The sequence below is a fragment of the Podarcis erhardii genome (genome assembly GCF_964252035.2).
Source record: "Podarcis erhardii genome assembly, chromosome: 14".
In the NCBI taxonomy this organism is placed as follows: Eukaryota; Metazoa; Chordata; class Lepidosauria; order Squamata; family Lacertidae; genus Podarcis; species Podarcis erhardii.
In genome coordinates, this window is record NC_138503.1 from 50,188,492 (window position 1) to 50,249,439 (window position 60,948).

At 47.0% G+C, this 60,948-nt stretch overlaps 1 protein-coding gene across 2 annotated transcripts; it reads right to left on the reverse strand.

The window, feature by feature from the left end:
- Positions 1 to 7,464: 7,464 nt before the first annotated feature.
- On the reverse strand, positions 7,465 to 60,455 carry MICALL2 (MICAL like 2). Of its 2 annotated transcripts, none has more exons than XM_081839680.1 (17): positions 59,691 to 60,455; positions 45,773 to 45,821; positions 37,517 to 37,658; positions 36,448 to 36,626; positions 35,734 to 35,855; positions 32,447 to 33,103; positions 28,425 to 28,696; positions 24,475 to 24,553; positions 23,452 to 23,591; positions 21,530 to 21,682; positions 19,883 to 19,947; positions 18,451 to 18,574; positions 16,834 to 16,924; positions 15,624 to 15,697; positions 13,597 to 13,711; positions 10,242 to 10,288; positions 7,465 to 8,167 (listed from the first exon to the last, which is right to left on the reverse strand). In XM_081839680.1, exons 1-17 carry the CDS (start codon positions 59,831 to 59,833, stop codon positions 8,088 to 8,090), a joined length of 2,532 nt encoding a protein of 843 aa, XP_081695806.1. In that variant the 5' UTR covers positions 59,834 to 60,455; the 3' UTR covers positions 7,465 to 8,087. The 2 variants fall into 2 exon arrangements, with proteins under 2 accessions (XP_081695806.1, XP_081695807.1); XM_081839681.1 differs by having other exon boundaries at positions 28,425 to 28,693; positions 59,691 to 60,452.
- Between the last annotated feature and the right edge of the window lie 493 nt (positions 60,456 to 60,948).

Genomic DNA, 60,948 nt, shown 5'->3' on the forward strand with positions numbered 1-60,948 from the left:
CTTCAGAATCAGGCCTCAGACTAGGTTCAGATGCCGCCTGAGGCAAAGGATCCGGTGCGAACTGAGACTCCTCTGGGCCCGAGTCCGAGCCCCGGTCCCAGGCCATCACACCCTGGGTCAGGCCAATGACCCGTCCAGTCCAACACCCTGTCCTCACAGTGGCCAAACAGATTATTATTTATTGAATGTATATACCGCCCTATACCAGGGGGTCTCAGGGTGGTTCACAGAATAAACAAATAAATATAGCAAAAGCACACTCTCCTCTTCTGTGGTTTCCAGCAACTCGGGCAGAGCCTTAGCCATCATCCTTAGTAGACCTTGATATTCCTCTCTTCTATGAATTTGACAAATCCTCTTTTAAAGCCATCTAGATTGGGGGCCATCGCTGCCTCCTGGCTGAGCGGGATCCATAGTTTAACAATGCGCTGTGCGAAGAAAAGGCATCCTGCAGATTTTGCAAACTTCCATTTCCGTTGGTTCTGCTTAGCTCTGGTTTCAGGTGACTGACATGAGCCCCTCGCCTAGACCCCCAAGCTCAGCTGCTGAGATGATGGTGGAAAGTTCACGAGCAATTAATAGGTCCAAGAACATACAGCTTAGGAAGCAGCGGAATAGGGTCCCACCATTTGTGCAAAGGACGCTGCTTCCAGCCGAGTCAGATCATTCGTACAGCTAACTCAGAACTGCCTCTTCCAGCCTTCCCCAGTTTCAGGCCCTCTTGAAGTTTTGGACTACAAGTCCCATCATCCCTGACCTGGTGAGAGTTGGAGCTCCACAACATCAGGTCAACAGCATTAGGCCGAAGAAGCAAGTCTCTTTCCAAGTAGGGACGCGGGTGGCCCTGTGATGTAAACCACTGAGCCTCTTGGGCTTGCCGATCAGAAGGTCAGCGGTTCAAATCCCCGCTGTGGGGTGAGCTCCCGTTGCTCTGTCCCAACTCCTGCCAACCTAGCAGTCTGAAAGCATGTCAAAGTGCAAGTAGATAAATAGGTACCACTCCAGCAGGAAGGAAAACAGTGTTTCCGTGCACTCTGGTTTCTGTCACGGTGTTCTGTTACCAGAAGTGGTTTAGCCATGCTGGCCACATGACGCGAAAAAGCTATCTGTGGACAAACGCCAGCTCCCTTGGCCTGAAAGCAAGATGAGCACCGCAACCCCAGAGTCGCCCATCTTTCCAAGTCCTGCCGCCGGAGATCCTTTTCTTGCTCAGTGGCAGACCACATGCTCCATTTGCCAAAGATCCCAGATTCAACTTCTGGTGTCTCCATGCAGCCCTGAAACAATGCATGCAGGCAGTACTAAGCTTGCCAGACTAAGTGTCTGTTTCTGTACAAGGAAGTTTCTTTTGCTCCTAAGTGGATTTGCCAAGGACTGATCCTTCTGAATCCATGAATCCTGCCAACGCTGGTGCCAATGCCCCCTTGCAATTAGCAACTCGCCTGGGATGAGCGCATATGACTTTCACAGGTGCCCAGGTGGATGGGTTGCTATAAACGTTGGTTCTCTTTGGTGACAAACGATGATAAGAGACTCCTGGCTTTCATGGTCCATCTCGGTGAGGCTGCGCAAGAAATCTGTTTGCCCATTGAACTGCGCTTCTGATGATCTCAAGTATCCCTTTGCTAGTGAAACACAGAGCCACTTGGCAGCCGAGGGAGCTGGGGTGGGGGAGGGACAATTTCCTGTCCCTGCTTAATTCTACTTCAAAGCTCTTTGGCCAGGAAAATTGATAATGCAGTCAAGTAGAGTTTCTTTAAATGTCCTCATTTAGCTCTCGAAACTGGGCTATTGAATCCATGCAGTTCTTTGATCAAGACCGGTTAATTAAGTTATTCCCTTGATATGGGTCTTATCACTTTCACTCTAGACCTCCATCATGCCGCCACAATTTGCGTGAAGGCTTTGATATGCATCCAGTAAGCTCCTCCAACCAGCCCAGAAATCGGGAGTTTCAAGATGAGACGCCCAGTTAAGCCTTGTCAGTTTCAGACTCACATCAGTCCTGGGCTGTTGTCTGGAGGGTCTGCGAAACTTCCCAGGAGCATCGCGCAGCGGATCAAGGCCTTCTCCTGCCACAACCTTGCCAGGACAAATGCCTTTGCATCACTGGCCAAGTTGCATCTCTGCTTCTCTACTTCATTGCAGGGTGGAGACAGCAGAGAACACCCTTAGCCTGGAGAAGACTATCAATGGCTGTGATGGCTCAATGTTCTTCTTCTGCTATGCCTGCTATACAAGTTGCCAGGATTCCCAAGTGTGGACAGCATTATTGCACCCAGGTCTTGCTGGCTGGCTTCCCACAATGGGCATCTGGTTGGCCACTGTGAGAACAGGATGCTGGAATAGATGGGCCCTTGGTCTGATCCTGCAAGGCCTGGCCAATCTGGAGGCTTTGTGTTATGTGCCAACCACATAGATGATGCCCCATGTCATCTCTTGATGTGCCAAGGCCTGAGCACATAGTCCTAGCAAACTCTTCTGGTTGGGTCTATCTCACAGTTGGATCCCCATCTCCCAACATAGCTGCCCAGACCCTATTTTCCAGGGACAGTCCCAGATTTAAGAAGCCATCCTAGTTTCCTGATCTGATCCCAGAATGTCCTGCTTTTCCTTTGTTGTTGTTTAGTCATTTAGTCGTGTCCGACTCTTCGTGACCCCATGGACCAGAGCACGCCAGGCACTCCTGTCTTCCACTGCCTCCCGCAGTTTGGTCAGACTCATATTCGTAACTTCGAGAACACTCTCCAACCATCTCGTCCTCTGTCGTCCCCTTCTCCTTGTGCCCTCCATCTTTCCCAGCATCAGGGTCTTTTCCAGGGAGTCTTCTCTTCTCATGAGGTGGCCAAAGTATTGGAGCCTCAGCTTCACAATCTGTCCTTCCAGTGAGCTCTCAGGGCTGATTTCCTTCAGAATGGATAGGTTTGATCTTCTTGCAGTCCCTGGGACTCTCAAGCGTCTCCTCCAGCACCATAATTCAAAAGCATCAATTCTTCAACGATCAGCCTTCTTGATGGTCCAGCTCTCACTTCCATACATCACTACTGGGAAAACCATAGCTTTAACTATACGGACCTTTGTTGGCAAGGTGATGTCTCTGCTTTTTAAGATGCTGTCTAGGTTTGTCATTGCTTTTCTCCCAAGAAGCAGGGGTCTTTTAATTTCGTGGCTGCTGTCACCATATGCAGTGATCATGGAGCCCAAGAAAGTAAAATCTCTCACTGCCTCCATTTCTTCCCCTCCTATTTGCCAGGTGGTGATGGGACCCGTGGCCACTGGCAAGCCACTCCAGTATCCCTGCCAAGAAAACTGCATGCTTTTCCTTAGGACATTTCTATTTTCATTGGAGAAATGTTGGAGGGTATGGAATTGGACATCCCTGGGGGTTTTCCCCCCAGCTAGAACTCACCAGAACTCAGTTCCGGCAGCTCTCAGGTGAGCACCATTGCCATCATAAGAGAACATAAGAGAGGTTCTGGTGAGGTGTGCTCCAGAACCTCTTTTTCTAGAAAAATAGCACCGGATATCCCTATTTTCACTGGAGAAATGTTGGAGGGCTTTGCAATCAATTCCCATGGCTTTTTAAAGGCGTGTGTGTGCGGCGGACAGGTGCGGCATTAAATAGTCCCAAATAAATCATATTATTGCCGAGTCAAAATTTCCCCAAAGTTGTTTTTTCTGAGAAAATGCCAGATTTTCCCTTGTCTCACCTCAAAGAACAGGCATAGGCAACCATGGCCCTCCAGATGTTTTGGGACTACAATTCCCATCATCTCTGACCACTGGTCCTGTTAGCTAGGGAACATGGGAGTTGTAGTCCCAAAACATCTGGAGGGCCAAGGTTGCCTATGCCTATCAAAGAATAAGGTCACTTTACTGAACCTCTTCTGAATATTCTTGTCTGTTTTTATGGTATGTCCACCGTTCCAACTCCCACCCACACCATCCAGTTGCAAAAGTGCAGTTGGGCAGTCAACAATTTCTGACCCTCCTTGCAGCTACGGCACAAAAAAACCTCCCAAATCTTTTTTTTGCAGGGGGAGAAGCTCTGCTTCTGCAAATGGTGAGCCCCACTCCCCAGATATTATGGGCTGTCCCGTGAATCCGCTGGATGACACTGCAGAAGAACATTGCCTCAGGAGAGTGAGGAAAATTCTCAGGGATGATTCACACCCTGGCCGGCACTTTCTTGATCTCCTGCCCTCGGGCAGAAGATATAGAAGCAGGATTAGTCACACCAACAGGGTAAAGAACAGCTTCTATCCGTGGTCTGTTAGGCTGCTGAATGAAAAGATAACAACAGGGCAACTGACTTTCGGGTTTGGTGTGTGCGTGTCAGTAAACGAGGGGAATTAAGACTAAGAGAGCTGAGTGGGGGGTGCTCGGGTAGAATCATAGAATCATAGAGTTGGAAGAGACCACAAGGGCCATCGAGTCCAACCCCCTGCCAAGCAGGAAACACCATCAGAGCACTCCTGACATATGGTTGTCAAGCCTCTGCTTAAAGACCTCCAAAGAAGGAGACTCCACCACACTCCTTGGCAGCAAATTCCACTGTCAAACAGCTCTTACTGTCAGGAAGTTCTTCCTAATGTTTAGGTGGAATCTTTTTTCTTGTAGTTTAGAACCATTGGTCACCCATCTTGTATAAACTCACTGTATGCAAGTTGTACAAGTGACAATCAAGTATTTCAGAAACTGTTGGGACAATCTTTCCTGGAGAAATGGGTTGAAATGATCCTCCCAATTTCTGTATGCACAAATTTGATGGAGAATTCTCTGGGGCGGGGGGAAGCATGACTGTTTGAAATGGTCCCACAACACTTTAAAGGCATGGTGTCAAAAGGAGATGGGAGCCTTTCATAGGCCTTTGAGAATTAACTCTGCACAATTCCTACCCACCTCACTAAAAAAAAGGGGGGGAGGAATAGATCTGCAAACTCCTGGTCTTGAGAAGGATCCTGTGGCTAAGAATGGGCAGGGAAACCTTACCAGGCACTCCCATGAAAAATGCTACATGGTCCTATTCAAAACAATTAACTGGATTATGAGGGCATCACCCCCACCAGCATACCTGAACTGGCCACAGACTTACTTTTTAAAAAGAAAGAGGAACAATAAAAGGTCCCCCCACTTTAAAAAACAACAACACCCGCCTGTCCCCTTTTTTATTAATATTATTTACTTGCCCAAAGTCCTCTCCCTTGGCTGCCAGTATAAACACCAGGTGAAATTCAGATGAGGGAAAAGGCCATTTCTTCCCCCGAGCCACCAAAGCAAAGCCACATTATATAAACCAGCACCGTTTAAATCATTCTCGATTTAATACAAACAAGTGCAAAAGGGAAGCCCATTGCGGGAGCAACCGGCTAGCTACACGGGTATATATATATGAAAAGAACAAATTTCCCTTATTTGTTTTCCCCACCCCTCCCTTCTGTCTTTAATACAACTTCCTGAGGTTTATTTTGAAAAGAAGGAAAAGTCAACTGGTCTGTGATGCTTTGGGTAAACCGGCTTGCTGAGAGCTGCGCTGCCACCTAGTGGTGAGAAGGAAATGTTCGCAGCAAGTTGGTCTCCCCCCCCCCCCCACAAAATCATAGAATTGTGGAATTGAAAGGGACACCAAAGGTAATCTAGTCCAACAAGCAGCCCCGCCTCGTTCTTACTGGAACCGGGGGGGTGGGGGGAGCTGCTTCTATATGGGTGCACTGCACCTGGCATGCACAGCCAAGCCCAATTCAGCAGCCCCCCCCCCAGTTAAAGCCACCCTCCTCTCTGCTCGACACATGAAGGGGTCTGGCGTAAGGACAGTGCGTTAAAACATCCATGGCTCCCCCCCCAAGGAATTCTGGGAACTGTGTGGTTTGCTGGGGGTGCTGAGAGTTGTCAGGAGGCTTCTATTCCCCTCCCCAGGGCCGGATTTAGGTCTGATGTGGCCCTAAGCTACTGAAGGTAACGGGGCCCTTTCTATGTCCAGCTGTCCTTTGTCAACAACAAATCATCACTGTTTCTTGTGCTGAATATATGCTACATGGTAATTTATGGACCTAATAGGTATCTTATGGGACGCGGATGGCGCTGTGGTCTAAACCACAGAGCCTAGGGTTTGCCGATCAGAAGGTCGGCAGTTCGAATCCCCGTGACAGGGTGAGCTCCCGTTGCTCGGTCCCTGCTCCTGCCAACCTAGCAGTTTGAAAGCACGTCAAGTGCAAGTAGATAAATAGGTACCACTCGGGCGGGAAGGTAAACAGTGTTTCCGTGAGCTACTCTGGTTCGCCAGAAGCGGCTTAGTCATGCTGGCCACATGACCTGGAAAAACTGTCTGCGGGCAAATGCCAGCTCCCTTGGCCTACAGAGTAAGAAGAGCGCACAACCCCAGAGTCGTCCGCAACTGGACCTAACGGTCAGGGGTACCTTCACCTTTACCTTTAATAGGTATCTTACACGATTTGCACACGTTGCTATGCAACCAGTCCATGCAGAACGTAGGCACCCTATATATAGAAAGGAGCAAACCAGTGATATTTGAGGGAGCAGGCTAGCAGGCGGGGCCCATGACTTACATCATAGGAGCCTACACAACACAAAACACTGTTGTTGCTGTATGTAGGTTTTATTTTATTTGTTTTTTATCTCATATTTTGGAAATGTACATCCAGGTGTTTTTTTCCTTTAAATTTTTTGGGGGCTAAGCTATAGCTTGATTAGCTTATACATAAATCCGGCACTGACCCTCCCAGAGCTACAATTCCCAGAGTGTCTCCCTCTTCCCAGGGAATTCTTGGAATTGTAGTCCTGGGAAAGGCTCCCAGCATCCTGAACAAACTACAATGCCCAGATTTCTTTAGGGGAAGCTTAAATATTTAAGGGTCTATGACAGTGTTTTAAATGTATGGTGACCGTGTTGAACCACTCTGGGAAATGTAGCGGGCGGGGGGGCTCCTAAGAACTCTCAGCGCCCCTCAACAAACCCACAGGTCCCATAATCCTTCAGGGGAAGCCACGGCTGTTTAAAGAGGTAAGATAGTGCTTTAATGTGTGGTGTGAACCTGGCTCAGAGTGGTTTTGCAATCCTGTTGATTGTAGTCCTGTGAGGGGAACAGGGGGCTCCTAAGAGCCTTCGGCACCCTCAACAAACTACACTTCCCAGAATTCTTTGGGGGAGCCATAAGGCTTCTGGCAGCTCTACATCCATGCCCAATTACAGTGGTACCTTGGTTCTCAAACGCCTTGGTACTCAAACAACTTGGAATTCAAACACTGCAAACCCAGAAGTAAGTGCTCCAGTTTGCAAACTTAGTTTGGAAGCCGGATGTGCTCCATTTTGAGTGTTACGCTTCCGTTTTGAGTGCCACACTGAGGTCTGTCTGTTTTTGCTATTTATTAGGGTTTTCGTTTTTGCGGCTTTTTTGTTTTGTGACTGTGTTGAACCCAGTTCAGCTACTGATATTGATTGATTGATTGTGTGACTGCAGTACATTGTTTATTGCTTTCATTTTTTGAATCAATAGTCTCGTTAGATAGTAAAATTCATGTTAAATTGCTGGTTTAGGGGTTGTTTTTAAAAGTCTGGAACGGATTAATCTGTTCTGCATTACTTTCTTTGGGAAAGTGCGCCTTGGTTTTGGAATGCTTTGGTTTTGGAACGGACTTCCGGAACGGATTAAGTTTGAGAACCAAGGCTGCACTCGCTTGGTAGCAGAGGAGGGAGAAACTGGTGCTAAACAGAGTTCCTGAATTGCTCTGGGCTGGACTAGGATTCTCCAGACAGACCAGTGTACAGAGAAACACCAGCCAATGATCACATTTGCTCCCCAAATGATGCCAATGAGTCCATCAAGTTGGCTTTCAAGGCCTGTTCAGTTTGCGGATCTGGACCAGGGACACTCCATCCCTGACTGTCCACTTTCCAGGTTTTGAATAAACCCCTTGTTCGATTCTCCAGCTTCCTCTTTTCTTTTTTCTTTTCTTTTTTGGCCAAATGGCTTTTACTCTCCTAAAGCAGAAAACAGAAATGGAATGGCTACTCCATCACCGACAGCAAACAGACTCTCCGTCTCTCCGAAGATACTTCACTCTTCTGCCTAGTTCTTTATCTTCAACATATGGAATAAGCCGAATTTCGTTTTCTTCTTTTCACTCTCCTGGGTGTTACGGGGCACATCTACAGAGGGCGAGGAAAACAATACAGTGGTACCTTGGGCTACAGACGCTTCAGGTTACAGACTCCCCTAACCCAGAAATAGTACCTCGGGTTAAGAACTTTGCTTCAAGATGAGAACAGAAATTGCATGATGGCGGCATGGCGGCAGCAGGAGGCCCATTAGCTAAAGTGGTGCTTCAGGTTAAGAACAGTTTCAAGTTAAGAACGGACCTCCAGAACAAATTAAGTTCTTAACCTGAGGTACCACTGTACACACCTTTGCATAACGGAACAAGAATGCAGATGTGGTTGAGATCAAGGGGTGCGATAGATTATGGAGTGTAAATGCAGGAAAGGACTCAAGACTGGATTCCCAAGATCACTTGACTCCTCAGACCAGGAAGGTTGTTATCTATGGGAGGGACAGGCTGCATCAGTGGCATAGCGTGGGGGGTGCAGGGGGGCCGGCCGCACCAGGCGCAACATCTGGGGGGGGCGCTCGCCGCCTCCGGAGTTGCCGAAGAGCCTCGGGCGCAGGCTTTAGCAGAGCTCCATGTCTCGCGGGACCGACAAGCTGTGCACGCGTCTGGGCTGAAGGCGTCCGGCAGGCAGCGGCTCTCAGCGCTCGCCGCGGTCCCCGCACATCAGGGCCGCGGAGGGCGCGCCAGGCAGCCCCTCCTCACAGCCCTGCCGCCGCCGCCGCTGCTGCAGCTGCTGGGCCATGTTGCATTTTCCTCGCCTCTCTGCCCTCCTCCTCCGCCGGGCAAGCGGCGTCATTTGGGAGGCAGCGCCAGCGGCATCTCGCCTCAGATCACCTGACATGGACCCACCCCCGCCGCCGTGGCTACCTTACCATAAATACCCCAGCCCAGGCAGCAGCAAGAAGAAGCTGGCAGCGGCGGCAGGTTAGGGGCGCAAATTACTTGCCTTGTCCCGGGTTAGGGGGCGCAAATTACTTGCCTTGCCCCGGGTGCTGACAACCCACGCTACGCCGCTGGGCTGCATGGCGCCTGCTACAACTCCCATCATCCCTGGCTGGGGGCTGATGGGAGTTGGAGGCCAACACCACCACATGGAGAACACCATCTGGGCTTCTATTGGTCTAGTTTCCTCCTAGGGCCCGGACTGACTCCAGCTGCAAAAGCTGAGGTTGCCAAACAGATTACAGTCATACCTCGGATTACAGACGCTTCAGGTTGCATGTTTACGGACGCGCCGAAACCCAGAAGTATAGGAACAGGTTACTTCCGGGTTCTGGCGATCGCACATGCGCAGAAGTGCTAAATCTCGCTTTGCGCATGCGCAAAAGCGTCGAATCGCAACCCACGCATCTGCTGCGGGTTGCGAACATGCCTCCTGCATGGATCACGTTCGCCACGCGAGCATCCACTGTACAGTGGTGCCCCGCAAGACGAATGCCTTGCAAGACGGAAAACCCGCTAGACGAAAGGGTTTTCCATTTTGGAGGCGCTTCGCAAAACGAATTTCCCTATGGGCTTGCTTCGCAAGACGAAATGTCTTGCGAGTTCCTGCGGGTTTTTCCCCCCTTTTCCCCCCTTTTCCTAAGCCGCTAAGCCGCTTATCAGCTGATCCGCTAAAAGCCGCTAAACCGCTAATAGCGCTAATCCGCTAAGCTGTCAATGGGCTTGCTTCGCAAGACGAAAAAACCGCTAGACGAAGAGCCTCACGGAACGGATTAATTTTGTCTTGCGAGGCACCACTGTATTGCTTCGGGGAAGTTGTTGCAGGAAGTTTTTGCATCTTTCTTTTGGATCTCACGATTTATGTGGAGATTGTTTAAGCAGGCTGTGTGCCTTTTGATGATGCTTTGCTTATCGGTCATGACTACTTTTGCTCTGTGTGTAGTTATGTGATTATATATATATATATATATATATATATATATATATATATATGTTGTAAGCTGCTCCTTGAGCATGGTTTGAACTTTGGAAAGGCAGCATGCAGATAAAATGATTGATTGATATTGCTTTAAATGTGTGTTGTGAATGTGGTCCAGATCTGACCCAGCACACCTGGTCTTATCCAAGGACAAGGCTTCTCCCCCCCCCAAAATATCGCAGATCAGGCTTACCAAGCTTTTGGATCATGGCCGCTATCACTTCATCTTCTTCAATTTCCCTGAGGAAGCAAAGACAGACAGTTGAAAAGGGGGGGGGAGAGAGCAAATGCACTCCAGATGTTTCAGCAGCTGGAACGCTATGGAGAACAGTGCACTGAACTATGCAACTTAGAGAGATGAGGACTCTTGGCTTCATAAAGGTCAGGAATGACCCTTGGCTCAGCTCAGCCTAGCCAGACCCTGCCTTTCAGAACGCATTCTACCCTTTTCAGCTCCTTCCCTCTCCCCCGTTTCTATCAAGGAAGCCATCTCCTCAAAAAACTAATCAAGGAGGCAGGGGGCAAAGAGGAGGTTGTCTCCCGCCTCTCTGCATGATTCCCTACAGCAGTCGTGCCTCTTTGCAATCAATTGTTGCCGGGACTGGCTAATTCTGTCATGTCTCTGTGGCGCAAATCATCAGATCATTCTTCTATCGGAGACACAGGATGATTTGTTTCCCAGAGGAGGCTGCCCGTTGTCGTCCTGCAGGAGTTCCTGTTCTGCTCATTCGTCCAAAGAGGCGAGCAGAGACTCAAGAAGAGTCAGCAGGGACCCTCGCCTCCTCCCTGACACTCATTTGCAAGTCTTTTTTCATTGAAGCAAGCCCTTCGGTTTAACTCAGCAAAGTTTTGATTTGGTTCACAGAAAGTTTGGGGGGGGCAGCAGGGGAGAGAAATACGAGGCTGGCAATGCAGTCTCTTCCCTACCGGCCTAGTCAGCGAATCCTTTTGGAGCTTGGAGCGAAAAGACCTGGACCGACAAGGAAACAGCAGCCAGAAACTAAGACGGTTCCTAATTACTCCAAAAGGCTTGCCAAGGAGCCGGACCCTATGAACCTCAATTGGCAGATGGAGACAGTAAAGACCCACCGTGGGAGCTTGTTGGCCGTTCTCAGAAAACGCTGAGACCAAAGAGGCCTTCCTCAATGCAGGGCCCTCTATCAAGAAGTCCTGCCTCCTTTTCCTGAAGGGGCTTCCTCTTGAGAAACAGGAAAACCAGGAACAGGGAGGCAAAAACGGAAAGAAGAGGCAGCCAGCCCAACTTTGCAGCCTGTTCCACTCCTACACAGGGAAGGGAGGAACCAACAGAGCCCTGAAACGCCAAGACTGGAGAGGATGGGAGGGGTCCGAGTTCAGCAGCAGAGCATCACCTTTGCATGTCAAAGGCCCCGAGTTCAGTTCCTGCCTTCTTACATGTGGGGAGGTATCTCCCTTAGGACTGCAAGATGCCCTGCACTGAGTCCTGGGGCCATATCTAGCTCAGGTCTGTCTTCATTGATTGGCAGTGCCCCTCCAGGGGTCTTCTTCTACAACTAATCCAGAACGCGGCAGCTAGACTGGTGACTGGGAGCAGCCGCCGAGACCACAGAACACCGGTCTTGAAAGACCTACACTGGCTCCCAGTACGTTTCCGAGCACAATTCAAAGTGTTGGTGTTGACCTTGAAAGCCCTAAACGGCCTCGGCCCAGTATACCTAAAGGAGCATCTCCACCCCCATCGTTCTGCCCGGACACTGAGGTCCACGCCGAGGGCCTTCTGGCAGTTCCCTCATTGAGAGAAGCAAAGCTACAGGGAACCAGGCAGAGGGCCTTCTCGGTAGTGGCCCCCACCCTGTGGAACACCCTCCCACCAGATGTCAAAGTGATAAACAACTACCTGCCATTCAGAAGACATTTTAAGGTAGCCCTGTTCAGGGAAGTTTTTAATGTGTGACATTTTAGTGTATTTTTGGTCTCTGTGGAAGCCGCCCAGAGTGGCTGGGGAAACCCAGCCAGATGGGCGGGGTACAAATAATATATTATTATTATTATTATTATTATTATTATTATTATTATTATTCCACTGCCTCACCTGTCCTTAAGGCAGTGTTTCCCAACCGGTGTTGGGAACACTTTGGCCTCATGTTGGCAAGCCTTGCGCACCCGGGGGGAGCATGGGGCGCCCTGAAACAGAGGGTTCCCCATGCTGCGGACTGTAGCCTGCCGCCGGACGCGCGGGGCGCCCTGAAGCAGAGCGCCCCTCGCGCCAGGCAGACATGGGCCAGCCCCACAAGCTCGGGGGACAGCGGGGAGGCACAGCACCGCCATCCCACTGTTCCCCGACCTGGTTTTTTGGGGGGGAAATAAAGGAAATTTTTTTTTCCTTTATTTCCCCCCTCAAAAAAGTAGGTGCGTCCTATGGGACGGAGCGTCCTATGGGACGAAAAATACGGTACTTACTATTTCATAATAAAGTAATTATAAAATACTTTCTTTGTGTTTATTTGATTCCTATTAAAGAGAGTTACTTTATATATAGTCATTATAGGCACAGAGTTAATTTTTTAAACATTTTCTAATGGTGGTGTGCCTCGAGATTTTTTTCATGAAACAAGTGTGCCTTTGCCCAAAAAAGGTTGGGAAACACTGCCTTAAGGTCAACAACTTTTCTGTGCCAATAAAAGTCGGTTTTTGCAGCCGGCACAGATTATGCAAACCAAGCCATGCATCTACTAGCTCTCTTTGCATATGGTTACATTGCAGAACACGGACGACCCTGCGCCAATCACCGTGATGCCCATTCTGTAATTTGTTACAGCCATTTGGAATTCTGATTCTGTCTTCTGCGGCATTAGCTACCCCCCCCCCCCCCAGTTTGGGGCCATCTGCAAATCTGATGATCATCCCCTTCATCCCTTACAAAGACGTTGATGTCAGGGACCGTGCGGAGGAGGGCAGCACTGAGGAAGAATGGTGGGAGCCTCCCCCTCGCCCTGGTTAGTATCCTGAATCTTCCCAGGAGCAGGAGGGCAGTATAGATTTGGAACAGTGGTTTGCAGAGGGACGTAGTTCAGAAGGCAGAAGCTGAGAAATGCTGGATGGGGAAAAGCTAGGAGAAGAGACTTGGGGAGATAGAGAGTTAACAGATCCACTGTCTCTGGAAAGCATTCGTCCGCTCTCCCCAAGGTCAAGAAGGGCTGAGACAGTGGCAGAACAGAAAGAAGAGGGGACAAACAAGATGTAGGAGTGACGTAGATTAAGAGGGTGTAATCCTTAACTGGGAGCACCGCCATTCTAGGAGATGAGTCCTTTGTTCTCTCGCTATGATCATTAAAGGTTCTAACTGGTTAGAAGACTCCTTTTCCTTTGTTCTGCTTATCGGCTGCTGGGTGGGCAGCGGGCAGGGAGACAGCCAATACCCTGAAGTCTTGACAGTTGAACAACAACGGGTCCAGGACATAACCCTACAGTACCTCACTTGTCCTTTTTTTCCAGGATGGTGAGGGATAGGCAACAGAGTCAAGGCAATGCACAACCACAACCTTCTCCCCTGAAAGGCCTTTGCGCACCTGAGTCGGTCTTCATCCAGGTCCTCCACGATTTTATTCCGGTCGTTGACCGTGGCCACATACAACGCCAGCAGCTCCTCCTCGCGGGCCTTCTCCCTGGGCGTCTTTGAGAACTCTGAGCAACAGGGGGAAGAGAAAATGGGACAGGCCATTGCCATTAATTGGCTCATGAAATATCCACACAGCTGTGAGTGGGGCAGTGGCAGTGGCAGTGGGGGGGGCGGGGAGGTGGCTGGCAGGGCTTGCCAAGAGGGAAGGTATGCGAACATCCGTCCCCGTGTCGTGGATTCGAGTGGCGACAGTGACGGCAGGAGAACGGAAAAGAACACTGACAGGGTGAATGCGCTTTCCAATGGAGGATTAGCGAAAGGAACAGAATGAGATGAAGCCAGGAAGGAATGGAGGAATACATGGGAGTACAGAGGAAGCCACGGACTGAGCGAGTCGGTCTTGCCCCTTATTCACCCAGTAGATCATGAGTGTCCGCTTGTTAGAGTTCCAGTCATGTTTTAAATGCATTTGCTGCTGCTGTGTTTGAACTTTAATTTTTTTTTTTTTTACCTTATGTGTAAATCGCCTTGAGGTGGTGCTTTAGAAGGAGGTTAATAAATTAGTTGTAATAAATAATAATTTTATAATAAATTTATCACCTCTCCTTGACCCCAAGGTCCCAAGACATTATAACATGGGTAGGCAACCTAAGGCCCAGGGGCCTGATCCGGTCCAATCGCCTTCTCAATCCGGCCCGCAGACAGTCCGGGAATCAGCGTGTTTTTACATGAGTGGAATGTGTCCTTTTATTTAAAATGCATTTCTGGGTTATTTGTGGGGCATAGGAATTTGTTCAATTCCCCTCCAAAAATATAGTCCGGCTTCCATTAAGCTTTGGTTCCCCTGTTCTCCATGTGCGTATGTTTTGCCTGAGCTCTGTGAGTGCCGCTTTCATGTTTGAGGACCAGGACATTTGCAGGGAAACCAAAACGCTTGCTTACAAAGCTATTGTACTACCAACCTTACTATATGCTTGTGAAACACGGACCACTTATAAACGCCATCTCCAACTCCTCAAAAGATTCCATCAATGGTGTGTCCGAAAAATCTTACATATCACTTGGGAAGACAGGCGAACTAATGCCTGTGTACTGGAAGAAGCAAAGATCACCAGTGTTGAAGCACTGATTCTTCAACATCAACTTCGTTGAACTGGTCATGTTGTGCGAATGCCTGATGATCGTCTTCCAAAGCAACTACTCTATTCTGAACTTAAAAATGGAAAGCGTAATGTTGGCGGTCAACAAAAGAGGTTTAAAGACTGTCTCAAGGCAAATCTTAAAAAATGTAGAATAACTATCGACAGTTGGGGAAAACTGGCCTGCGAGTGCTCTAGTTTGAGAACAGCCTTTACCAAAGGTGTTGTGGACTTTGAAGACACTCGAACTCAGAACGCAAGGGAGAAATGTGCTAAGAGGAAGGCATGCTTGGGAAATCCCCACCGTGATCAACCCCCGCCCAGAAACCAATGTCCCCACTGTGGAAGGACGTGTGGATCCAGAATTGGCCTCCACAGTCACTTACGGTCTCATTGTTAAAACTGTGTTTATGGAAGACAATCTTACTGGGCTACGAGTGATCACCGAAGAAGAAGAAGAAAGAAGAAGTCTCCAAAGGTAGCTTGGACTGGGCGACATGCCTGAGGTCACCCTGTGATCTTTGGGGCTGAGCAGGGATTTGAACACAGCTTTCTCTCTCTCTAGCCCCTCTCTGGCCCACTGAACCATCTCTTTCTAATCCTGCACTTTCTAATCCTGCACTGTGTTCATGGAAGACAATCTTACTCGGCTACGAGGGATCGCCAAAGAAGAAGAAGATGTATGTATGTATCTATCTATCTATGTATGCATTTTTCACCTGCACAAAGTGAAAGCAGCACAAGATGCGAGTCACCTGTACTGGATCAGAGCAAAGGGAAAGGGGAGGGGAAAATACTTGCTTAAAAAAGAGTCTCTAGAGAAAGGCGGAGGACCCACCAGATTTGCTCATGAGGCTCCTTAGCTCGCTCTCGATGTCCCACTGCTTTTCCTCCAGCTTCTGTTGGTTCATCCTGTCGGTTTCCAAGGAAAGGAGAGGGAGGAAGGTTAGCGAGAAATGATATCAAGCATCAAAACAACTTGGCCGCGATCAAGAAATTTTCCCCATGGTATGACTATTTTCCATCTTCCCATTTCGACTCTCTTGCACCCTATCTGCGTCACCTAGCATCCCCCTCCTCTTCAAGTTCCTCAAATTCTCCCCCTCCTCATTTTATCCTCACAGCAACCCTGTGAGGTGGGTTAGGCTGAGAGGCAGAGACTGCCCCCCAAAGTGAGTCCCTCCATGACTGATGGGAGGATTTGAACCCCGGTCTCTTCCTGGTCCTAGTCCAACACTTAAGCCACTAATAGCACGATGGGTCTTTAAACTTCTTTTTGTGCTTTCCATTGTATGGTTTTTAATGTGCAATTGTTCTAAGCCAATCTAGTCCTTCTTGTTTTCATTTTTTTGTTTTCATTTGTTATAAACACAACAATAATCTGCCAGATATGAAAAATCCAGCAGAGGGGAGGATCTCAGCTGACGGGCCAAATACCATCTTTGCAGCCACTTTCCCATCACCCCACCCCACCCCGCCCCTGCTGAGAAATGGGCAAACTTTTCCAGACCTTAGCTGCGATCCTGCATTGCAGGGGGCTGGACTGGATGACCCTGTTAGAATTCCTGCTCCGTGATTGCAGTCATGGTATTTTTGTCTTTCACATGACGTGGTATGTTTTGACTCCATGGAGTGGGAAGTGACGGAGACAGGATGTTTGTGTGACTGTGTTCCGGGAAGTGGGACTGTTGTCCTTTGTTCTTTCTCTTTGCTGTCTGATGCTAGAGAGAGAGGGAGCCATGTTGCAGTGCTCCGTGTGTGTTTATATGTAAATAAAGTAGATTAGCCAAAATGCTGAGTTGCTGAGGTCTGTTAAGCAAGCTGCGCAAACTCTGCGGATCCCTAAGTGTGCTGGTGTCGGTTGGCATCGGTCGCTGTGATGTTTGGGCTGAAGAAAGCTTATGAAGCTCCCAAACAATCGACCAGGAGGGAGGGAACATGCCAGTCAGGCATGTGTCTCTGCCAGGATCCTACTCGAGTGTAGGCTGAACTCCTGACGGCCCCCTGGGTGCCCCTCCACGATTCTGCAATTCTCCGGTTTCACTTACTTGTGCATCAGCTCAGATTCCCGCCGCAGCAGCAGCTGTTTCTCGTGGATCAGCTTGAACCATTCCACCATCAAGGCATCCTCGCTCTCATCTGCACGCACAAGAACAAAGAAACCTCTGAGCTCTTCGCTTCGGAGGCTGCCAGAGGTTTGATAAAGTCTGACTTCCGGGAATATAGAAATCTTAGAACTAAGCCAATTGGGGCTTGAATGGGGGAGACATCTCGGACCCCGCCAAGCAAACCATGGGCAGCGTCCCAAAGGAAAAGCTTCAACATTTCATATACAGTGGTGCCTTGGTTCTCAAACTTAATCCGTTCCGCAAGTCTGTTCCAAAACTAAAGCGTTCCAAAACCAAGGCATGCTTTCCCATGGACAGCAATGCAAAATGGATTAATCCATTCCAGACTTAAAAACAGCCCCTAAAACAGCCATGGAACATGAATTTTACTATCAAATGAGACCATTGATCCATAAAATGAAAGCAATAAACATTGTACAGCATTGTACAGGCTTATCCGGCTCCCTGCTCCTGATTTGCCCCGCTGCCGCGACCAAGCCCTTCAGCCGGCCAATAGGGCTGGCTGGTGGGCGGGGTTAGCTGCATTTAAGCAGCCGCGGCAGCGCTGTGTCCCCAGTCTGTTCCTGCTCGCGTCGGATCTCCCGCCCTCCCTCCCTCCCTTTAGGTCAGTTTCCTCTGCAAATTGACCTTGCTATGGACTTCGGTTGGTTGCCTTGGTTGCCCAAGGGGCTTGGTAGGTCTTTTTTTATCCATTTGGCAAATTGACACCAGCCTCTTGGTTTTTCCGCCTACCTCATAGCAATTCGTCGCAACTTTCTGGTATTGGCGGTTAGGCACTGGAATATGTGTACTGTGCTGGAGGATTGGGTATGAGCCATCATCTACCCCTCCTCTTTTGGGTATTCCGTTAAAGGAATCCAGCGGTCATGGATCCTGTCCGATGGCACGACCCCCGGTGATGTCATGGGGGAGCTTCCAGTTGTATTTGCATCAACAAGCTCCTCCCACTGGTTGTTAACTCTGAAATGACTCCCTGCTGAGCGGGGTGGAGTCATGTACTGCTGTTTTATCCAATGCCTAAGCCAATACTACTCACATGCTGTAACCAATAAAGTTGTGGCCTTATTTTGCCCATTAACCAAAAATAATGTGTCTTTGTGTCTTACAGTGGTGCCTCGCAAGACGAAATTAATCCGTTCCGTGAGGCTCTTTGTATAGCGGTTTTTTCGTCTTGTGAAGCAAGCCCATTGACAGCTTAGCGGATTAGCGCTATTAGCAGTTTAGCGGTTTTTAGCGGATCAGCTGATAAGCGGCTTAGCGGCTTAGGAAAAGGGGGGGAAGGGGGGGAAACCCGCAGGAACTCGCAAGACATTTCATCTTGCGAAGCAAGCCCATAGGGAAATTCGTTTTGCGAAGCGCCTCCAAAACGGAAAACCCTTTCGTCTAGCGGGTTGTCCGTCTTGCGAGGCGTTCGTCTTGCGGGGCACCACTGTATTATAATCCTTTGCGGGTGGCGGGTCCTCGACTCACAACCAAGGTACCACTGTATCCCACACAGTTGCCTCTCCGCCCCAAAGACAACTGGACCCGCCTCACCTCCCTCGCAGTTCCTCAGCTGCTTCTCCATCTCCACCCCTTTGAGCTCCAGCTTGTCCAAATCCTTCTCGATCTGCCGGACTTCCTTCTGGATTTCCTCCTCAGGGATATAGTCTGGGTGGCGCTGAAATGGGGAAAAAATAGCCGTACTTTATCCCGCACGTCATACAACAACATAATCCTTACCCTTAAGGAGGGACCTCGGAGCACAATCATCCAGTTCTCTTCCTCCACATTATCCTCACAGAATTGCAGAGCTGTAAGGGACCCCCAAAGGGACGCGGGTGGTGCTGTGGATTAAACCACAGAGCCTAGGAATTGCTGATCAGAAGGTCGGCGGTTCGAATCCCCGCGACAGGGTGAGGTCCCGTTGCTCGGTCCCTGCTCCTGCCAACCTAGCAGTTTGAAAGCACATCAAAGTGCAAGTAGATAAATAGGTACCGCTCTAGTGGGAAGGTAAACGGCGTTTCCGTGTGCTGCTCTGGTTCGCCAGAAGCGGCTTAGTCATGCTGGCCACATGACCTGGAAGCTGTACGCCGACTCCCTTGGCCAATAAAGTGAGATGAGCGCAGCAACCGCAGAGTCGGTCACAACTGGACCTAATGGTCAGGGGTCACTTTACCTTTACCTTTAAGGGACCCCCAAGGGAAATCTAGACCAAAGCCCCCTGCAAGAATCCCTAGCAGTTGGCTGCCTGTCTTGTGTTCGAAAACCTCCAGTAAAGGAGAGTCCGCCAGCTTCTGCTCCGCACAACGACCCTGCGAGGCAGGTCGGGCTGAGAAACAGTACCGACGAAAGAAGAATGGCCGACAAAATTAATGGACTGCGCAGAATTGGATAAAATGACAGGAAGGATTCGAAACCTGCAGGACCAGAGATTTACAGAAGATTGGAAGAAATATATGAACTATTTGAAGAGCAACTGTAATCAACAAATTATGCTAGTAGGACTACAAGAAGTTTTGTAAGGAGAAATATATGAAATATTGCAAAGAAGAGAAAGAAGAGAGACATTAGTTATGATATTTAAATGTAATAGTGAAAGTAAGAAATGTAAATTAAGTGAAAAGATTGGAAAATTTTCAGAGGTGATTGATGGAAGTCAAAAAAGTTGTATAAGATATAAAAGTATGCTTAATAATTGTTGAAAATGATATGTTAAAAACTAATTATATATATATAGAGAGAGAGAGAGAGAGAGAGAGAAATGGAATATTGGCCAACACCAGTGGCCTCGAGCAAATCTGAGCATCTTCACCTCTAACATCAGAGATGGGACGCCTGCAGAAGACCTGCTGGTAGACTCCATCACCCATGACCGCTGGCCATGCCGGCGGGTGCAGATGGGATTCGGAGTCCCACTGCTCCTGGATGAGGGTTAGAGGCCTCCCCACCCCTGAACAAAACTGCCTTTCTTCACTCCTGGCCGTACCTTTGAGGGAGACAGCGCTTCACCGGTCGGAGACTTCTGGAGGACTCTAGGAGGAGACGGCCTCACTGGGAAGAGAGCAAAAGGGAAAGCCTCTTACATGGACGGACAGCACCACCCAGTTCATGTCTACTCAGAAGCAAGCCCCACCACGTTCGATAGGGCTTGCTACCAGGTAAGGAAATACAGAACTGCAGGGCTGTACAGTGGTACCTTGCTTCTCAAACTTAATCCAGTCTGCAAGTCCGTTCCAAAACCAAAGCGTTCCAAAACCAATGCGGTTTTCCCATAGAGAGTAATGCAAAATGGATGAATCCGTTCCAGACTTTTAAAAACAACCCCTAAAACAGCAATTTACCATGAATTAAAAAAATTACCATGAATTTAAAAAAATTCTTCCCTGCACTGATGATAGTAGTTGTTTGGATAGGGGGCTTTTATCCATTTCCGCAGTCGCACAATCAATCAATCAATCAGTAGCTGAATTGGGTTCCACACAGTCACAAAAACAAATGAACTGAAAAAGCCTCAAAAACGCAAAATAAATAGCAGAAACAAAAGCGCCAAACTTAATCTGTTCCGGAAGTCCGTTTGACTTCCGAAATGTTTGAAAACCAAGGTGCAGCTTTTGGTTGGTGCAGGCGCCCTGGAAACAATAGCCGACAGCCACATCAGACGTTCGGCTTCCGAAAAATGTTTGAAAACCGGGGCTTCCGAGTTTTCAGCATTTGAGAACCAAGGCACCACTGTATCTCAGTTAGCATGCAAAGGGTCCAATCTTTGGAGTCTCTTGGTAAGGCTGGGATTGACTCCACTGGCCCCAAGTGTCAGTTTGCATTTCTTAATACAGAAAGTATTGATCTGATGTGTAGAGATCTTTCCTATTCTACTTAATTCAAGAGGGTTCTGGAAGCCTCTCTGTGCGAAAGAAACAAGCAGAAGGTTCCTGATGTTTGGGTTATTCCTTCAGAGAAGCTGAGTTCAGCTGGCTTAAACTGGTCCTGTCTTTCTGTCGAAGTCATGCTGACTATACAAGTAAGGCCAGAAGGAGTCTGGGTTTCACTTTCTCTTTCTATCTCTTTTTTCCTTAAGTGTTTTTCCTTAAGTTTTTAGTGTTAAGGTTTAGACTTATTATAAGTTATTGTAAGTTTAAGTTATGTCTGGATTTCTTATGGACAGTGCCAATCCTGAATGTATTGGATTTGTGACTATTATGTTCATTTGCCTTTAGTAGCAGTAAAGCTCCGCTGGATGAAATTAAATAAATAAATAAATAAATAAATAAATAAATAAATAAATAAATAAATAATTATTTATACCCCGCCCATCTGGCTGGGTATCCCTAGCCACTCTGGGCAGCTCCCAACAGAACACTAAAAACAGAATGAAACTTCAAACGTTAAAAACTTCCCTAAATTGCCTCTAGTCTATTTTTGGGGAATCCTGCAACGTGTTAAAGTTGTTTCTCTGCTAACTATACATTGAAATCTATTCTGGATCAATATTGAGTAGAATTCCATGACACCAAGGGCCATATAAAGTAGTCCTGGAGATGACATTTGGACCGCAGGTCAGAAGTTCTCCACAGCGAGGCTAAACCGTGGCTTAGCATGACACACAAGCCAGTCCAGCGAGGAGGCAGAAACCTACCGGGCGCAACGGCCTTCTTGGAGGGGCTCAGCCCCTCGGCCTTCTTAGTTGTGGCAATATCCTCCCACTGCTGCTTGGGGGACCTCCAGCCACTGGAAATATCCACGGGAGGCACCAGCAGTTTTTTCTTTGGCGGCTGATCAGCTGATGAAGCTGCAATGAAAAAATATATACAGTCGTACCTCCGCTTACGTATCCTTCCGGTTACATAAACTTCGGGATACGTAAGCAGCAAACCCGGAAGTACCGTATTTTTCGCTCCACAAGACGCACCTGACCATAAGACGCACCTAGTTTTTAGAGGAGGAAAACAAGAAAAAAAATATTCTGAACGAAACAGTGGATGTGTGATTTTTGTGGTTCATGCTGTGGCCACAGACATGTGATTTGACGGTGAGTTTGGGGTAGCTCAATGCAAAAATCCTGAGATTCCATGTGGATCCGTGCTTTGTAACCACGAAAAAGTGGGTGTGTGATTTTTTGGGTGCAGGCTGTAGCCATGAACATGCTATATGATCTGATGGTGAATTTGGGGTGATCCAATGCAAAAATCCTGAGGATCCATGGGCTTTTACCTCCCCCCTCCCAGGCAGCCTCCTTTATCTCTAGAGTCCCTTATCTCCCTCCTGATCACTTGCCGATCAGCTGCTCAGCAACTTTGTTTCAACACCCCCTTCCTTCTTTCTAAAAAAAAAGCCACAAAATCTGCTTTGCACCCCTGGGCAATTCGGCTCCAGGGACCAAGCATTCGCTCCATAAGACGCACAGACATTTCCCCTTACTTTTTAGGAGGAAAAAAATGCATCTTTTGGAGCAGAAAAATACAGTATATTTCCGGGGTTTTGCCGCACGCTCATGCACAGAATTGGTAGACCTGCAGGAAACGGGCTTCTCTAAAGACATCTTGAAAAACCGTTTGCTCAATGAGTTTTTCAAGCCTGCTTCCCGTGTGGAAATCCCACCTCCTAAAAAATCTTGCCCATTTGCCCATTCAACCTAAGGTTTACATATTTTGAGGAACTCAAACACCACCCTTCAAAAGCTTTCTCAGGGTGACTTCCAAAAGTTAAGAACACAACAGAATTAAAACAAATAGACAAGCATAACATGGGTTGTTGTTTTTTCTTTAAAAATAACTATCCCAAACCCGGAGGGGGGGAGGACATGAAGGAAGAAAAACAGGCACAACACAGCTTAATTCTGCCAAGAGTTACCTCTGAGACCCCGACCACACAAATTCTCCACTACACACAAACTGATAGCACCCAAGGCTACTGCAGCAAACCAGTTCTTCCATCTTTTATGAAGCTGAATGTCTAAAATATGGAGCTGATCAATTTAAGCATCCTTAGATGCTGCTGGTTGGCTGGTCCAATATTTCTAAGTGTAACGTTCTGTCTAGCAGATGACTGGCGAGCTATGAAATTGCTTCAGATGAAAGAAAATGCTTATTCATGCCGTGCACTGTTAAACTGTGGAACTCCCTGCCACTAACTGGGATGGCTTTGAAAGAGGATTAGGCAAATGCGTGGAAGAGATTGTTATCAGTGGCTACTGCCTGGGAGAATACCAGTTGCTGGACACCACAGGAGGAGAAAGGGCTCTTGTGTTCGAATCCTGCTTGAGGGTTTTCTGTAGGCACTGGGTTGGCCACTGTGAAAACAAGATGGCAGACCAGATGGGCCACTGATCCAGCAAATTCTCCTTATGTTCTTAAATCTGCATTAGCAGAAAGTGCCCAGGGACACTTTTTTTTGGGGGGGGGCTGGGCTTTCTACAGGGACAAGCCCCCCATTTTTAGGTTTTTTGATAGCCTCAATGAGGACTGGATACTTGCTGAGGCGGTACAAATCAGTTTCTATGCCGAATTCTATACAAACTGCCCTGCTGCTGCACTTACTGCCTTTACAATGCTATCATACCAGTTTCCTGATTCGACGGGGAGGTTGTTGAATGAGCTGGTTTTTTGTCTTTCTGCCCCGGACTCGGAGTTATGTCAACAGCTGCCCTGTGAACATCTGCAGGCTTGTGAGCGGTTCTGGGGTCACTGTGGCCAGGGACTCTGCAAAAGGAGGGAAGCAAGCATTGAGAGAAGGGGCCCAGGGTCCTCTAAACCCAACAACCCTAAAAGGGCTTTTGACAGAGCTGTTTATATCCTGCGCTAGACAAATAATGCAAACCCTGCTCTAATACAAACCAACTTTCTGCCATCTGCCTTATTGCAGGGCAGATTCGAGGGTAAACCATATGTGGAACGAGTCTGCCCCTGCAGCTTGATGGAGGTAGAAATTGTCTCTCATGTCTTGTTTCTACAAGGATATACGCTCGGTATTTATCACTCCTGTTATACAAAAATCTCCAAATGCTTCCAAATTTCAATGTCTAAAACTCCTGGACAAGGATCCAGAGATCACGCTAAGGGTGGCCAAATTCTGTGCGACTGCCATAAAACTTAGGGAACAAGCTGATTAAGGTCTCAAATGACAATTTTAGGTTATATTTTAGTGATGAAGATTTAATATATATTTTTAACTTCCGCTATATCTGTATTGTCTCTGTTATACCCAATTGCAATTCAATGTATTCCTGTTGTGTTTCATGATTTTCCTGATATTGTAAGTGAGCCGGAACTGGTCTGTGACCGTAATAATAAAATTCATTCATTCAACCAACTTTCCATGCCAATAAAAGCAGAATTTTACCCATGCAATTTACGCAGACTAAGTCGTGCATACATTTCCTCAATTTTCACAATTTATTCCGTGGGACATTGAAGCTCCAAGCATGATTGCTGGAACATTCCATCCTGGTTGCTCGACCAATTGTTTTGCCAAATATTGCCTATGGCACACTTTTGTTGTGTGTGTCCGCCATTGTGTGTGTCCACAAACACAACCTTATGTTCTCCACCCAACCGAAATCCCCTCTTCTCCTGCCCTACTCACCTGTTTGCCACCGGCTTCAGCAGAGATCTCCAATCCGCTGGCATTTCTGATTTCTCTTCCGCAATGCTTGCAGCTCCCACTGGAGAAAGAATTCATCCACGAATGAGACTATAAGAAGGCAGCTATAATATGGTTACCAGATTTTTTTCAATGAATCTGAGTAGCAACAGGGAGTCAGTAGTGGGGATGGTGAGGCCCTCGTATCTACGGGACCGCCTCTCCTGGTATGCCCTGCAGAGGACCTTAAGGTCCATGAATAACCATAGTTTAGAGGTTCCAGGTCTTAAGGAAGTCAGACTATCCTCCACCAGGGCCAGGGCCTTTTCAGTGATGGCTCCGACCTGGTGGAATGCTCTGTCCCATGAGACCAGGGCCCTTCAGGATTTAACCTCCTTCCGTCGGGCCTGTAAGACAGAGCTATTCCGCCTGGCCCTTAATTTGAATTCAGCCTGATCTTTTATTTCCCTTCTCTTCCAGTATGGTGTAGTGGTTAAGAGCGGTAGTCTCGTAATCTGGGGAACCGGGTTCACAGCTCCGCTCCTCCACATGCAGCTGCTGGGTGGCCTTGGGCCAGTCACACTTCTTTGAAGTCTCTCAGCCCCACTCACCCCACAGAGTGTTTGTTGTGGGGGAGGAAGGGAAAGGAGAATGTTAGCCGCTTTGAGACTCCTTAAAGGGAGTGAAAGGCGGGATATCAAATCCAAACTACTCTTCTTCTTCTTCTTCTTCTTCTTCTTCTTCTTCTTCTTCTTCTTCTTCTTCTTCCTTCCCCCTCCCCTTTTATGAAGATTACCCGCTCTGAGACCCCACAGCTAATTCTCCCTTGACCTCCTCACTGGCCCAAGTAGGACCAATTCAGCCAGCTAGCCCTGGGTATGATCTAACTGATTTTTTAATTTTATTGTTATTCATGTTTTTATACTGTCTTTTATGCTGCTTTTATAATTGCCGTATTTTTTGCTCTATAAGACTCACTTTTTCCCTCCTAAAAAGTAAGGGGAAATGTGTGTGCGTCTTATGGAGCGAATGCAGGCTGCGCAGCTATCCCAGAAGCCAGAACAGCAAGAGGGATTGCTGCTTTCACTGCGCAGTGATCCCTCTTGCTGTTCTGGCTTCTGAGATTCAGAATTTTTTCCCCCTTGTTTTCCTCCTCCAAAAACTAGGTGCGTCTTGTGGCCTGGTGCGTCTTATAGAGCGAAAAATACGGTAAGTGTTTTAAAGTGTTTTAAATTTGTTGTTAACCGCCCTGAGCCCGGTTTTTGAACCGGGAAGGGCGGGGTATAAATAAAAATGTATTATTTATTATAAAAGACCCTGGGCCCAAGCACGCATGCATATTGTATAAAGGTGCAAAGCCCTTCTTTCACACCCTGTGAAACATAAATGCACAGGTTTTTCCCCCATCTCATTCCCCCTTCCCCCTTTGTTTTGACAGATCAGGGGAGGCTCGGGAGTCACGGGCGAGCAGCCCTTGCCCAGGAGGGGCCAGCCTGGTAGTGCAGTTGGCTCTAGCTGGCTTCAGGAGCTGCTTGCTGCTGTGGCACAGGAAGAATGGCGGGCGCCACAGCAGTGAGCAGCTCCTGAAGCCAGCCAGAGCCAACTGCACTACCAGGCTGGCTCTAGGCTGCTGAGGCTGACGCTGCCACGTTTCCCGGGGACAGATTTGCATATCTGGGGACATTCCGGGGACGGAATATGTCCGGGAACAGATTTGCAAATCTGGGGACTATCCCCGGGAACCGGGGACGTCTGGTAACCCTAAGCTATAAGCCTTTTACACAGAACCCTCCATGCAAATCAGGACAGGCAGAATAGAATTAAAAAATTCCGTCCAGTAGCACCTTAGAGACCAACGAAGTTTGTTATTGGTATGAGCTTTCATGTGCATGCACACTTCTTCAAGTACACTTCGAAGTGCACACAAAAGCTCATCCCAATAACAAACTTAGTAGGTCTCTAAGGTGCTACTGGAAGGATTTTTTTTATTTTGTTTCGACTGCGGCAGACCAACACGGCTACCTACCTGTAACTAGGAAGAACAGAGTATGCAAGTTAAGGGCAGCATTCACACAAACCTGTTCAGTTCCACGCTATATTTGAGCTTCGACACAACATAAATTGCCACCCAGAAAACTAATAGAATATAGTGCGTGTTCAGCACTCGCGTCTGCATTATTTAATTAATTTTGTGACTGTGTGGAACCCAGTTCAGCTACTGATTGATTGTGTGACTGCAGTACATTGTTTATTGCTTTCGTTTTATGGATCAGTGGTCTCGTTGGATAGTAAAATTCATGTTCAATGGCTGTTTTAGGGGTTGTTTTTAAAAGTCTGGGATGGATTAATCCATTTTGCATTACTTACTATGGGAAAGCGTGCCTTGGTTTTGGAACGCTTTGGTTTTGGAATGGACTTCCAGAACGGATTAAGTTTGAGAACCAAGGTACCACTGTACTCTTAATCTCAGGGTTAGGAGTTTGAGACCCACGCTGGGCAAAACAGTCCTGCATTGCAAGGTGTTGGAAGAGATGCCCCATGTGGTCCCTTCCAGTTCTACAATTCAGTGTGTGCTGGTCCCGGGGGCTAACTGAGAGGCGAGGTCTGAGTCCAGTCTGAGGTCAATGGTGCAGTATGGAGGCTGTCCGTCAAAGCTGTAGCTGGGTCCAAGGCGGGGAGTCGGGTGGGGTCAGGAACTCTGGCAGAAGAGCAGGACAGGGTGCAGGCAGGAACAGGCTACCAACAATGTTGCTCCCACAACCTGGGACTGGGGCTGGCTGGCTTTTATCTGCCCCGAGGCACAGGGTGACCCCGATCCTCTGGTGACTCACCTCTCCTGGTCTGGAGGCGAGCACTCCTCCTGCGAGAACTTAGTTCCCTCCGCCTCTCTGCCCTGAGCCTCTGCAGATCAGGAGAGGCTGGAGGGTTCCCGGACCCAGAGGCAACCTCAGCTTCCTCTGACGGGGCTGAGAGTGGAGCACCTGCAGGCAATGGGTCCTCCATCACCTCAGGGGCCACAGCAGACTCAGCTGGTGCCTGCACCTGAGGACCCAGCACAGGTGAGGACCCTTCAGGCTCAAGCCTCAGCCATGGCTCAGCTGGTTCTGGAGGCGGGGACTCCTGTGCAGGCTGGGATTCCTCAGGTTCAGCCTCTGAGTCTCAATCCCAGGCCATCACATAGTGATTCTATTATTCAACCTGTTCTGCATTGGTAAGAAGTCTCATTTAGTGTGGCAGAATCTACACTTTGGAACTCCCTGCCTATTGACCTCAAGCAGGTACCTACACTGTATTCTTTTAAGCACCTGCTAAAAAGCATTCTTATTTAAGCAAGCTTACTAGGATGCTTAGAAAGGCTGGTGAGAATTTCAATCAGTTTTAGTTTGTTGACTTTTTCTACGTTTTAAAGAACTGTTGTAAATGTTTCTCAGCTTCATTATTTTATCTTTTTTCCTGAACTGCTTTGAGGTTGGTTAGTTTACTTACAAGGGGACACAGGTGGCGCTGTGGGTTAAACCACAGAGCCTAGGACTTGCTGATCAGAAGGTCGGCGGTTCGAATCCCTGTGACGGGGTGAGCTCCCGTTGCTCAGTCCCAGCTCCTGCCAACCTAGCAGTTCGAAAGCATGCCAAAGTGCAAGTAGATAAATAGGAACCGCTCCAGTGGGAAGGTAAACGGCATTTCCATGCGCTGCTCTGGTTTGCCAGAAGCGGCTTAGTCATGCTGGCCACATGACCCGGAAGCTGTCTGCGGACAAATGCCGGCTCCCTCGGCCCATAGAGCGAGATGAGTGCCGCAACCCCAGAGTCGGTCACGACTGGACCTAATGGTCAGGGGTCCCTTTACCTTTTTAGTTGGCTTACAATCGAGTGATGTATGGATTTCATGAAATGAATAAGCAAACGGACAAAAATGCGATGCAATGAGTAAATAAAGCAAGGGCCACTTTTTACCTTTGGAGACCTTAAAGTCCAGTTTATGCCCAGAGTCAGCTGCAGGTTTGCTGGGGGGCTGATCCTTAAGCCTGCTCTGGGGGGCCACCCCAACGCCCGCTTTGCCACCCAGATCCTTGGGCAAACGTTCAAGGGCGGGTGAAAGCGCCCGGGGTCCTTTCCGTGGATCTTCCATGGCAGCTGGCACGCTGACAGGCCTGGAAGGCTTCCAGTCTGAGATGCTTTTCGTCTCGATATGCTGTGTGCCAGAGGTGGCTGGAGATGGCTTGCTGCTATGGGCAAGAGGAGGACATTAGCCCTTTGGCCAGTGGGATGGGCAATGGACAACATCCAGCTGACCACCAACCCCTCCCAAGGCTAACAATAATAATTTATTATTTATACCCCTCTCAGGCGCTGTGGGTTAAACCACAGAGCCTAGGACTTGCTGATCAGAAAGTTGGCGGTTCGAATCCCCATGACAGGGTGAGCTCCCATTGCTCGGTCCCTGCTCCTGCCAACCTAGCAGTTTGAAAGCACGTCCAAGTGCAAATAGATACAGTGGTGCCTCGCAAGACGAAATTAATTCGTTCCGCAAGTTTTTTCTTCTTGTGAGTTTTTCGTCTTGCGAAGCACGGTATCCCATAGGAATGCATTGAAAATCAATCAATGCGTTCCTATGGAGACCGTCCGGGGACAGAGGGGAAGCCCTGCGCGCCTTCCCCTCTGTCCCCGGACCTGTTTAAAGCAAGGGGCGGCGGGGAGAAGATTGCTTCTCCCCGTTGCCTGCCCCGCAATCTCCGGGGACAGAGGGGAAGGCGTGCGCGCCTTCCCCTCTGTCCCCTCTTTTGAAGCAAGGGGCGGAGGGGAGAAGATTGCTTCTCCCCGTTGCCGCCCCTTGGTTCAAAAGGGGTCCGGGGACAGCGGGGAAGATGCGCTGCGCTTCCCCGCTATCCCCGGAGCTTGTGGGGCAAGCTTCGTTTTGCGAAGCAAGCCCATAGGGAGATGCGTCTTGCGAAGCGGCTAAGAAAACGAAAAACTCCTTCGTCTAGCGAGTTTTTCGTCTTCCGAGGCGTTCGTCTTGCGGGGCACCACTGTAAATAGGTACCGCTCCAGCGGGAAGGTAAACGGCGTTTCCATGTGCTGCTCTGGTTCGCCAGAAGCGGCTTAGTCATGCTGGCCACATGACCTGGAAGCTGTACACCGGCTCCCTCAGCCTATAAAGCGAGAGGAGCACCACAACCCCAGAGTCGGCTACGACTGGACCTAATGGTCAGGGGTCCCTTTACCTTTACATCTAGCTGCGTTTCCCCAGCCACTCTGGGCAGCTTTCAACAAATGATTAAAAATACATTAAAACATCAGTCATTAAAAACTTCCCTAAACAGGGCTGCCTTCAGATGTCGTCTAAACGTTAGATAGCTGTTTATTTCCTTGACATCTGATGGGAGGGCGTTCCACAGGGCAGGAGCCACCATTGAGAAGGCCCTCTGCCTGGTTCCCTGTAACCTCACTTCTTGCAGTGAGGGAACTGCCAGAAGGTCCTTGGAGCTGGACCTCAGTTTCCGGGCTGAACGATGGGGGTGGAGACGCTCCTTCAGGTATTCTGGGACAAGGCCGTTTAGGGCTTTAAATTCAAAGCACACTTTGAATTGTGCTTGGAAATGTACTGGGAGCCAATGTAGGTCTTTCAGGACCTGTGTTACGTGGTCTTGGCGGCCGCTCCCAGTCACCAGCCCAGCTACCCACTAAGTCCCGTTGGGTAAGAACTTGTCTGGGAGGAAGCAAGATCTGTTTTTCTCAGGTAAAGTGTTACTCAAGAGGTATCAGAAGGAAATGTTTGAAAATTGATGAAAAACTATTATAGATAGATAGAAGAGGATTTACTCCACTCAACTATTTTGAGGACAGGTTATAACAATGTATAAAAGCCATAGCAGAAATTGGTGATGTGAAATTGGGATGGGTGTATTTTGAAACGATAGTTAGAAAAGCTGTTTTATTGGGAGCAGTGAAGGAGGGAGGAAAATAGAGGGGGTGGGTGGGAAGTCAGCTTTTAAATTTGAATTGAATTTGTATTAATTTGGTGACCATTTGTTTAAAAATATGGAAAATCAATAAAAATAATTGGCAAAAAAAGAGAGAAAGAAACTTGCATTCATAAAATTTCCAGCGTGTACATTGCAAGGCTGAAACTTCCCTCCCCAATTTCTAAACCTAGCCTGTGATTTATTTAGTTCTTTTTAAATATGAGGGAAGTAGAGAAGACCGGAAATTTGTTCAAATTAAAATTTCTACAACCGTAGTAAAACATGCAAGCATTTGCCTCACTAGTGTACAGGATCCCAAATCAGAGGGGCAAGTGTTTTTCCAGTTGCATGTTAAAAACAGAAGGGGTAGGGGGTTGGGTTTGCAAGAGAACTGGCCATTCGAGCCTCCCATTATCCAATGTAGGCAATTAGAACCTCCATCCCAAGAGCAGTATACCTCCAAGCACAAAAGGACTGCAGAATTTACGGGTGGTTGTGACTTTTCTAGCGCAGAGATGGGAACTTGCTTCCCGCTCAGGGGGACTGGAGGGACACAAAGCACTTACCGTATTCTTCGCTCCATAAGACACACTTTTTCCCTCCTAAAAAGTAAGGGGAAATGTCTGTGCGTCTTAAGGAGCGAATGCGTGGTCCTTGGAGCCGAATTGCCCAGAGGGCAAAAAGCAGGTCGTGCTTTTTTTTTTTAGAAAGAGGGAAGGGGGTGTTGAAACGAAGCCGCTGAGCAGCTGATCGGCAAGCGATCGGGAGGGAGATAAGGGACTCTAGAGATAAAGGAGGCTGCCTGAGAAGGGGGAAGTAAAAGCCCAAGGATCCTCAGGATTTTTGCATTGGATCACCCCAAATTCACCATCAAATCACATAGCATGTCCATGGCTATAGCCTGCACCAAAAAATAAATAATGCATTCACTGTTTTGTGGGGCCGCAATGGTGCAAAAACGTGGTTACAAAGCACGGATCCACATAGATTCTCAGGATTTTGCATTGGGCTACCCCAAACTCACTGTCAAATCATATATCTACACTTGATCTTAGCCAAAAGGCCGAGAAGCCTCATATATCATGTCTGTGGCCACAGCATGAACCACAAAAATCATATATCCACTGTTTCATTCAGAATATTTTTCCCTTGTTTTCCTCCTCTAAAAACTAGGTGCGTCTTATGGAGCGAAAAATACAGTGCATGCTAAAGATTGTGGAAAATTGTGGAAAGAAGGATTAAAATTTACTGCATGCAATGCCTTAAAAGAAAATATGATGAAAATGATGTATAGGTGGTATATTACTCCTGTGAAACTAGCTAAAATGTATAAAGTAAGTAATAAATGTCAGAAATGTAAAGAAAAAGAGGGAACATTTTATCACATGTGGTGGGAATGTAAAAAAGTGAAAAACTTCTGGGAAATGATATATAATGAGATGAAAAAGATGTTGAAATATATATTTATTAAAAAACCAGAAGCATTTTTACTTGGCATTGTAGGAGATGATATAAATAGAAAGGATTGTAAGTTGTTTTTATATGCAATGACGGCAGCAAGAATATTATTGGCACAAAGATGGAAGCAAGAAGAACTACCGACGAAATAAGAATGGAGGATGAAATTGATGGGACTATGCAGAATTAGATAAATTAACAGGAAGGGTTCGAAACCTGCGGGACCAGAGATTCTTGGAAGACTGGAGTAAACTTACGGACTATTTGAAAAGCAACTGTGGTGAACAGATTATGCTAGTAGGTTTGCAAGAAGTTTTGTAAGGTGAATTCTTTGAAATATTGCAGCAAAGACAATGACAAGAATTATTAGTTAAGGATAATTATAGGTAATAGGAAATTAAGAAATGCATAATAAGGGATAGAAGAACAGAATATCATCAGAGGTGTGGACAGAAGTCTAAAAATATTGTATAAGATGAGAAGTTATGTTGTATGAATGTTGGAATTAATATGTTAAAAAATCAATAAAAATGTATTTTTTTAAAACGCACTTACGTGCTGGATGCTGTTGAGCTGGTCGAATCGCCGCCAAAGCCACTAGTCCTGTTGGAGGAAGGCTGAAGTCCCGGCAAAGCCTGCATCAGGACGTTCCGTGCTCTGTCCTTCTCGCTGACATCCAGACCGCTCCCTGACGTGTGGGTCCCGGAAAAGGATGCTCTCCCGGAGACCCAAGGAGGGTTCAGAAGAGAGCCTTGGTTTTTAACCGGCTCCGTTTTGCTCGGAGGAAGTCCTGAGCTCCCGGATCCAGCCTGGAAAAATTTCTCCCGAGCCTGCTGTGTTTTGGCGGACGATGGTGTCCAGCGCGGTGGGGATGGAGAAGGGCTGGAAACGGCTAGAGAATCCGGTTTTCCCCCGGTAAGGTCTGACCAGTGCGAACTTGAGCTTGCGGACGCAGAGCTGCCTTTGTAATTCCCAGGTGGCTCAGAAGCTGCCAATTTCACGGACGACGTCTTGGATTCGAGTCCCTTCAAGTAGTTCTGTGCGGCGGAGGCAGGAGCGGGAGGTTTATCCTCGCTGGGGAAACCCCTCGTGCCGGAGGACAATGAATCCCGGAGGGGCGTCGGTTGCTCGTGCCGGTTACAGACAAAAGTGCCGGCATGGCTCCCCGCTTTGTAGTTTCCAGATTGCAGGGTGCTAGAGCACTCTTTGCACCTGGGGAGAAAAATGGCAGCAATACAATAACAAATATCTCCTGGCAGAAATAGAATGATCCTTGTAAAACAACAAATAAAGTAGAATGGGAACCTTTTACAAAGTACAGTGGTACCTCAGGTTTCATACGCTTCAGGTTACATACACTTCAGGTTACAAGCTCCGCTAACCCAGAAATAGTGCTTCAGGTTAAGAACTTTGCTTCAGGATGAGAACAGAAATCACGTGGTGGTAGTGTGGCGGCAGCGGGAGGCCCCATTAGCTAAATTGGTGCTTCAGGTTAAGAACAGTTTCAGGTTAAGAACAGACCTCTGGAACAAATTAAGTACTTAACCCGAGGTACCACTGTACTTAAAGAAACAACAAAATGAACTGGACTCCTTGGCAGGTTTTGAATAAACATACACAATTTTTTTTACTGGTAACATATTGATAGATTAATTAAGGATCTTTACAATTTTATAATATGCAGAAAAGAATATGTGCTGAGAAACCAGAGAGAGGAGCTGAGAGAAGTCTGTGGGGGTGGGAGGGTTTTTTTTTTCTTTTTGGGGGGAGGGGGAAAATGGCGGGGTAATGAGGATGATGTATTTTTGATAAACTGTTACGTTGAAATTCCTAATAATTTTTTTTTAAAAAACAACAACAAATATGTTTTTTAATATCTGGTGAGAACAAAGAAAGAAATACAATAATTTGGAACTGTGTGTGAAAAAAATTGTAGAAATAATAATACAATTAGTCTAATTGGAAGCCAAATGTGTTTGTTTTGGTTTTTTTTTCCTTTTTTCTTTTCCCCATTACCCTCCTCCCCCCTCCTTCTTCCCCTTCTCTTTTCTTTTTTGCGTCTCTTTTCTTGCTCTTTCTCTTTTTGATATGTTAAGAAAGAGATAAAGAGATAAAAGTGTAATATGAAAACTTCAGCAAGTTAAAAGTGATGTTGTGTAATTTTTCTATTACGATTTATATATTGTTAAAATTGCTTCATTGTAATGAATTGATGTAGCAACTATTGTGGGTTTTTCCTTTGTTATTGTTGAATTCTAAATAAAGTATTCTTCTTAAGAAAGAAAGAAAGAATGAAAGAATGAAAGAAAGAAAGAAAGAAAGAAAGAAAGAAAGAAAGAAAGAATAGAAAAATGGCAGACAGAGGGTGAGCGCTTTACGCAGAAAGTAGCAGCCCTTAAGATTATGCGTTTTATGAAGTGGAAAATGATAACAAGATTCCACGTTTGTTTCTCAAAATGAACGAGGCAAGTCTCTAGTCCCTTCTGAGTCCCAATGGTCTACTATTTTAACCAATACAAGATTTCTTCTGTGTCCAGTGCCACAGCTTTCAAATCCCCACTTGGCCGCGAATGAAGATCTCAGGGTGACCCTGGAGGGCAGTTGCTGCCCCTCGGTCTAACCTATCTCACCGGGTTGTTGTGGGGATAAAAGGAGATGGGGGTCTATCTTGTACGCCCCCTTAAGCAGCTTGGAGAAAAAGCGGGATATAAATGCCAATGCTAATTCTAATGCTAACAGCAGCAAAAATCCGAACACATTCCGGGAAACAATGTATAATGAAATGAAAAAAATGTTAAAAAACCAGAAGCTTTCTTATTATAAGTGCAGAAATACTGAAGGAGCTGAAAAGACGGTTTACGCCTACAACGACAGCTGCCAGAATGGAAAGGATGGAAAGACGAAAAGGTCCCAACCAGAGGGGAATAATAATAATAATAATAATAATAATAATAATAATAATAATAATAATAATAATTTGTTTATACCCCGCCCATCTGGCTGGGCTTCCCCAGACACTCTGGGCGGCATTCAACAAAATATTAAAATACAGTAATGCATCAAACATTAAAAGCTTCCCTAAACAGGGCTGCCTTCAGATGTCTTCTAATGGCAAGTTAAACTGATGGACTATGTTGAGATGGCGAAAATGACTGGAAAAATCAGAATTCAGGAAGACCAAGATTATAATAAAGACTGGAAGAAATTTATATTGTATTTGGAAGACCACTGTAAACAGTTAAGCTCTTTAACAGGACTTAAATAACACTTGTGAGTTAACAGAGACTTAAGATATAAATTATTAAATGGAAAAAATGGAAGGCATAAAATATGCATCAGGATTTTAATATTACAATAAATATTGTAATATTAAAGATATGTAACCACATGAAAGAATTAATTAGGCCTAGGACTAAATTAGGATTAAATAAATAAATAAGAAAATGTGCGATAAGAAAAGTTTGGAAATATGATTATGACTGTGATATGGTTTTATGAAAGAATGATATTGGAAACTGCTATATATAATTACTAAGAAATTCAGATGGAAAAGATTAGAGGAAGTCAAGTAATATGTTTATGAAGATGGATTTTAATTAATAATGTTTTAGTTTACGTGGTGATTTGATGTATTTTATGTTTCATATTCTCTTTTCTTTTTTTCTTTCCTTTTTTCCCTTTTATTATTGTTTACTCTCTCTTTTGTTATGTTTTTGTGTGAAAAATACCAAATATTATTGTGGGGAGGGGGGAACCACACAGCAGCAACAGCAACAACAACAACAACAACCCAAGCAGAGGAAAGGTGGAAACAAGGTGCGAATGCCACACCTGAACAGTACCTGAAGCAGTTCCTGTGATAAAGCTTCCCTTCCACCAGGAGGCGCTGTACCAGGTGGACGTGGTTTCCGCAGGTGGCGCAGTTGCTGCTTCGCATGTTGCTTCTCTCTGCTAAGACACGTCTCTGGGGGAGAAAAAGGCAAGAGAGAAGAACCTGAGACCTGACTCAAAGGGTCCATTTAACCCCGCCTCCCGTTTCGCACCGCAGCCAATCAGGTGCCTCCAGGAAGTGGATAAGCCGCTGGTTTCCAGAGATACACTGCCCCTAGACGTGAAAGCTCCATTCTTGGCTAGGTAAAGGTAAAGGGACCCCTGACCATTAGGTCCAGTCGTGGCCGACTCTGGGGTTGCGGTGCTCATCTCGCTTTATTGGCCGAGGGAGCCGGCGTACAGCTTCCGGGTCATGTGGCCAGCATGACTAAGCCGCTTCTGGCGAAGCAGAGCAGCACACGGAAACGCCGTTTACCTTCCCGCTGGAGTGGTACCTATTTATCTACTTGCACTTGACGTGCTTTCGAACTGCTAGGTTGACAGGAGCAGGGACCGAGCAACGGGACCTCACCCTGTCGCAGGGATTCGAACCGCCGACCTTCTGATCGGCAAGTCCTAGGCTCTGTGGTTTAACCCACAGCGCCACCCACATCACATCCAATTGTTGTCGACAGACTCCCTGCCCCTCCGTTTGGCTTCTAGGGCAAAAGATGGCGGATCCGTACCGCTGCCACTGGTGAGTTCTCCTTTGCCAGATTGCGAGAGGCTGGAACGGTCCTGGGTTCGGATGGCGGCAGGACTCGCGGGGGCTTGCTGGGGGCCGCCGGTTCAGAAACAACCTTCTTCCCCGTCGGCTCCTCGCTGGGTGCGGAAGAAGAGCGTTTTATGCCAGACATTCCTCCAACTGTTGGGAAAGGAAGGCAAAAAAAAGTCTCAAGAAGGAAGCCGGAAGCAGGACTGACCTAAGGTGGTTAGTCTGATCCTTATGTTTCCCTCCCCTTATGGTTTTGATGAGGCTGCATTTTAAATTGCATTTTAACCTGTATTTTAAATTGCCCCCCCCCCTTATTATGTTTTTACTGTAATTTTACTGTTGTTAGCCGCCCTGAGCCTGGCTCTTGCCAGGGAGGGCAGGGTATAAATAAAAATTATTATTATTATTATTATTATTATTATTATTATTATTATTATTATTAATCAATGCCCTAAACTGAGAAAACGTCAGCAGAACACTAATTGGATCTAATAAGCGGGTGACTGCAGTCTTTCAGTGTAACACAACCTCCTTTGCCAACCTGGTAGACCTCCAAATGTTTTGGAGAGCAACTCCCATCAACCGCAGTTTGGGGAAGACTGACTTAATGGATCTCACTGGGCTGTCAGGGGAATAAGTAGCTCAGACGCAATGAATAAGACATTCCACCAATACTTTTAAAGCACAATGGGTACCACTTTAAACCATCATGGCTTCCCCCAAGGAACCCTGGGAGCTGTAGTTTGTTGAGGGCGCTGAGCGTTGTTAGGAGACCCCGTTTCCCCTCACGGAACTACAGTTCCCAGAGTTCACTGGGAAGAGGGGGATCAATGGTTAAACCACTCTGGAAACTGGTTCTGGGAGGGGAAACAGGGGTCTCCTAACAACACCCAACAATGACTAACACAGTGACTGACAGCTGTCGCTTCCATCTAGTTGCTAGAACCCTTTTTTTTTTTAAGCGTTCATGCCAGCTGCGGATCTATTTTCAGACAAAAGCTCTGCAGGAGAAAAGGAAGGGGTTAGGGAAAATTACTTACTTGGCGACCGTCCATGGAAATAGTTATAATATTGGGAGACATAAGTGAGGATGCTCAGTCTGTCGGGCACTTTGAGAGCGACCATGTCCTCAGCGTCCAACAAGGCCGGGATGCCCAGTTCCATTTCGGCCACTTTGAAAGCCTATCAGTCGCAAACAGAGGAGAAAAGGAGCCCTGATGGTTGATTTTTTTTAAAATTTAATAATTTTTATTAAGTACAAATTAGAAAACATACATATCTACAAGAAAAGAAAATACAAAGGAAAAAGAAAATACATATAACCAAGGAAAAAAATTAGAGAATACTTTGCCTCTTTTCATATTTAGTTATTTATACCTCTATAAAATGCTATTTACAATAAAGGAGTGAAATGAAAGATAAGATATCAGAAAAAAGAAAAAAAGAACAAAGAAAAAAGAAAGTAAAAGAAAAGGATCATAGGTGAAAATTTTTAAAAATAGATAAGTATTCACTATACATAACCGTTTCCCATCTATATTTATATTCAATTGTATAAGTTCATCTTGTCCTTATCTACCTTAAAAAGTGTTGTTGTTTTTTAAAAGACTTCCACCGTTTGCCTCACGCGTTTTTAATAATCCGTTTGTCAAACCCTCTGTTCTTCATATTTTCCCTTTGGATTTCCTTAATATCTCACTTTATATTTTTTTATATTACGCACAAGATTATTCTAAACACAACCGGATTTTTATAGTCGGGCCCTGGTTTTGTAAATATTGTTGGTTTTGTAAATATTGTTGCTTTGTTTTGAAATCCCAAACCAATGAGAGGCCAGGCCAAGCCACGGTTTACAAAGCTGAACTATGGTTTGCTACAAAATCTAAAGCAGAGCTCCAAAACTTGGGTCTCCAGCTGTTTTTGGACTACAGTTCCCATCATCCCTGACCACTGATCCTGCTGATGGGAGTTGTAGTCCAAAAACAGCGGAGATCCAAGTTTCAGAAATCCTGATCGAAAGCAAGACTCGATTCGGGAGGGCCAGAAACACTCCAACGGCTTAGAGGGGCTGTCCAGGGGTCTCTGCCTGAGACCTCATTCGATGGAGATACCAGAGCCTACCAGATACCGTACCAGATCATGGATTGCCAACAGCTGTTACTCAAACCAATATTGTGCTTGTCCATCTAATCCTGCTTTGTCACAGTCGCTGCTTACTGCAACCACTACTATGCTATATGATCCACTATCCTGTAATATTACATATGGTATGTACAGTTGTTTATGGTTTTTTACATTAATTTTGCTGTAAAAATGTGTGAGATTAAGATATTGTATTTATTTCCATTACCTAATTTGAGCATGCACAGTAGTCCAGAGAAAATAAAAGAGGAAGCAAGGAGGAATGCTTTTAGGAAGCCCTGGAGATCATAAACAGGAGAGGCAGGATTTACTGTCTCCGAGTGAGCTCTCTTCCCGGCCCTTAGATTAACAAAACTAACAATAGCTACATCAAAGCCAACTATCATCTTTATGACCCAGGATGCCTGATGAAGCAACCGGCAACTGGTCTGTATTTGGAATGCTTATATGTGCCTGTCAGGTGTTGAGAAAGCAAATGGCAGAGGCGAAGAGGCTTGTGGGATTCGATCAGAAACTACTGTCAATGAATCAAACCCAGTCAACGCAATGCTTTCATCGCTGACACAAATGGCTTGCTCCATATTTCATAATTCCTCATAGCAATCCCACCTGACCCCCACACTCTGGATATTTGCACCCCTAGATCTGTGTATCTGCGTGGAATCCCCTCTTTGGCGGGGGTGCCTGGCCCTACAATTCTTTTAAAATCAAGGAAATAAATTCGTTTGAAGAGCTGATTCTGGAGCTTGCTGGAAAGAGGTTTTCCTCTCCCTTCCTCCTCTCTTTTTTCCTTGTGTGCCCTACCATTTACCGTACTTTTCTGTCTATAAGACGCCTCCATGTATAAGAAGCCCCTTATTTTGGGGGACTGGATTTTCAGAAAATGGGGGAAATGGGCAAAAAGTTGTGGGGTTTTTTGGGGGGACGATTGCCCAGAGTCATTGAGCTTTCCTGGGGTTACCAAGGGTTGTAGAGCTTTTTTTAAGGGGGGATGCAGAAAATCGCTCACCCACACATGTCGCAAAATCCGCCTCCCGTCTGTCCCCTCGCTGCATCGGCCAATAAGCACCACCCGTTGATGCAGCAACCAATCACACGCACAATAGCTGCTAACAGCCAATCAAACATCCATCCTATGCACTATCCATGTATAAGACGGCCCCCACTTTTTAGCATGATTTTAAAGTAAAATAAACCTAATCTTTTACATGGAAAAGGACGTTAAGTTTGCAAGCCTGAGGAGCAGGGTCTGCCTGCCTACTGTTGTCAGAAAAGGCAACTCTGGGACAAAAGAGCAAGGTTTTTAAAAGGCTTTAAATAAATGACAACAGCAAAAACAACATCACTAAGTCAAAGACCATTGTTTCCATCTGCCCACTGCTACCAATGCTGGTGGAAGGTGGTCCTCCTGGGTCTCAACTGGTGACTTTCCATGAAGCTCCACCATCTTGAAGCCATTACAGTTTTACACAGCTGAGCAGAGAGATCTTAAAATCAGCTTCCTGGTTGAGTTTCCTCCGCCCTCCTGATTTGTATTAAAGCTTGGCCTGTTCTGGACTCCCCCTCCCCTCGTTTTCCCAGAAAACAATATCTGTCTTTTCTTTTTCTTTCTTTGTTATACTTTTATTTTGCTTTAAACAAATACAGATAAATATAAACAACCAAAATTACAAAAAAACCCTTAATAATTATAATGGAAAAAGCTAAAAAAAACTACAGTGGTACCTGAGGTTACATACGCTTCAGGTTACATACGCTTCAGGTTCCCGCTAACCCAGAAATAACACCTCGGGTTAAGAACTTTGCTTCAGGATGAGAACAGAAATTATGCTCTGGTGGCAGCGGGAGGCCCCATTAGCTAAAGTGGTGCTTCAGGTTAAGAACAGTTTCCGGTTAAGAACAGACCTCCAGAATGAATTAAGTACATAACCAGAGGTAGGTAAAGGTAAAGGAACCCCTGACCATTAGGTCCAGTCGTGGCAAACTCTGGGGTTGCGGCACTCATCTCGCTTTATTGGCCGAGGGAGCCAGCGTACAGCATGTCTAAGCCACTTCTGGCGAACCAGAGCAGCACACGGAAACGCCGTTTACCTTCCCGCCGGAGCGGTACTTATTTATCTACTTGCACTTTGAGGTGCTTTCGAACTGCTAGGTTGGCAGGAGCAGGGACCGAGCAACGGGAGCTCACCCCATCGCAGGGATTCGAACTGCCGACCTTCTGATCAGCAAGTCCTAGGCTCTGTGGTTTAACCCACAGCGCCACCCGCTTCCCATAACCAGAGGTACCACTGTACAAAAAATATCAAAGTACATGGCATAAAACATAAGCTATTATGGGAAAGGAAAAAGGAAAAGGAAAGGAGGAGGAGGAGGAAGGGAAAAAATGAAAGAAAAAAAGGGGGGAGAGGAAGATGAGCCAAAACACAATTTTGTACACGTCCGTCAAGGTCACAACAGATCATTATTCGTATCAATTCTCTCTATCTGCATTCCATAGAATCCCTCATCTTGGTATCAGGGAACATTTCTCTATGCGGTATCATTCTAAACATAACCAGGTCTTTACTGATGAACCCTTATCCCCATGGTAATTATTTAAACATTCCCATTCTTCTTTCACCATCTTTTTAGGTTTATCTCTTATTGCATTCTTTTTCCTTTTAAGGCTTTTATGGCAAGTCGCAGATACAGCAGCTTACTTTTACCCAACTGCTTTAAAGAACAAAATGTAAATATACAGGTCTTACGGCAATGGGGTGACCACCATGGTTTTGGGGGACAGAAAATAAGAACTTTGGGTGAGAAGAGAGACCTCCCACAGCCCCGGCAACCACGTCTTGCTGTGGTTCAGCAGGGTCAGCTATGGCAGGATGAGAGGCGTCCCTTAATGGCTATACTGAAAGTGGGCTAGCCCAGCCCAGCTTGATGTTCTCCAGATGTTGGCTTGGGCTGATGGGGGCTGGAGTTCAACAACAGCTGGAGGGTGTCAGGATGAAGGAAACCGCAGGAGGCAATGAAGAGATCTGCTGGTCCAGGTTGCATGTAACAAAAAAAATACCCCGTGTTGCAAACACAGACCAACTTAAGCAATAAGAAGCAACGTGTGGCTAATCATGTTCTAACAACATATATAAAGTGGTAGCTCGGGTTAAGTACTTAATTCGTTCCGGAGGTCCGTTCTTAACCTGAAACTGTTCTTAACCTGAAGCACCACTTCAGCTAATGGGGCCTGCTGCTGCGCCGCCGGAGCACGATTTCTGTTCTTACCCTGAAGCAAAGTTCTTAACCTGAAGCACTATTTCTGGGTTAGCGGAGTGTGTAACCTGAAGCGTATGTAACCCGAGATACCACTGTATATCACCTATATTATTTCACAGTTCTTGAATAGAGAACATATAGTAGAGATACAACTAATAAAATAAATCAATATCGTATGAACAAAATTGGAGATGGTAGTCAATCGAGGCAAACAAGCCTGAAGAAGTGTGCATGCACACGAAAGCTCATACCAATAACAAACTTAGTTGGTCTCTAAGGTACTACTAGAAGGATTTTTTTTATTTTGTTTCGACTACGGCAGACCAACACGGCTACCTACCTGTAAATAATTTCATAATTATCTGTCTATGTATTTCTAATAGTACAGTATAACCAAATCAGGAATTTTTGATATAACTGTAAAAACTACTCTGAAAATTTATTATTTCAAAAATGAAACCTTCATCTGGTTGTGAATATTAAGATAATACCAGCAAGAATGAGTCTTTCTGTTAAAAAAAAAAAATTATATGAAGTCTTACTGACTAGTGATTTAAATCATGATTTAAATCGATTTGAGTTAAATCAAATCCACCCTGCTGTGAAGTATGATAATGTATTTTCCTTGCCAGGAGGAATCTAGGGGTCTGTTTGTATAGATGCTTTTCTGCCTATTCCCACTCTGGCCCACCCCAGCCCAAGCATGAGGCCCCACAAGGGAATGAAGCACCCCCATGCTTGGCTGAATTAAAGCCTGGTTTCGGGGCTCAGGAATCAGAGGCAAAACAAGCCCAGAGGCAAAGGGATGTCAGAGTGGTCTCTTTGCGGCATCATCCCAGCGCTCAGTGGAGGGTCAAGTCACTAGTCCTCATGGAAATATTCTCTGGCAGGGGCAGGCTGAGGATGAGGCTTCCGAGGTTCATGCTGAGCAGCAGTGGAACGAATTCTGGGCCGAAGCCAAGGAAGCTCTCCTTGGAGAAGCCGCAAAATCTGCAACCCATCTTCTTCACAAGGCACATTCCATTCTGAATGCATTCATTCATTCATTCATTCATCCAGCCAGCCCACATTCAGATTTCTGGAGCCAGCACAGAGCCGGATGGGTGGTCTGAATGCTGTGCCTCGGTTGGGAAACATCTGTGCAAGACAACAGCTCCCTTCCCCCACCACCACGCATGCAGAGATCCAGAAATGCAATTTTCGGTAAACACAAGCGAATGAGCAGGGCACGGTCCAGTTTCCAAATGGGAAGGCAGAGTCTAGGGAGAGGTTGCAAAAAAATAAAATATAGAAGCCAGCGAGGTGCAAGGATAGCAGGGTCAGATTGGAGACTGGAGTGATATGATAGCCATGTTCAAATATATAAAAGGATGTCACATAGAGGAGGGAGAAAGGTTGTTTTCTGCTGCTCCAGAGAAGCGGACACGGAGCAATGGCTCCAAACTACAAGAAAGAAGATTCCACCTAAACATTAGGAAGAACTTCCTGACAGTAAGAGCCGTTCGACAGTGGAATTTGCTGCCAAGGAGTGTGGTGGAGTCTCCTTCTTTGGAGGTCTTTAAGCAGAGGCTTGGCAACCATATGTCAGGAGTGCTCTGATGGTGTTTCCTGCTTGGCAGGGGGTTGGACTCGATGGCCCTTGTGGTCTCTTCCAACTCTATGATTCTATTCTATTCTGTGATCTTGCAGACAGTAGCCATGTTTTTGCAACACGCAGTGAGGATTCACAAATGTTGCACGACAGTATTTTAATCGTTAGAGGCAGATTTTGCTGAGTGATTCTGTTGCACTGAACCTTTCAGAATTTTGTTTGTATGTCAATAAAGGTTTGAGACCGGGTTGACCGAGGTCGAAATCCTACCCTCTCCATTCAGTCATGAAGCCTATAATAATAATAATAATAATAATAATAATAATAATAATAATAATAATATTTTATTTATATCCCGCCCTTCCCAGCCGAAGCCGGGCTCAGAGCGGCTAACAACATTAAAGTAATACAGCATTCTAAAATCCATTCATTATAAAATCAGTTCAAATCAAATTAATGGCAACCATTGGGCTAGAGTTCTGTGAGGATTACCAAAGAAGGGGGTCAGGCTGTGCCTTGGCCAAAGGCCTGGTGGAACAGCTCTGTCTTGCAGGCCCTGCAGAAAGATGTCAAGTCCCGCAAGGCCCTATTCTCTTGTGACAGAGCGTTCCACCAGATCGGGGCCACAGTCAAAAAAGCCCTGGCTCTGGCTGAGGCCAGCCTAACCTCTCTGTGGCCTGGTATCTTCAAGATGTTTTTGTTTGAAGACCGTAAGGTCTCCGTGGGACATACCAGGAGAGGCAGTCCCGTAGGTACGAGGGTTCTAGGCTGTATAGGGCTGGTTAAAACCAGCACCTTAAACCTGATCCTGTACTCCACCGGAAGCCAGTGCAGTTGGTAAAGCACTGGGTGAATGTGATCCTGCGGCGAGGACCCCGTAAGGAGTCTCGCCGCGGCATTCTGCACCTGCTGGAGTTTCTGGGTCAGTCTCAAGAGCAGCCCCACATAGAGCGAGTTACAATAATCCAGTCTGGAGGTGACCGTCGCGTGGATCACAGTGGCTAGGTCAGGGCGAGAGAGGTAAGGAGCCAACTGCTTAGCTTGGCGGAGATGAAAAAATGCCGCCTTTGTTATAGCTGCAATCTGCGCCTCCATGGAAAGGGAGGTGTCGAAGATTACACCCAAACTCTTAACGGACGGTGCTGGCACTAACTGCGCCCCCGCAAGAGATGGGAGTTGCCCCCCATATCGTCCAGACCCAGCCAAAGGACCTCTGTCTTCAAAGCCTACTGGGCAAGTCTATGGCTAACTTACCTCACAGTCCGTATCTGAAGAAGTGTGCATGCACACGAAAGCTCATACCAAGAACTGACTTAGTTGGTCTTTAAGGTGCTACTGGAAGGAATTTGTTTTGTTTTACCTCACAGGGTTGCTGTGAAGATAAAACAGGAAGGAGGGCCATCTATGCTGTTCCACAGTCCTCAGAAAAACGTGTGTGTGTGTGTGTAGTATTTATTTATTTGTTTGTTTGTTGCATTTCTACCCCACCTTTCTCTTCAAGGAGCTCAAGAAAGCAGGCATGGTTCTCCACCTCATTTAATCCCAAAACATCCCTGTGAGGTAGGTTAGGCTGAAAGGCAGTGACTGAACCCCAAGGACACTCAGGAAGCTTCACGGCCATGTGGGGATTTGAACCCTGGTCTCACAGGTCCTAGTCTGGCCTCGCCACTTGCCTCACAGAGACACATTTCCCTAAATCCATGTGGATACGCTTATTCTTCGATCCTTCACCTCTCCCCCTCAAACAAATTATAAACTTGCAAAACCGCCTTGAGGATCTGGGTGTGTATGAGTGTTGGTGACAGCACAGGCATTGGCCAATAGACACCCCTTCGTGTCCAGCTTTTCCCTCGCTGCAGTTGACCACATTGGAAATCTTGCAGAACTGGTTTTTCAGAGCTCAGACAGAAAAGGGCGGCGCTCTTTGTCCTAAACAGTAAAGGATACTTTCTATACTAGCCCACGGCTCAAACAAATTCCTGGTTTTCTTCTCTGGCAGCAGGGCAAACGAGCGGCAGCCTTTGGTTCAATTCAGGGCACACTGCCAAGTATTTTGTACAAAGTGGCAAACGTCGATTAAACAGGTACAGATGGAGTAGTGTTTGAATTGACCCAAAGGCTGCCAGATGCAGGCAGAATGGAAGAAGGGTTAAGCTTCTTGGCAAGCTGTCTAAATTTATGGTCCGTTTCTTTTGATCTAATCTATCCAGGGCCAAAGCATGGGGCAGAGAGGAGGGGCAGAGAGGCACCCTGAGGGCATAGAAAACATGACGTCACAGCCGGAAGCAGAACTGGAAAATCTTACCAACTGGTTGTTTTCGTAGATATTTTCTTTGCTCAGAGCATCGAAGTTTCTGGAAAAGAAGGTCAAAGAGAAGGGAGGTTTAAGCCAAACGAGCGAGACCGGGCACCGAGAACTTTATTCAGCTGGAGAGTGGAGCATGAGATCCTGCCGGGTGCATGGATCTGAGTTTCAAATGTGTTCCCTGCAGGGATTGTTGCAGGCAAAGCAGCACCCGGCAGGATCGAACCCTCAGCTCGCCAGTTCCGCTCACCATTTGGGGCGCCGTGATCTCGCACAATTTCCTCAGCATTTTCCCCGGGGCTGTGATCTTGGGCATTTTGAGGCGCCATGCCTGAAAAGCGCTTTTTCAGAGAGAGATTGCAGCGTGAAATCACAGGAGATCACAGCACCCAAAATGGCTGTCATGCCCTCGCAAGAAAGGAAAAAAGGGACAACATCCCAGAATATGGTGTCCTGGTTTTTCCCTTTTGATGCACTGGAGGGTATAGAATGGGGGCCTCCTAAGAATTCCCAGCACCCTTAACAAACTACAGCTCCCAGAGTTCTTTGCAGGGGGGAAGCCATGCCTGTTTAAAATGGCATGGTGCTGTTTTAAATGTATGCTGTTAATGTGGCGAAGGAAGCAGGTAAAGGTAAAGATAAAGGGACCCCTGACCATTAGGTCCAGTTGTGACCGACTCTGGGGTTGCGGCGCTCATATCGCTTTACTGGCCAAGGGAGCCAGCGTACAGCTTCCGGGTCATGTGGCCAGCATGACTAATTCGCTTGTGGTGAACCAGAGCAGCGCACGGAAACGCCGTTTACCTTCCCGCCGGAGTGGTACCTATTTATCTACTTGCACTTTGACATGCTTTCGAACTGCTAGGTTGGCAGGAGCAGGGACCGAGCAATGGGAGCTCACCCCGTTGCGGGGATTCGAACCGCCGGCCTTCTGATCAGCAAGTCCTAGGCTCTGCGGTTAAACCAACAGCACAGAGAAGCAGGTAGATACGTTTATTAAAAGCGCCTTCCAAACTTGCTGAGGAACATGAACCGGTGCAGCCACCCCCAAATCCTATAGCAGCCATCCACAACTCCAGGCATCTCCAGAGAACTTGAACTACAACTCCCTTAAGCCTGGGAAATGCTGGTTGCACTCCCCCCTGATCTCAGACCAAGCCACAAGCAACTAATTGTCCACCGAGTGGGTGAGAGACTCTGTACAGGGATACAATGGTTCTCAAATGCCTTGGCACTCATACAAGTTGGAACCCAAACACTGCAAACCCGGAAGCAAGTGTTCTGGTTTGCGAACTTTTTTCAGAAGCCGAACATGTTCTGTTTTGAGGGTTACACTTCCATTTTGAGTACAGTGGTACCTTGGGTTACATACGCTTCAGGTTACATACGCTTCAGGTTACAGACTCCGCTAACGCAGAAATAGTACCTCAGGTTAAGAACTTTGCTTCAGGATGAGAACAGAAATCGTGCTCCGGCGGCGCGGCAGCAGCAGGAGGCCCCATTAGCTAAAGTGGTGCTTCAGGTTAAGAACAGTTTCAGGTTAAGAACGGACCTCCAGAACGAATTAAGTTCTTAACACGAGGTACCACTGTATTAAGCTGAGGTCTGTCTGTTTTTGCTACTTATTTTGAGTTTTTGCGCCTCTTTTTTGTTTTGTTTTTGTGACTGTGTGGAACCCACTTCAGCTACTGATTGATTGATTGATTGATTGATTGATTGATTGATTGATTGACTGATTGTGTGGAACCTCGAGTTACAAACGCCTCAGGTTACAAACTCCGCTAACCTGGAAGAGTTACCTCGAGTTGAGAACTTTGCCCCAGGATGAGAATGGAAATCGTGTGCCGCCGGCGCAACACAGCAAGAGGCCCCATTAGTGAACACATGCCTCTAGTTAAGAACAGTTTCAGGTTAAGAATGGACCTCCAGAATGAATTAAGTTCGTAACCAGAGGTACCATATGGTTTATTACTTTCATTTTATGGATCAGTGGTCTTGTTAGATAGTAAAATTCATGTTAAATTAGGGGTTGTTTTTAAAAGTCTGGAATGGATTAATCCGTTTTGCATTACTTTCTTTGGGAAAGCGTGTCTTGGTTTTGGAACGCTTTGGTTTTGGAACAGACTTCCAGAACGGATTAGGTTTGAGAACCAAGGTGCCACTGTACTGGGAAGAACTGGGCACAGAGAGCTAGCAGGCATTTTCCACGGCGGTTTTAGGGAAGCATGACTCAGCACCAATGAGTCATCAAAAATCAGCTTGAGAACACATTTCCTCCGAAGGCATAGCTGGTTGGGCAACGCAGACGCCGCAAAGCAGCCAAAAACCCACGCTGATCTTTGCTCTTTCCTACTCCGGCTCAAGACTTGAAAGGAAATCATCACCACCAGAGGTTTAAGCTTATAATCCTGCTGCAATTTGGAGGCAGCGCCCTCGCTTTCTCTTTCGTTTCCACCTGGGCATTAACCTTAAGGCCCACCTGGCAGGTGCATAGTTCGGCACGCAAACACAGAGGTTGGGCATGGGAGGAAAATCCCCTGCTGGCTTGCGTGTCCAGGCGCAGTCGGGCGATAAAAGGAGAGGTGGAAGAGATGGAAAGAAGATAAAGTCCCGACCAGAGAAGAATGGCGGATGAAGCTGATGGACTATGCTGAAATGGCTAAAATGACCGGAAGAATCAAAAATCAGGAAGACCTTTCCAATAGTTTGACCGGCTGTGCAATGGTTAGAGCAGGCTTCCTCAACCTCAGCCCTCCAGGTGTTTTGAGACTACAATTCCCATCATCCCTGACCACTGGTCCTGCTAGCTAGGGATCATGGGAGTTTTAGGCCAAAAACATCTGGAGGGCTGAGGTTGAAGAAGCCTGGGTTAGAGGATTGAATCCTGCTTCAAAACCTCACTCAGCCACAAAGTTCACTGACTACCCTCAGTCCATTTGCTCTGTCACAGCCTATCCTACAAATATAGTAAATGAAACCATAATGGCAAGCAAGTAGCAATCCTAGTATGATGATGATGATGATGATGATGATGATGATGATGATGATGATGATTATTCATTTATTCATACCCCACCCATTTGGCTGGGTTTCCCCAGCCACTCTGGGTGGCTTTCAACAGAATATTAAAAGACAATAGTCTATTAAACATTAAAAGCTTCCCTAAACAGGGCTGCCTTCAGGTGTCTTCTAAAAGTCAGACAGTTGCTTACCGTATTTTTCGCTCTATAACACGCACCTGACCATAACACGCACATCGTTTTTAGAGGAGGAAAACAAGGGGAAAAACATTCTGAATGAAACAGTGGATGTATCATTTTTGTGCTTCATGCTGTGGCCACAGACATGTGATCTGATGGTGAATTTGGGGTGACCCAGTGCAAAAATCCTGAGAATCCCTGTGGATCCATTCTTTGTAACCACGTTTTTGCACCATTGCAGCCCCAGGCAACAGTGGGTGCGTGATTTTGGGGGGGCAGGCTGTAGCCATGGACATGCTATGGGATCTGATGGTGAATTTGGGGTGACCCAATGCAAAGATCCTGAGGATCCATGTAGATCCATGCTTTTTAACCACGTTTTTGCACCACTGCAGCCCCAGGCAACAGTGGGTGCGTGATTTTTGGGGGGCAGGCTGTAGCCATGGACATGCTATGTGATCTGATGGTGAATTTGGGGTGACCCAATGCAAAGATCCTGAGGATCCATGTAGATCCATGCTTTTTTAAGTGGGGAGGGAAGGAAAAACACAGAACGGACAAGGAGCACGAGAGGGGTGTGCAGAGAAGCAGCTGGCTAAGAATGCAGGAGAGGGGTATAACGGGAGGGAGGAAAGGAAGGCAAAAGTTTTCCCTCACCTACCCACCCAAGCCAGCCAGCCAGCTCTCTCTCTCTTTCTCTCTCTCTCTCTCTCTCCCTCCCTCCCTCCCTCCCTCCTGCATGTTTTCAGCAGCACGGAGCACAGAGACGACACTCTGCTTTCCCCTCTGCTTGCCTGGAGGGGAGGGGCTTTCCCTGCTCTTTGTTCCGTTTGAGCAAACACAGCAAGGAAACAGAGGTGGGTGGGCAGTAAGACCCTGAGGCAGAATGCAGGAAAGCAGCCGCTTCCTCTTTTCAGGTTTCCCTTCTCCGAGACGCGCGATTTGATTTTTGCCTGATTTTTTTTGCCTCCCCTCGCGCCATTTGGCTCCAGGGACCACACATTCGCTCAATAACACGCACAGACATTTCCCCTTCCTTTTTAGGAGAAAAAATCTGCGTGTTATAGAAGGAAAAATACGGTATTTCCTTGACGGGAGGGTGTTCCCCAGGGCAGGCGCCACCACCGAGAAGGCCCTCTGCGTGGTTCCCTGTAACTTGGCTTCTCGCAGTGAGGGAACCGCCAGAAGGCCCTCAGCGCTGGACCTCAGTGTCCGGGCAGAACAATGGGGGTGGAGACACTCCTTCAGGTATACTGGACTGAAGCTGTTTAGGGGTTAGAGGTCAGCACCAACACTTTGAATTGTGCTCAGAAATGTACTGGGAGCCAGTGTATGTCTTTCAAAACCGGTGTTATATGGTCTCGGCGGCTGCTCCCAGCCACGAGTCTAGCTGCCGCATTCTGGATTACAGTGGTGCCCCGCAAGACGAACGCCTCGCAAGACGGAAAACCCGCTAGACGAAAGGGTTTTCCGTTTTGGAGGCGCTTCGCAAAACGAATTTCCCTATGGGCTTGCTTCGCAAGACGAAAATGTCTTGCGAGTTCCTGCGGGTTTTTCCCCCCTTCCCCCCCCCTTTTCCCAAGCCCTAAGCCGCTTATCAGCTGATCCGCTGATAAGCCGCTTAACAGCTGATCGCTAAAAGCCGCTAAACCGCTAATAGCGCTAATCCGCTAAGCTGTCAATGGGCTTGCTTCGCAAGACGAAAAAACCGCTAGACGAAGAGCCTCACGGAACGGATTAATTTTGTCTTGCGAGGCACCACTGTAGTTGTAGTTTCCAGGTCACCTTCAAAGGTAGCCCCACATAGAGCGCAAACTGAATTCACTAGTCCATCTTACTTGACGTTTGCACATTGCTACTGTTACTCTCCAGTTTTCTGAACTGCCCTTTGCTGGAATGTGAGTTTATCCTTTCCTGTACATGCAAAGAACGCAGATGAAGGGAAGCTGGAAACAGTTGCTTGGTTGTCCTCCGCTCCCCTGAAGGATCCTGCCCCATCTCGCATCTCAGCTCAGGGTAAGGAAGGACAAGGGGTCTGAGGCTGACCCTGAGTCACTGACCCCCACATGCCTGTGGCAAGTTTCCAGCATCACCATATCAACATCCTGGGAAAGGCTTGACCTGTTGATTTCTGCCTACCGTGCAAGAAAACCCCACTCAGTAGAAGCCAAGCAATTTCCTCGAGGGCATGCGGTCTCCTCTATCATTTCACAGCTGCTTAAAAAAGGACATTTTTTTCAAGTGCAACTTGTCTCGTTGTAGGCAAGGGGAGAAGCAGCACTGAATAAAATTCCCCCCTCCAACTGCTACACAACTATTAAAGGCACAGGAGTTCAAACAGACCTGTCTGGTGCAGTGATGAAACTGGAGTGGAAATCTAATCAAGATGTTTTATAGATGGTCCTTAACACCTACCAAAATAGCTAAAATGTATAAGACAAAAACAAATCTGTGCTGGAGGTGTGGTAAAACAGAGGGGACACTTATACATGTTTGGTGGACCTGTGAAAAAATAAAAAGCTTCTGGAATATAGTATTGTTGTTGTTTAGTCGTTTAGTCGTTTAGTCATGTCCGACTCTTTGTGACCCCCTGGACCAGAGCATGCCAGGCACTCCTGTCTTCCACTGCCTCCCGCACTTTGGTCAGACTCATGCTGGTAGCTTCGAGAACACTGTCCCACCATCTCATCCTCTGTCGTCCCCTTCTCCTTGTGCCCTCCATCTTTCCCAACATCAGGGTCTTTTCCATGGAATAAAGTATACGACGAGCTTAAAAAAATGTTTAAATATAACTTTATGAAAAATACAAAAGCTTTTCCACCAGCGATAACCGACACAGGTATAGCAAGAGAAGATCAGAAAATATTCTTCTACGCCACAGGAGCGGCAAGGATCCTAAATGCTAAAAGCTGGAAAAAGGAATTTGTGCCAACAAAAAAGGAATGGCAAGACAAACTGTTAGAGTATACTGAACTGGCTAGATTAACAGAGGCAATTAGTAATGAAACTGGAGTGGAAATGAAGGGAAAGCAGGGAGAAGGGAGGGGAATCCCGTATCCTCAGAACAACACCAGGGCAGTGAAAAAAGGATTCCCCCTGCCACAGTTTGAAAGGAAAGTTGATTCCCTGGCCAGGAAGAGAAGAGTTCAAGGAAATGCCTGAGGGAGGTGGGAGGGGCTGGCAGGAAGCAGGAAAAGATACATGAAAAGGGAAAAAGGAGGGTAAATAATGAAGAAACAAAGGCCACTTGGCCCCATAAATAAAGGGCTGTGATGCCACTTTAAAGAGCTGTGGTTTCATAGAATCATAGAACTGGGGAGGGGACCCCAAAGGTCATCTAGTCCAACCCCCGGCAATGCAGGAATCTCAACTCGATCTTATAGGACAGATGGCCATCCAACCTCTTATTAAAAACCCCCAATGAAGGTTATGAAGATATGGAGATACAGAGGAGCTCAGCCGCCTCTCCTGGCTCGGGCGCAGCTGACCCAGGACAGAGACAGGAAAGTACTGAGTTCTTTGCCTTTTCTACAGTTTCGGTGAAGACTTACTTCTGGATCCTCAGCACAAGAGATTTTTCCTTCCTCCGCTCACAAATCAGCTTCAGGTCAGCTTCCAGTTCAGCTCCTCAAAGAATCCTGGGAGCTGCGGTTTTATAGGGTGCTGAGAGTCGCTGGGAGACCCCTCTATTGCCCTCGCACAGCTGCAGTCAATCTTATTTGGCTACGAGTGATAGCCAAAGGAGAAAGAAGAAGTAGCAGTTCCCAGAGTGGTTCAACAACCAATCCCTCTTCCCAAGGAAATATGGGAATTGGCAGAATCCGAGACCAGGGAGAAGAGTCGGTGGAAGAAGATTGGAAGAAATTTAAAGTTTATTTACAGAAACATTGTAAAATTAAGGAATGTTAGAAGGAGGCTGGAATGAAGTTATGTGGCTTTAGCGGAAATATTATAAAGGATTAAGTAAAAATAGATTGTTAATGGATGAAACAAGGAAAGGTAAAGTTACATTATATTAAGATAAATTATAGGATAAAAATTGGGAAAGTTGGAAAGGATTTGCTGAAATAGCTAACCAAACTAGAATACAAAAAAAGAGAGGTATGAGGAGGTCAAGGAAACAAGTAAATGAAAGATAAGTTATGGGAAGGTTCGTTGTGTTTTTTAATTGTTTCTGTTTTTCTGTTTTTTATAAAAAAAAATCCTATTCTCCTCTTTCTTTATTGTGATGTGTTGTTAAGTTTTTGTTTAACTTGGAATTATCTCTTTTTCCTTTTGTAACATTTAAAACTTTAATAAATATTGTTTTTTTAAAAAAAAGGAAATCTGGGAATTGGAGTTCCCTCGCTACATGGGAATAATCATACTGGTCTACCTCACAGGGTCACTGTAAAGATTATCAGGAAAAAGTATGTGAATTGCTCCCAGCACTCCGCTCTTAAGGTAGATTTGCGGTGTGCGCATGTCAAACATTGGAGGCAATGACTTCAGCTCGTCCATGCTAATATGACAGCAGCAATCGCAGATAACCATGGCTCTCAGTGAACCATTCACAGTGGCATCAGGTGTTAAACAGGGTTGTGTTATCCCCCCAACTCTATTTATTATTTTCATCGCCATGATCCTACACTTTGTCAAATGGAAACTCCCCACCGGAGTAGAAATCATATATTGAATAGATGGAAAGCTCTTTAAGCTGAATAGGCTGAAAGCAAAGAATGAGATTACAATGACTTCCGTCACAGACCTTCAGTATGCTGATGACAATGTAGTGTGCGCACACTCAGAGGATGACCTCCAAACCATCCTAAATACCTTCGCAGAAGCTTATGGAAATCTTGGCCTCTTGCTCAACATCCAAAAAACCAAAGTGCTGCACCAACAAGCACAAAACAACCCCTCTGCAGTGTCACAAATCCAACACAATGGTGTAACATTGGAAAGTGTCGATCACTTCTCCTGCCTGGGGAATTATCTTTCCACAAGGGCCGACATTCATGCCAAAATTCAGCATCACCTGAGCTCTGCAAGTAAAGCTTTCTCCAGATTGAAGTGCAGAGTGTATGAAGACTGGGACATTCACAGGGAAACCAAAATGCTTGTTTACAAAGCAACCTGGTACCTTCACCAACGTGGTGCCCCTCCTGGTGCTCTGGACGACAACCCCCCCCCCCCCCCGTGCTTGTTGGGGCTTTGGGGAGGTAACAGCACAAAAGATGCTTTTTGGGGGAGCAGCAAGCTGGCAAATGATCTTTTACCGCAACTTAGGAAACAGCATAGAGAGGGTCACAGAAGCCGCCCCACCAAAGCCCACTCCCTATTAACACCAGAGATATGTGTGCATCAAAATCCTGCTCAACTTCACCCAAACGTCTCCTTCCCACAGAAAAAATAAAATCTTTTCCTCTATATCCATTATGCATATCCAGCCAGTGGGCAGAATTGACTCAGCTTCTGCTGGTTGTATTGAACAGGCGAGAAGCCACATGGGGCCCTCAGGTACCATGCTTGTGAAACACGGACCACTTATAAATGCCATCTCCAACTCCTTGAAAGATTCCATTGTCTCCAAAAAAGTTTACACATCACTTGGGAAGACAGGCGAACTAATGCCAGTGTACTAGAAGAAGCAAAGATCACCAGTGTCAAAGCGATGATTCTTCAACATCAACTTCGTTTGACCGGTCATGTTGTTTGGATGCCTGATTATCGTCTTCCAAAGCAACTACTCTATTCCGAACTTTAAAATGGAAAGCGTAATGCTGCTGGTCAACAAAAGAGGGTTAAAGACTCTCTCAATGCAAATCTTTAAAAATGTAGTCTAAACACTGACAACAGGGAAACACTTGTCTGCAAGCGCTCCAATTGGAGAACAGCCTTTACCAAAGGTGTCGTGGGCTTTGAAGATGCTCAAACTCAGGACGCAAGGGAGAAAAGTGCTAAGAGGAAGGCATGCTTGGCAAACCCTCACTGTGATCAACTCCCACCCAGAAACCAATGTCCCCACTGTGGCAGGACGTCTGGGTCCAGAATTGGTCTCCACAGTCAATTACAGACTCACTGTTAAGACTGCGTTCATGGAAGACAATTACTTGGCTAGAGTATTCCTGTCAAGATTCAACAGGCACTTTCCAGAAACAGCTAAAGACATTTTTGATCCGACAGATAGATAAAGGGGTCTTTTCCACTATGCTTCACTGGGATTTTAATCGTGTTGTGTGTTTTTTAACAGTTTTTAATTATCTTATGTGCAAATCACCTTGGGACAGTGGTTTAGAAGGTGATTAACAAATTGTAAAAATACCAAGGCAGGGGCTAGCCCTTGGGCGAGCAGATTCTGTTTCACTCCTCCACCCCCCCCACCCTCTCGCCTGCTTTTCCTGAGAAGGATGTGGATGATGTATAAACAGCCAAACATGTGTCAGACCTGTTAGCAAAGCAAGTCAAAACAATAATAGACGGACAGGCTTTCCATCTAAACTATTTGCTTTAGCCTCCACATTCCAAGGGGTAAGTTTAGCATCTGTTTGCTGAGAAATAAACGCTGTTTAAACACAGATGCAATCAAGAGAAAGGATATGGGACAAGAATCCTGGCTTTTTTCCAGGAAGGCTCCATTGCAAAGGTCCAGAATCAGATGGGGTCTTAAGAACAGAGCAAAACTTATTGAATCCATCTGCGGATCTAACAGTGAGAGATGTCTGACTACGGAAGAACCCTCCCTTGGTTTTTAAGCAGACGTTGGGTGGCCATCTGTCCTGGATGCTTTAGCTGAGATTCCTGCATTGCAGGGGGTTGGAATAGATGACTTTTGGGGGTCCCTTCTGAAATAAAAAATTTAAGGTCTTATATATATAATAAATGTTCATAAATGTACCAACCAAGCGCATACATAGATATGTGGACCACATGTCTGGAGCAGCACAGGAAGACACCCCCCCCCCGAAACCATTTTGACTCCCAAACTGACCAAATGTTTTCTCTGCAAGGAGGGAGGGGGTAAGGGAACCTTCCCATTGTCTCAGGAATTGGGTGGTCACCATCTCAAAGGAATGGCCAGACTACCAGGAAAGGCAGTCAGATAAAGCATTATCAGATAACCTGGCAGATAGGAAAAACAACAGCATTCAAATTTCTGTTGTAGACCGCCTTTTCTGTAGGTATGATGTTTGTGGGGGGTGGTCTTGGGTTACACCCCTTCTGGGATGTATGTTTGATGTGTGGAGGGGTGGTCTTGAGCTCCAGGGTGGGCAATTTAAAATATCTATGTAAGGGCAGGCACACCTGGGTTCTGAGTCGCCCTTCTCCTGCGTGTGAGGGGAGCACCCTGTTACAACAGCTTGAATAAAGATCAGGCTTACTAGCTGCTTTGCTTCTCAATATTCTCTGGTTGGCCTCTGTTCTTTTCTCCGACTGATGGAGAACCTACAAAGGACTCTGATTCTATGATTCTATGACTCTATAAGGGGTCTTGCATTCCCCATAAGGGAATAAGGGCAGATTTTTGTTTATTACACTTCCAACTCAACATTTCTACGATTCTTTGACCTGTTGGTGCTGAAGACAGAGAGGAGAGAGCTGGGTAGAAGCAGCGATGTAGCTTGACCACTCAGCTGTCTCCTTTCTCATTTCCCACTAGTTTCTTCGTCAGAGTCAGTCATATGGAAGGAAGTGGGACAAGGGCGGCACATTATGCCACAGTGGCTCAGACAGTCATGCATAACCTCTGAGTTCATTCATCATGTGTGTTTGGGGTTTCAACAGGGATGGCGTCATCCGGTGGGCGAAGTTTGATGGTGAGCGATTCCTTTGTCTGGCCCGGGTTTTGCGGGAGTGGAGGGTGATATAGTGGACCCCCGACAGGCCTGTGGAAAACCTCTTCGTTTTCTTAACTCCCAAGAGAAGGCAGTTCCTTTTCTTGCTTCTTAATCCTTTTGCTCCTGCAATGGACTTACTTGGAAGAAATGGAGGAGGAGGGGCTGAATTTTGTTATTTATTATTTAGAATTCCATCCTGCTTTTTGTGGGCAGCAACTGCCAATCTGAATTAATTTTGAAGCTTCGGGAGACGAACAGTGAACTTATTAGCTTTGGGGGAATGCATGCAGCCGTAGTGTGAATCTAGGGCAAAACGGGGGGGGGGGGGTGAGCTTGCTGAAATGGGAGGGGCAAGTTGTGCTGCACAGCCCCCACTCAGGCACTCCCTACTGCAGCTGATCTCACCAGGGCTTGCTGTGACCGCCAATCAGCTGATTGGACCATCAGCTAGAAGGGGCCATGAGGGTCATCTAGTCCAACCCCCTGAAATGCAATAATATTTTGCCCGGCATTCGGCTTGAACCCATGACCCAGAGATTAAGGGCCTCATGCTCTACCAACTGAGCCACCCAGGGGATTGTAGAGGTTCAGAAAAGGGCAACCAAAATTATTGATATTCCACACTAGGGATCATTAGGGAAAAGAGCTGAAAAGAAAAATGCTGGTATCGTAACACCGTGATGCAAATCTCAGGTGCAACTGCATTTGGAATACCGTGTAGGGTTCTGGTCACCTCAACCCAAAAAGGAGATGGAAGAGTTGGAGAAAGTTCAGGAAAGGGCAATGCAGATGATTGAGGGGATGGATCAACAACCTTACAAGGAAAGGCACCAGCATTTGGGAGTTTTTTGTTTACGGAAAAGGCAAGTTAGAGGGGATAAGGTACAAGTTTATAAAAATTATGCATGGCATGAAGAAAGTGGATAGATAAAAGTTTTGCTCCCTCTCTCAGAATACTAGAGAAAATTCAGAGAAGCTGAACATTGGAAGGTTCAGGACAGACAAAAATAATTTATCCACATAGCACATAGGTAAATTGTGAGGTTCCCTACTGCAAAATGTGATAATGGCCACTAACTTAGCCCTGACATCTCTGTAGTATCACTTTTGTTTTTAGGTGAAAAAACTTGTTCAGATCTCACCTCTGTCCTGAATTCCCTCGGGGGAGTTTGGCATGCCACCCTGCGGGCTTCAGCCAGCACTAATACCACCCCTACCACACAGGGTTGTTGTACGGATTGTCAGGACAAAATTAATGAGCATGTTTTTAAAACCATCCTTCATCCGGCTTGAATCCAGGGCAGGTTACAGGTTTGTTTGTTTGTTTGTTTGTTTGTCTGTTTTTAAGAACACAAGACGAAACTGAGGGGGGAGGAGAAGGCAACTACATTTTAAAAGTGCAAAAGAACTTTTTCAAAGGCTGAGCAAACAAAAAGGTGGTGGTTTTTTTTACTTGGCACCTAAAAGAAAGCCGTGATGCTGCCAGGTGAGCCTCAGGGGAGGGCATCCCATAACAGAGGAAGAAAGCTTCTCTCACTAAGCACCACCCACTTTGCTTGAAAAGGGAAGGCACAAACAAAGGTGGACATTGGAACATGATTTCAGAGCAAAGGCAGATTGATAAGGAAGCTTATTGGATCGACCTGGATGTTTACAGGTTAATGAATGTGAAACTCTATGGACCAAAGCAGCCTCCTGCAAACTGCTGCCCTCCATTAGTTGTTGGGCTCCAACTCCCATCAGCCCCAGCCAGCATGGCAAATGGCCAGGGGGTGATGGGCGTTGTGGTCCCCAACATCAGCAATTACTACTACTTAAAGAGAGATATGGGACGCGGGTGGCGCTGTGGGTTAAACCACAGAGCCTAGGACTTGCCGATCAGAAGGTCAGCGGTTTGAATCCCCGTGATGGGGTGAGCTCCCGTTGCTCGGTCCCTGCTCCTGCCAACCTAGCAGTTCGAAAGCACGTCAAGTGCCAGTAGATAAATAGGTACCGCTCTGGCAGGAAGGTAAATGGCGTTTCTCTGCGCTGCTCTGGTTCACCAGAAGCGGCTTAGTCATGCTGGCCACATGACCCGGAAGCTGTACACCAGCTCCCTTGGCCAATAAAGCGAGATGAGCGCCGCAACCCCAGAGTCGGCCACGACTGGACCTAATGGTCAGGGGTCCCTTTACCCTTTACCTAAAGAGATATATCCCCGCATCATATTTTCTGATCAGAGCACTTTGACATTTCATCTTGCGTAAGAACAACTTTGGACCACAAACCCCAGCTGATCCTGCCTTTTGGAGACACGAAGAAGTTGCCTCCACTGACACCATCTATATTATTATTATTATTATTATTATTATTATTATTATTATTTGCTTTAAATATCCTGCCTCCTCATTTAATCCTCACAACAACCCCGTGAAGCAGACCAGGTTGAGAATAAGTGCCTGTTCCAACATATAGCTCAGTCAGAGAATGGTATTGATAATGCCAAGGTCACAGGTTTGATCCCTGTATAGGACAGCTGAGTATTCCTGCATTGCAGTGGGTTAGACTAGATGTCCCTCAGGGTCCCTTCCAACTCTATGATTCTGTGATTTATGGCCAAGGGAACCCTGGCCACTCCCAGGCCTTTGTCCAACACTCTAACCACTGCACCACGCTGGCTTAAGTCTCTGGTAGACTGCATCTGAAAATGGAGGTGCCACTTAGCTATTCCAGCAGACCTCCCTCTGAAAGCTCTACCTGCCAGAAACTTGCCATCCTGCCCTCATCACCCCCAGCGCTTTGCTAGGGTTCTTTGCACACACACACACCAAGTCCTTAATTGCAAGGGGGTGAGACCCCTAAGGCAGCCCATTCCCCAGCTCTCTCTCTCTCTCTCTCTCTCTCTCTCTCTGTAGAACTCACATGAGATCCGGCCTGTGCCGATGAAGGATGGCACAGAAGGCCAAACCGTCCCGGAAAGAAGTGGTCATGTTGGTGATGCTGACGTCCCGGTATCCCTGGCACTGTTGCTTGCACCACTGCTGGAGGGCTTGGATAGCTGCCATCTTGGAGGGGGGCGATGAAAATACGAGGAAGCGATGGAGAAGGAGGAGAGAGCGGTTCAGCGCCCCTCGCCTTGGCTTCTGGGCTGCTCCGCGCAGGATTGGAGACGCCGGCGGTCTTCCGAAGCGCGCCGCCGTCTAAAGCTCTCCCCGCCCCTATCCAGCCCCCCAAGTCGCCCCGCGCCCTCCTTTTTCCATAGCAGGAGGCGAGGCGAGGAAAGCTGCAGGCAAAACTGTCTGAAATCCCAGGCACACGTGTCTAGCAGCGGGACAACGTCTGGTGGCCAGCCACGTCGCGCGTTGCAAAATGTGCCAAATTGTTGTGGGGCGCGGGGCGGGCACTCTGTGCCAGAGACCCTCCCCAAATCCGGCGCCCGGGAAGAGCAGCGCCGGCGCAAATCCAACCCCGCTCCCGATCGGTGGAACGGAAAGCGGCCGCGGCGCTTCCGACGTGCGCCAAGACGCGCGACCTCTCCAAAAAGTACCCCAGAGGCGCCCGTAGGAGCGGCCGAGCGGAGGGAGCCCCGTAAGGAGCGATCGCGTCGGGGAGGCTCCGCCGGGAAAGCCGGAGAAACTCCAGCCTCCGGATCTGTGGGAAAGAGGAGGCGGGGAGGGAAAGGAAAACTTCGGCGGCGGGGGGAACCGGGGAGCCAATGGCCGAGCCTGGAGCGCAGGAGGGCGGGGAGCGGGACGAGACCAGCCGAACTCCGCCTCCCGGACCTCTCCGCTCTGCCCTTCCTGGCTGCTGTCGGGCCTCCAGCGGCGATCTTCTGCGTGCTTACTCTCCGGTGCGCTCGGGAGTGGTCCAGTGGGGTCCCCTGGCCTGATCCTATGCATGCTTACAATGGAGTAAGGCGCGCTTCGCGCAGTTGAGAGGATCTGGTCCCTGCAAAGGATTCCCAATGGTGGGGCGAGCGGTCGGATCCTGATAGCACTTTTTTAGAAGTAAGCTCCTAGAGTCCTATAGGACGTCCAGCCCGATCCTGTTGTCCAACAGGAAAACGATCTAGATCATTTATGATTATTTTTTTTTAACACAGGGCTCGGCTGGGGGGAGCTGTCCATTTATTCCTACTTTTGGCTTCCTGCTTCTTAAAGGTAAAGGGACCCCTGACCAT

Excerpts from the sequence above, each read along its gene's own strand:
- MICALL2 (XM_081839680.1), bottom strand. The coding sequence starts at position 59,833 with ATGGCAGCTATCCAAGCCCTCCAGCAGTGGTGCAAGCAACAGTGCCAG. Across the intron at positions 37,659-45,772 it reads TCTACGAAAACAACCAGTTG|GCTTTCAAAGTGGCCGAAAT; the intron begins GTAAGATTTTCC and ends TGCGACTGATAG. Across the intron at positions 18,575-19,882 it reads AAGCGCTGTCTCCCTCAAAG|CGCCACCCAGACTATATCCC; the intron begins GTACGGCCAGGA and ends TCCCCATTTCAG.